A 72089-nucleotide genomic window follows, 5' to 3' on the forward strand; every position below is an offset into this window, starting at 1 on the left:
TCTGTAGCTGGGTTGATGGCTACCTTTCTCCTTTGGTGGCATGCAGAGTATCTTCCAGGACCATGGACATTAGTTGGTAGGAGTGAAGGTTCTAGTTAGACATCAGCTGGACTTCTCTGTGTTCAATGAGATATACAAGCACTGTCTTCAGCAATAGGACCTTACCATCAGTTTATAGAGTGTGACCAATAGCTCTGGCAGTAGCTGAGATGTTTGGGTTTCCATGGAACCTTTTAGTCAACAACTCAACAACATGTAATCCATTCCTGTCACTGGAGGTGTCGGTTGATGGGTAAGAAGTCTAGCTAGGGCATCGTCTCCCCATTATTTGATGATTCCATTAGATGTTTTCATAGGTGCATATGTTTTAGAAATCTTCTCCAGTAAGAGGTTTCCATATGGCCCATAAAAGGTCCCTTCCTGCTAGCTATCCATCCCCACATTCCCTCTCTCTACATCCCTCCCCATTTGGTCCTCCAGTCCAGTTTCTCCCTCACCTCTTCATAACAGTATATCCCCTTCCTTGGGAGAGCCTCTTCTACTCTCTAGTCCCTGACGAGGTGCCTAATACCTATTGTTATATGGATTGTAGCATGAATAGTGAAGGCTTAAAAGCTAACATATACCTATAAAATAAAAAATGCGATATTTTATTTTGGGGTCTGGATTTTTTTCTAGCTCCATCCATTTTCCTGTGAATTTTATAATTTCATTTTTCTTAACAGCTGAATGATTGATATTCCATTGTGTAAATGCTCCACATTTTCCTTTTTTTCCTTTTTTTTATTGAGAAAAGGAAAAAAAAAAGTTTCAGCCTCCTCCCAGCCTCCCATTTCCCTCCCCCTCCTCCCACCCTTCTCCCCCTCCCCCCACTCCTCTCCCCCTCCCTCTCCAGTCCAAAGAGCAGTCAGGGTTCCCTGCCCTGTGGAAAGTCCAAGGTCCTCCCCCCTCCGTCCATGTCTAGGAAGGTGAGCATCCAAACTGGCTAGGCTCCCACAAAGCCAGAACATGAAGTAGGATCAAAACCCCGTGCCATTGTCCTTGGCTTCTCATCAGCTCTCATTGCTCCCCATGTTCAGAGAGTCTGGTTTTATCCCATGCTTTTTCAGTCATAGTCCAGCTGGCCTTGGTGAGCTCCCAATAGATCAGCCCTACTGTCTCAGTGGGTGGGTGCACCCCTCGTGGTCCTGACTTCCTTGCTCATCTTCTCCCTCCTTCAGCTCCTCATTGGGACCTTGGGAGCTCAGTCCAGTCATTATCCATTCTCCCATTGGCAGCTCTCTAGGCTGCCCCAATTTCTGGCGGTTATGACTAGAGAGCCATAATGTGGGTGAGCAAATGTCTCTGTGGTAGAGTACAGTCCTTCAGATATAAGTCCAGGAGTGCTATAGCTGGATCTTGAGGTAGCTCTATTCCCATATTCCTGGGGAGTCTCTGCACTGATTTCCACAGTGGCTATATAAGTTTACACTCCTACCAGTAATGAATAAGTGCTCCCCTCCCCCCACATCCGTACCAGCATGAGCTGTCATTTGTTTCATTGATTATGACCATTCTGACTGCTGCAAGATGAAATTTTAAAAATGGTTTTAATATGTCTTCCTCTGATGACTAAGGATGTTGAAATTTTAAGTGTTTCTTAGTCATTTGTGTTTCATTTTTGGAGAACTCTCTGTTTAGTTCTCGATGCCATTTTTTTAAAGTTCTTTATACATTTTAGATACTAACACTCCATCAGATGTGAAAGTGGTAATATCTTTGCCCATGTTGTAGCCTACCATCTTGTCCAAATTTTGGTGTCCCTTGCAATACAGAAGCTTTTCATTTCTATAGCTTTGCAGTGCAACAATCAGGGATGGTGATGTCCCCAGCAGTTCTTTTATTATCCAGGCTTGTTTTAACTATTCTGTTTTTTTTTCTCTTTCCACGTGAACCTTAAGATTGTCCTGTGACTTCTGTGAAGGATTGTGTTGAAATTTTGATGGGGATTGCATTGACTCTGTAGATCGCTTTTAGTAGGATGGTCATTTTTTTTTATTTTTTACTAAATTCATTCTCCCAATCCATGAGCATGAGAGATTTTCCCATCTTCTATTATCTTCTTCAATTTATTTCTTTGATGTCTTAAAAGCTTTTATTATACTGGTATGGTTTGTTGTACATTCATTTTTATTCAGTTCTAGAAAGTCTTTCATTTCTTTCTTGACCCATTTTTTTTTCATTCAGTGGAGAGTTGTTCCATTTCCATGAGTTTGTAAGCTTTCTGTGTTGTGAATACTTAGTTTTAACTCAAGGCAGTCGGAGAGGATGCAGAGTGTTGTTTCAATTTTCTTATATCTGTTGAGACTTTCTCTGTGTCCAAGTATGTCATCAACTTTGGAGAAAGGTCCGCAAGTTGCTGAAAAGGAAGTATATTCTTTGTATTTGAATGAAATATTCTGTAGCTACTTGCTGTTTTATTTGTGACATTATAACTCCAGAGTTTCTATTTAGTTTTTGTGTAGATGACCGGAATATTAGCAAGAGTGGAGTACTAAAGTCACCCGCTGTCACTGTGTGAGGGTCAATATGTGGTTCAAGCTGCAGTGGTAATTTTTATGAACTTGGGTGTCCTTGTGTTTGGGGCATAGGTGTTAAGAACTGCAGATTCCTCTTGGTGGACTTTTCCTTTGGTGACTATGCATGTTCTGATTAGTTTCTGGTTGAAGCCTATTTTGTCAGATATTAAAATGACTTTGCCTGCTTGCTTCTTGGCCATCTACTTGGAATTTCTCTGTTCTTTTACATTGTGGTGATGTCTATTTTTGGTGGTGAGCTGTGTTTGTTGGATGCGTCAGGAGAATGGACCCTGTTTTCTGAAGTTCAGTGGGTGGCAGAGAGGAATGGAGATGGCCTGGGAGGAATGGTTGGCTCTGGTTTGTTTATTTGGGGGGGCTGCTTTTGAGGAGATTTCTGTTCCTTCCTCCCTTCTTTCCTTCTTTCCTTCTTTCCTTCTTTCCTTCCTTCCTTCCTTCCTTCCTTCCTTCCTTCCTTCCTTCCTTCCTTCCTTTCTTTTTTCAAGAGAGTGTTTCTCTGTATGGCCTTGGGTGTCCTGGAACTCTCTCTCTGTAGACCATGCTGGCTTTGAACTTAAAGAGATCTGCCTGCCTCTGCCTCCGGCGTGCTGGGATTATAGGTATGTACCACCACCACCCAGCCAGGAGATATCTTTCTATGTAGCCCAGGCTGGCCTAAACTCCTGGACTCCAGTGATCCTCCTAGCTTGACTTCTCAGGTAATAGGACCCACCATGGTGCCTGCTGAGAGCCAGCCTCTGTGACTGGATTAATGCACTTACAACGGGGACAAACAAGGTCTGCCTCCCTCTCACCCCCGATCTAACAAAAGGAATGCCCTCCCAGTAAACTGGATTCCAGCTCTCTAATTTTGAATTCTGGCCTTCAGAAAGTAAGTTTCTGGATTTTAAGACACTTAGTCTGTACAACTTTAATATGATATTTTTGGGGTGACTTCCAATATTTTTAGACTATTAGTTTCCTTGCAAAACTTTTTAAGACCATAGCCAAGAACCAGGGTAAGAATTGGTGGGGCGAACTAGGGTAAGAATTCGTGGGGCAGGTAATAGTCACAGACATGTCAGCACTTGGGGGGGGATGGTGTCGATCCCTGAATGTTTTCAACAGGTCTGTAATCAAATAGACAAATCACCCATACATGTGAATTTATCTCTTTCTTTCCATCTTAATCCCACAGCTAAAATTCTAGGCAGAGATTATGGCATGGATTAAAATAGCCCGAGAGTATCATTATATGTAATTTGGAAAGTGTCTCACTGGCATGCATCTGCAAGCGTTTCAGGAATTCTTTCAAGCTGTGTTTACATGATATTAAACATCTGGATGAAAACTGAAAAAAATAATCAATTTGGATGGAAAACAAAACAGAAGTGCCGATTTCAGTGTCCTGGCCCCTGGGAATATGCATGCAGAGCTGATCGTCATAGCCCAGGACTGAGATAATGACGAGTAAGAGGAGCCATTAAAATGGCCAAGGGGCAAAGGGGGCTTCTGTGGGAAGGCAGACTTTTAAAAAAAGAACTCTATTATGCAAGGAAGGAAGGGCTACAATAAAAAACTAATATGAGAACATGAGTCATAAAAATCCAAACTTCTGGAGCCAGGAGGCTTAAAGCTGGAAGGCAACGACTTCAATTCAAATGAAAACCCAGCAAACCCTTGTTAGCAGGGGTCTTTCAAGAAACTCAGGCTTCCAGACAGTCAATGAATTCTTCCTTAAGATACTTACAATTTATTTCACAGTTTGTTTTGACTCTTGGATGCAGAAAGCATTTCAAAATGTGGAGCTTACTCGCAGGCCTCTTCTAGAATTCTCTGAAATACACTTTGCCATGATTGCTACGGTAACTCAGTATGTTATATATGCTGTGACTCAGTGTCAACACACTTCCGCCGCCAGCTCTAGTGTTTAAGAGTTTTCTCATTCCTTGGCTTTGTTCTTGTAGCTTGTGTTAGACTAGGCTCTGTCAGAAACAGACCCTGAAATAAAGACCTGATAACATATTTTTGGGGAAGTCATCCCGAAGTGTGCCCCAGTGTATGCTCTCACAGGATGGAAATGAGAAGGGAATCACGGCTGATGGGTTGGCTGGCCGCTTACCTTGAGGGCGTCTGGAGCTCATTGCCCTGGACTTCTAGAAGACCATGTAGAGCCGGACTGGAGGAGGAACACAGGCTTATTCTCCATCCTGCCCCTGCCGGCCGTTATTTAGGGTTCTTCTTTCACTTCCATTTTCAGAGGCCTGAAGTTCCTTTCAGTAAGAAGGAAGCCACCTCGGTTGCAGGAAGGAGAGTGGGTGATAGGCCATGTGGGCATGGGAAGGAATCATTACACCAGCTCTGGTGCCTACTGCACCTTCTTGTTCTCATGCCTCGCTGTTTGGGGGTAAAGAAAGAAAATTAGACCATGAGGAAGAGCTGAAGAGACTTACTGGTAACATTTTCAAATAACCTGGGACCCTTTCCTCCTGATTTCCCTCTGGATCTTGGCTATAGTTTTGCAGGAAAACTATTAGTCTAAAAACATCGGGAGCCCCCCCCCCAAAAAAAAAGCCAAGCAAGTTAATGTTTTAAACAAAGGGAAAGTAAACACAATGGTAGCTATGTTAGGCGAATTCTCCAGCGGTTTGCCCTGACTCCTTTCTGCTATTTCAGGTGGTCAAAAATGGCCAGGTCTCAGAGTATCAGATAGAAGGGGGCCTATGTTTCCAGGAGAGCGCCCAATGGGAATGGTGGAACTGAGGCAAAGCAGGGCCCACTGGTTTACACTGGCTCATGGCTCTTTGCTGGCAGAGCCTGAGGGGAACGTTGGGCTGGAGGATGTATAAGGATCCCAGGAACAAAACATTCCGGGTTACAAACAGATCATTTCCTCCCTCATTATCTAGTGGAAAGAAATGTTATCAGAGCTGACTCAGGATCCCACAGAGAAAGTGGTTCTCAGAATTGGCACCTGAAGAGATCTGGGACAGTCAGGCAGGCCTTGAATTTCATCCAGTTCAATAAAAGTTAGGCCAAAGTCAGACTTTAGTTTGGTGTCCCTGGACTAGAACAAGGCTGGCGAGAGTAGGGTCAGTGACGAGGGTAATGTCAAAGCGCGGCAATATTGAAGTCTATGGTTCCAGTCACATAAGAGGCTAGGATGGGAGAGTCACTAGAATCCAGTTAGGGTACCATACAAGAGCCCGTCTTTTCAAAGTCGTGGACAAGAGCTGTGAGAGCCAGATATAGGAAGGAAAAAGTAAAATCAGGAGACTCACGGAAGAAGTGGCATTAGAATCTGATAAGACTTTGGATGCCAATGTAGAAATAATACAAAAATCAGAAAGCAAACCTTGTCATCACTAGTCTGGGATCGCAAAGCCTTTGGTCACAATGGGGACTTTAGAAAGACAGATTGCTCCATGCTGAAACTGGACATCCACATCTCACTGACCCTACTTCACACAAGAGGACAGGAAGACACAACAGATTGTGTTCTTGGGTTCCAGAAGCTGTCCTTTTGTTGCTGCCAGCAATTCCCCTTCTTTGTAACTTTGCTGAAACATCACTTGTGTGAAAGGAGAAAGCAAGTGTCCTGTACACTTGTCTTCCAAACTTATCAAGAGGAATTAATGTATGAATTACAGGAGTGTAGAAGACAGACTGAGCTCCTAACTTCGAACAGTTAAGTGCCTGAGACAAAATCCACACTGAGGAAAGAAACAAAATCTGCAAGGATAGAAAAACACCAGCCAACAGAAACTATGGTGTCAATACGCTCTGCTCCGGGGGAAGGCCAATATACTTGAACAAGGTCGCTAACCCTGTTCTTGTAAATGCCTATATAACACAAACTTGGTAAAGATATAAAACCCAGCTAAGATTGTTACTAACAGCCAAAGGAGAAAATCGCTGAAGAACTGAAACTTCATGGATGATATATTTTGAGAAGTGTGTGTGTGTGTGTGTGTGTGTGTGTGTGTGTGTGTAGGTGTATGAGAAGGCATTGGATTACCTAGAGCTGGAGATACAGGAGGCTGAGTCACCAGATAATAAATGCTGGGAACCAAATCCAAATGTTCTGCAAGAACAGTGCCTGCCCTTAACTACTAAGCCATCTATCTCTCCAGCACTGGATCATATGTCTTAATGAGAATAGATGTGATATTTTTGGCTAAAGGAGGATTTCCCACATCTGCAGTCATGTTTGAGGTGTGAAGACATTCACATCAGCAGCCAAGAAGCCAGGCAACAGTAGAGATAGTCCCACAGGTCCTGCTTATGCATAAATGTTATGATATTAACTTATGGCCTTTCTCAGAATGATTCAAGGTGTATGGCAACCAGAGTTCAGACCCAGGACTTAGAAGATTCCTTAGAAGAGTTCATGGTTTCAACCAGACAGACTGGCCTTGGATCAAAAGGGAGGAATCCATGAAGGGACAATGTCAAGGGAAGATTTGGGAAAGAACATGTAGGCTAGACTGAAGAGAAGAACGAACAGTTAAAAAACCCAGGAAAGAGAAGAGAGGGAGAAGAGAGAGACAAGGACAAGGACCCCAAAAAGAGGTGTTGGTTAAGTCCTGTTTTGAAAACAGGATAGCAGCTGAGATAAAATGAAGGGCAAGAGCAGTATTTGCGAAAGAGTACATGAAGCCAGCCGGAAGGGGATAGGAAGGCTGGCAGGTGGAGGGGCCACAAAGGAGAATCGTCTTAAACTAGCCCAGTGACCTGGGTTCTAGTCCCACCTACCCCTGGCTCTGGGAGAGGCGCTCTATAATTTTAGGTGTTTCTTCCCATTTGGAGTGAAGAGGTTAGACCGGCTGACCTTGAGCAGTGACGAGGTTAGTCTGGCTGACCTTGATCACCCTTTTCCCATTCTCCTCCCCTACATTCCACACACACATTATGAAATCGGAGACTTACATAAATGAAGCCTTCCAGATTGGAACACGTATTTAGCCTTCCTAAGGATAAAATTTTTGAAGAGAAGAATAAAAGGTTCCACTCAACACTTGGCAAGCAACATTTGTTCTGTATAACAATTAGCAAGTAAGCATTATTGAACTAGTTTGTCATATAATTACAATAAAATTAAAAAGGGAAATTTTAGAGCATTCAGTTTTCCCCTTCCCCGGATCAGAAGAGTGATTAACATAAACCATGGAGAAGGGTTGTTGAAGGCATAGCCAGGGGAGGGAGCCAGCGTCAGATGAGGAGCTGAGGTCTAGCAAACCTCAGGAGTTCTGGGTTCCAATCTCACCTGCCACTCCCAGAACTTGGACACATGATTTCTCCAGGGTTTCAACTGGTATTAGTGCTGAGAACCAAATTCAGATCCTCTGCAAGAGCAGTTCATGTCCCTAATTTCTAGCTATCTCTCCAGCCCCAGATAAGGTCTTCATGAGAATAAATGTGATATTCTTAGCTATAGGAGAATTTTCCACATCTGCAGTAGTGTTTCCAGTGTGAGTTCAAAAGAATTGGAGCTCCAGGCTCCCCCAATATCTCTGCCCATGACTATCCAGGAACCAATATTCTTCTGATGAGGTCCTAATAAATTCAAATTAGGAAAGCATTTTTCCTGCTTTCAAAGGAGGCAGAGCAATTTGGGGAATTGGTTGCACAGGCCATGGAAGAGTGAGGGCTAGCGAGGCGATCTGAACATTTGTCGCAGCAGGCAACCATTGCCACTCTGCATTGGAAGGACACAAGTCGGGAGATGCTGCGATGGCATTCTAGCTACCGGGGCCACCTGAGTTTCATGGTGGTCACAGAGGAGACACAGCTGCCATCAGAAAGCCAAGATTCACGGATAGACAGTTGGGAAGAAAGTACTTGATACTCATTTCCTGACCCCACCCCAGGCTTCTGCCAGCTAAAAACCAAACAAACAAAGCCTGCAAAAGCAGAATACCATACAGCCAACATGGGGAAAATTCCAGAAGATACACATTCTAGTTTGCTTTCTGTTACTGTAAGAAGCACCATGACAAAAAACAACCCGGGAAGAAAGGGCTTGCTTCATCATATCGTCATGACAGGAACCTAGCAACCCAGGGACTTGAAGCAGTAGCGATGGAGGAACTCTGCTTGCTGGATTCCTCCCAGGCTCGAGTCCAGCTATGAGTCTTATACAGCCCTTGCCCACCTGCCTACAGGTGGTACAGTCCATAGTAGGCTTGTTCTTCCTACATCAATTAGTTTAAAGAAATTCTCCACAGATAGACCCGCACGCCAGTCTTATGGAGACAAATACTCAATTGAACTTCCTTTTTTTGTGTGTGTATCAAGTTGATCAACCATCACAGAACATTAGCAGGGATTATAACTTGTGGGATTATTGAGGATTTTTTTATTTTCCTCCTTTTAACTTATTTATATTTTCCTGTTTTCCGTGGTCATAGTGCCCTGCATTTGAAAGAAGTGGTGGGAATCATAAAACCCTATTTTTTGCTAGAAAGAGAGAAATGTGGAAAACTCCTTCCTTCTTTCAAGGCTGTCTTCCAGCTCCTTGTTCTCTCAGAACAATACAAAACTACCTGTACACATCAGCTCCTATGGAGCCATGATGGTTCTGGCAGAAGCTACTTTATGTCTACCTTGAGATAACTTGTCAATAAGGAGGTTTAGAGAACTCCTCGTCTCCTGGGTCAAGGCCACCTCAGCCCAGAGAAAAACACACTTGAATCTGAAGCTGGAGCATTAGAAACCACCTTCCTTGAAGCCTCCCTCCCCTCTGCTGTCAGGAGGTTTGCAGACACTCCCTTTCCATCCCACAAGAGGAGAAAGGCAGATGAGTCATTGCCTTGGCTCAGATTAAAAGAGTATTATTGCCTTAGCAGAAATGGGTCTACTTTACTTTCTATTTCTTGACACCTTACAGATAAAGATGCTTTTCCCAGCAGATAGACAGTTTCTCTAAAAAGTGAAAAATCCTATTCGCTGCTAAGAAATGGCCAAAGAGAGTTAGATGTTCTCTTGGCTTCAGAGTTACCAGGCTCCAAAGATGTTGTGGAAAAACCGAAGAAGGCGGATTGTAATTCTCTGACTCTGGATCCAGGTCTGCAGAGTGAAGGCGAATTGTAATTCTCTGACTCTAGATCCAGGTCTGCAGAGTGAAGGCGGATTGTAATTCTCTGACTCTGGATCCAGGTCTGCAGAGTGAAGGCGGATTGTAATTCTCTGACTCTGGATTCAGGTCTGCGGAGTGAAGCCATTCTTCGAAAAATACACAAAGGCATTAATGAAATCTATTTCCCCTTTCAGCTCCTCAAGAGGCTTTTTGTTTTGTTTTTTTATTTTTTAAATTTTTTTTAAGGAAAAAAATGCCAGGATGGGTTTGTAAAGAGAAAGTCACATTTTTTATTTCACTGTCTTCGGTCATGAGATGTTGCTTTAAGGGCTTCTCTGGCACTTGCTTTTCCATCAGGGGGCACAGATAATGTAACATTTCTCTTTACACTCGAATGCCAGCAATCAGTTCCCTTTGTCTCGTCCCATGACGACATAATGCATATCATAGGAAACCAGAATGGAGACATTATTTAGTTTGGATCTCTTGCTTCCATTGTTTAATCGTACATACAATATTTCATTCTCCATCTGTCTCATTCTGCAGAAAGAATAGGCTGGGAATGACTAACTGAGTAGGGATTATTGTGGAAAGACTTAGCTCCTGCACTTTCCAGGGCACTTTGACCAGTTCTTCCTCCTCTGCACTCACAAGCACTTATCTCTGAGCTCAAATAAGCTGGCATTCAGAGGAGGTCTGGTGACTGACGGGCAGGTAAGTGTCGGGAATATGTGTTCCCAGGACTTTCCTGTTGGTCTCAGCACAAGAAGTCCCTGTTTAATTTTTGCTGATAGACACGATTGTATCCACATAACTCTCATAGAGCATCTGTCCATGAGACATATACAAACAAATAAAAACACAAACAGACCTACCAAGTGCAAGGAAGCCAAGTATAAGGCCCAGAGAACAACTCATATCCCTGTTATTGAACTTCAGCTTGGCATGTAGAGACTGTGTGTGCATGCGTGTGTGTGCGCGCACATGTGCGTGTGTGCGTGTGTGTGTGTGTGTGTGTGTGTGTGTGTGTGAGCATGAGCTATCAGATCTAGCTCAGCAACCTTTTAAATGACCCAGCCATTTCTTTTCTGAGCATTGACTTGGATCCAATTTGGCATTCTTTTTTGATTTTCATTAAAAAAAAATAGGGTTTTGGTTTTATTTATTTTTTTCTCTAAATGAGACCCATTAGACTAAGGAATATATGCTCTTTCCCTTGTCAAACATTAACAGTGTACCAGCATTGGGGAGTTACTTCCACGCCCACCACTTTTCCTCCTTCACAGGGGACTGTGAGGAAATGCTAATACAGGAGGAGACAGAGAGGCTGGGCCGCTTGCCCAAGAGCACACTTCTTATATAGGGGCTTTTTTGAGCATTTCATTCCATCCAACTTTTATCATTGAAGCCAAGGAGTTTGGTCTTCCAGAAAACTTTCCCCTAGAACATAAAGTAGAGCTTTAATAATGTTCTGTGAGGTCCGCCTCTCATGAAATGAGGTAGCTACCAGCTAGATGAGAAGCCAAAACTCGCCTGTAACAGCGGGCCACAATAGACAGTTGTCCACTCCAGACAGCCTCGATTTGTGTCCTTCCTGGGTCCCTGGACCGGAGACCCAGATTCTGCATCGTAAAGTGAGGGTGGCCATGGGTTGCTTCTATACGACAGCCAAATCACAACTGTGTTTCTCATCTCCAAAACACAATTTCATCCCTGGGTCATACATAGTTCAGACAAAATGAGTGTTCAGAGGACACACTGGGAATCTGGCACCTCTAAGCCAACATTCTTTTCCTGATTTCTTTTCTCTCAGGTCAATAGTTTGTGACCGCCGTGGTCAGTTTATACTCAAGAAAAGCAGGCTCGGGGTTATGTGAATTTTAAGCCCATAATAGAGGAATACAATGAAAGCACATGTATACGCAGAAATTAACAGTAGAGTTTTTGCTCAGCGTCTCCTCCATGGCTTGGTCTCTTGATCAGATAATAAAATATTTTTTTAAAAAAAATGGAAGTAAAAGGGGATGTTGAGAAAGTTTAGTTCTCTGCATTTAATCCCATCAGCAAGAAAAGGTTCCTCTTCACCTCCCAGGTCAGAGGAGGACACCAGGTGTCTCTCATTCGCTATCATCTTATTCCCTTCAGACAGGATCTCCAATTGAACCTGGTGCTAGGCTGGTAGCCAGCAAGTCCCAGAAATCCTGTGGCTGTCCTCCATGGGGCCACAGGCACCTGTGGGGACCACGTCGGGGGGAGGTTTTTAAATTCAATTCTCTGTGCTTGAGCACCAAGCGTTCTTACCCAGAAAAGAAAACGTTTTAAAAATCAATTCGTGCCTCTTGAGCTGGAGGAAAAAATTGGCACAGAGCATGATTGCCAGGGTGGGTCCAGTCTTCCAGGCCAACTCAGGCTGGGCCGTCACCCAGCTCTCAGAACCAGCTCGACAGCCCACGCCCACGTGGAGAAGAGCAAGAACTGCAGGAGTTATCTCTACCTGACTAGTCCTTTCCTCCCTCACTAGGCGGAAGGCCCGCTGCTTGTTCTCTTACAAGTGAACCGGTATCATATATCTATCTCACAATATTCCTGCAAGACCGTTCGCCCACTTTTCCACGCGAGGAAACAGACACACAGAGATTTCACTCAAGTAGACGTCTAAGGGGTGAAGTTGAACTAAAACGCGTGCAGCCTCACAACCCTAAACCTTAATAATAACTCCTTTTTTTTTAATGGTCAGAGGCGCTTTTTCACTGAAGAATTTTGCAAACTTTGCCACACCCAAAGAAGGGGGACTTCTGACTTCCAGGACCGGCACCACCTCGCCTGGCTCCCATTCCATGGCTCTGAGTGTAGAGGAACCCGGGCTACTTAATCCCAGCCAGGAGCCCTGGGGCACTGGACACTCCTCCTCCCCCTCTCTCACATCCTACCCCCTCCCGTCCCCCTCCCGCCCCCCCCCACTACTCTCGCGTGCAGGCACCGGCGGGCGGCGGGCAGGCCACAGGAGCAGGCTTGGCCTCTGCGGAGCCGCCCCCTGGCCCTAGTGTCTGACCACACACTGCCCACTCTACTCCGTCCCGGCTCCAGACTCTTTGCAGCCCATACCGAGTGTGCCACCGCCACCCGAACCGGGACGCCGGCTCCAGCGCCCCGCAGGCGGGCGGTGGTGGATGCGCGGGCGGAAGCCCACAGTATGGATTCAGATTCTGGAGAGCAGAGCGAGGGCGAGCCTGGGACTGCTGCAGGTAGAGAGGGGGCAACCCTGCCGGGAGGGCTGGGGTTGGAGAGGAGGGGAGGCCAGTGCAGGAAACCGAGAGTATTTCTTGGAGCTGCGGGGCAGGAGGCAGGTCCCCCGGCAGCCAAGATCTTTCAGACCAAAACTGGGAATTGGTTTTGGGGCGTCCTCCTACCCCACGGCACTTAGGTGCGTCGGAGGGACAAGAGGGACATTTACCCATGGATCACATTGTGGCGGGGTCTCCAGAGGCGGCCTTGAGGCTCACTACTGGGGTGGTGCGGGGGGCGGGGGGCTCGAGAAATCTACGCCTTGTAGTTTTCTGCGGAAACCGGCACAACCCTTTGAAAGTAACTTTCCGTGTGTTGCCGGGTCCTCCATCCTGGGGCTGTGAGGCCATGCCTCAGAGTCGGTGGGAAGAAAAGACCCGTGGGCAGAGCTCTTGGCTCCGCTTGTGTCTGCGGTTCTTGAGACTGCTGGGCAAGCCGGCACAGAAGTCCTAGCCCAACCCTGTGGCGTGGCTAGCGGAGGAGGGACCTGGATGAGGGGTCTTAAAGCAGTCGCGGCGACACGTAGAGCTGATCTTCCCCTTTAAGAGGAGCCGCAAGCTTTTCATAATCAATAGTTATGGAAGCAATAGGATAGGTGTCTGCTTATTAGGAGAGAAATGAATGTCCTCCTCCGCCTCTCCCCAGTACCGAGCAACAGGAGGAAGCTGCCCACAACCGTGGGTCTATTTTCCACCAGACTCAGCCCACCTCCACCAGCGGCTCTGCCTCTACCTGCCTGGGGTCCAGACTCCAGGACCCCTCACTTTCTATCTGCAATCATAGTTCTGTGCACCTAGTACAGCCCCGAAAATTTCCTTGCCCTACAGACCGTGACTGCCTGTGGGAAACCTCCCAGCACAGACTTCTACACGGTCAAGTCTTAATGCTTTTCAAGGCACGCTCGAGGGCCAGCCATGGAGATCAATTGGTGGAAGGCCTGTTAGATCAGGCGTAGGTGTAGGAAATGCATGTTCAGGAGCCAGAGTAGAACAACATCTAGCTAGGGGGCTTTTGTTCATGTTTATTTTTAATTTTTTAATCTCCATTTTCATAGGTCGAGGTTTAATAAAGGGCTTTCCCAGACTCCTAGTCATGGGCCCTGGGACTTATCTTTCTGAGCGGTACTTACTCCTCAGAGGGTGGCTGTGGTCCCCAACTTAGAGTGGGTAGGATTCCTGGGCTAAGCAGGCAGAAAGGGAGGTGCCTGTGTGTGAGTAAAGCTTCCAGCGGCTGTGCAAGGGAGTCCTGCTCGGTGCAGTACGTGTGGATGTTGTTCATAAACGCTATCCTTTGGCATGCGTGTGTTTCTGTGACTTTAAGGTGCCAAGATTTTGCTTCCCAGGTGGCTTTTGGATCTTCTCTAGTCATGGGATAATCCAATAGGTGTATTTCATAGGCATCTGTGAGTATCTAAGTATATGTCCAGAGCTCCGGGTAGACAGACACCAGACATGCTGTCCCTAACACTTGAGCAATGTCGGTAGCTTTGCCTCAGTTGGTCTACCAGCTTTTCCTGTGGGTGGAAGCTAGGGGACTGAGGGAGACAGGGAAGAAGGCAAGGAAACTCGGAGGAAGGCAAGGGAACTCCTTAACAAGGAGGAGGAAGCTGGAGAGACTCCAGGGCGTTTAGTAGTCAGAGGAAAAGAGAGAGAAAGAGCACATGTACACCCTGGTGTGCCCACCCCCAACCTGCTAAAGCTCGGAAGGCCCCTGTCTGTCCAGGTGACTGACAGCTTGTGCAAGAAGGCCACTGCACAGCTGCACAGCTGGCAGCACACGTTAGCTACGGCTCAGGTCAGATGCGCCTGGAAGAGCAGGGGCAGCCCGCTCTCACGAGCTGACACCATTTGTTTCCACCTTACTGTTTCCTGCAGTCACTTCTTGCCTTGTGTGCTCGACTCTCACGACTTGAACATTTATTTTAATGTCATGAGCCATTATGCTAAATGGCATTTAGTCTCATTATTTCCAGTCTGAAAGTGTTCTCCTCTGGGACAAGGCTCCAGAATTAGTGTCGCTTCTCCGTCTTGCTTTGCTTGCATCCTGTTGCAGACACTTTGCTGCAGAGTCAGGTATAATTCAAATGACAGACACCCACCCACAGAGGCTGACCTTTGCCCTAGGGAGAAGCTGGTATTCTCCTGTGGATCTGTACCTCCTCCAGGGAGAGTCTGTAACGGGGAAAGATGGCTCCTGTGTGGCACACATGCTTACTTTGTCGGGAGTTGAGTTGTAAGGACTATTGCCTCCTCTGCACTTAAGATGCCCTTTGTAAGGTTAAGGAAAAGTCTCTAGAATGAGAAAGACCTTAGTGTCTCTCTCAGGGGAAGTTACTTCTCCTTCTGACCTTAGTACTTCCAGAATCAAGTAAATAACACCTGGAAAGTGTTCTTGGCCATTTCAGTAAAAGGCAACTGTCATTTTACCTGTTTAGGTTATCTCTAAGAACCCCACAAAATAATCGATCTTAGTGCTTTATAGAGTAAAAATTGCCATATATATATATCATATAGAGAGAGTAAAAACTGCAAGACACACACACACACACACACACGCATATTCAATAGAATTGTCATGATCCCACTGATTTGCTGGCGGGATTTCGAGTTGTCTTCTCAGGTTACATGTGAGTGTAGGGGGGATTTTGTTTACTTTTCCACTCCCCTTCCAGCTCAACAAGATGGGGACATTGTGACTTCCTGCTTCCACCATCTACTCCTCTACTCTAGAGGGTGTTTAAAAAGACAGAGGCCACCTCAGCCAGTCCACTTGCTAATGCAGAGATGGGAGCTCCCCTGTGCTGGGCTACACCAAATGGAAGAGGCATGGCCATCTCCTCCCAGTGCTGCTCTCACTCCATAAACCTCTTACTACTGTTCAGGTGGCAGGAGGCCCAGGAGATATTCACGCCCCTCTTGAACTTCCCCATGGTGGTCACCTGTTGGCAAGGAGCAAGACAGCTTCCATAGGTGACTTGCTTTTTGCTGCTTTAGGAGACTCTTCGAAAGCTCCTCCCATTTGGTGTGGGGTAGACTCTCATTGGGTTCGGAAGGGTTGGGGAGAAGAGGTTTTGAGTGTGCTGTTTGTAGAAATCTTCCCCCACCCCAGGAGGCACAGGATGATGTTTCTATGCCATTCTGCCATCCGCATCTCCCCTGCTTTTCTGTCATTTTGTGGTTCATTCTGTGATGAGGAAAGCAGCAGAGTTTAGGGAACACTGGATTCGGTCCAGAGACTCAACTGTCAGCAAATCCATCATCCATCTCTTGGAAATCCTAGAGCTTGATATATTAATTCTAAAGGGAATGAGAATCATTTCTAAGAAGCAACGGGGGAGTATCATTAGCAATATCAATTTTTTCCCTTCTGGTTTGGAAAATCAAGAGAGTCTGTCTGCTCAGCCAAAAGCAAGAAAGCTTCTTGAACCACCAACTCCCTGGTTCAGGAAAGTCAAGATGATTGTACCCAAGGAGGCGCCGCAGGAAAGCATTTCCCTGTGATGGGGTCTCTGCGAGAGATAGAAAGTGGCAGGCTCTAACTGCCTTTACTGTTTTATCAGCTCCTCCGTTGGTCCGTGTAATAAGCAATATGTAGATGTAGTAAAATTGTCAAGAGGAGACAGACATTCCAGGAGCGGGAGACAGCTGGAATTCTGGGAGTTCTCAAGAAATAAAACAGGCAGTGTAGGGCAGACGATCTGGAAAACTTGGGAAGGGGTGTCCCATGATTGTTGGGCAGAGACATGGCCAACAGAAACCACCTCCAGACATCGCTTCTTGCAGAGATGAAGAAATGCAGGGATTCCTGAGATTCCGCTTTCAGAGTGGGAGCCCAACTCTGGAGAGGCTGGTGGATTGAATGTAGAATAGAGGAAGGCTGCCAACGGCACTTCAGGGACAGCAGCACAAGTTAATTACAGGCTGCACCAAGGCAGTGGCAGGAAAGTGAAGAGAGACAGTGGCGTGTGCTGAGCTGGGGTGAGAGCGAACAGTTGAGCGGAAGTTGAGAGAAACGCTGGGGATGGACTCTGGACACTACCACATGTTCTCCAGAACCATGCTCCTTACCGCACTTGACAGTGAGGTTTTGTTCAAAGGGTCTTTTCTTCTTTGGCACTAAAGAAAACTCTGCAGGTGTGTTTGTTTGTGAGTTTAGGGGTCTGGTTCCCAGTGTCGGGTTAATGACAGAGGTTATTAATTACCCTGTGCTGACAGATGAATGATGAGTGAGCTGGCCAGCTCACAGCAGAGATGGCCTGAGCATACTGTACCATTTGGCTATTAGTCAAGTTCCTTTTCTTGTTCCTGTTTGTGAAGCTTGAACTGGTTTCTGTCCTGCCCACACAATGAGCTGTAGCTGTTAGCTGTTTGACAGTCAGGAACTTGTCTTGTGTTTCTGCAGATTCTCAGATTCTATGGATGAAGTTTTAATAGACATCTGAGCATCTGGAGGAACTTCCTGGGAGCTTCCCACTGAAGGCCAGGCCAGTGGCAGAGCTTTCCCTGCTACCTAGAACCGTTGGTTGTGTTGTTTTGTGCTTTGTTACAGTGCTTGGCGATTTCTGCACTGTCTTGGACTCTGTTAGACATGATGAGGAACTGTGAAGAGAGACAACAGAGTCTGTTTTGTCCTCCAGGGTTTGGCACTGCATGGGGAAAGCCGGTTAGAGATACTGATGGCTATAATGAGTGAAGGTTCTAGATCTCTCTTGCCTGGGATTGCATCCCTGGCTGTCCCCTTTATATCCTCCCTTAGCCCTGGTCACAATATTCAATATTTTATGATTGTTCCTATACTGGACTATTATATTTATTAGCTCCCTAATGGGTAGAACTGACTTTTTTTCATCTTTGGCAGCCCACCCCCAGACCTCCTACATGCCCTAAACCCAGTGGCAGGCTGCTGGATGACTGGGCAGATAGAGGCATGAATGCACACACGGGTAGTGGGTTGGTTCTCCAGGAAGCAGACGGGGGTACAAGTTGGCAGGACGAGGGTTGGCTTTGGTTTGGTTTTGGTTTTGAACTTCTCTGGGGATCCAAATCTGTAGAATAAGAGGTGAGGGGGAGGGAGACAGGAAGCTGTTTGCAGTCCTGTTAGGTGGAGGGAAGCACTCACTCCAGACTGAATCTGGGAATCTAGGCGATCCTAGCAGGATGCCGTGTAGGATTTGGAACATGGGGGCAACACAATTTGTTCTCACGGGAAGTTTCTGAAATAGTGTATATGAATATGTATGTACATATAAAACCATTTCCTGCATTATTTTTCTCTTTAAGAAACTATGGTACCTGCTTTTTTGTTTGCCAGCCAAATGAAATTCTTGTCCCTCTCCCCGTTAGCACTTTCTCTAATGGGTTCGTCCTCCACAGCTGCCCCCAGCTTCCACTTTAATCCACACTCAAATCTCTAGAAAGATACTCTATAAATAATTTTGTTTAATTTTTCAGTTACTCGGCCTCTAATTTCTATAAAATGTCTGTGTAGGTGGGTGTTTGGGGTGTGTTCTATGTAAGTCTGTAGAGAGGAAAAAAGGAGGGCTGAGGGTGTATCTCGGTGGTAGAGTGCTTGCCTAGCATGAATAAGTGTTTGGGTTGGATTCCCAAAGCCACAAAGAGAAAAAGGAAGAAAGGGAGGCAGGGAAGGAAAGAAAAAGGAGAGCATTTAAAGGATAAACTTCATTTACGACCCCTATAAGATGAGTGAATACCCTTCAGCTCCCATGTATGTTGAGGCATAAGAATATGCTACTTTTGTTTTGCAATAAGAAATGTTCTTTTTGGTTAAATGCTTACTGAGTTTCTTAGACATCATTGCTTGGGAATACATTTGAGCCTGTTCATGGAAAATCTGCCCGTGTACAGACTATAAAAATGGAAGGCTTGGCAGCACAGAGAGTGCTGGACACACCCTAATAGAAACCAGGATTTTGTAATTCAGTTCTCCGGGAAGAAAAGGAGACACTTTCGTGGTGTCCAATCTTGCTTAAACTAGAGAAACCGCAGAGACAGCCACTGGCTGCGAGATTCTGTTTCAAAAGTAAAACATGCTTTCTGTGAACTGCTCTAGCCTGAAAAGTAAGAACTTTAGTAATGGCACACAGCTTTGGGGGAGACCTCCAGCTTATTTCTTGTGTGGCGGAGGCATCCGCTTTTCGTGTGAGACAGGAAGTAAGTTATTGGTGAGCACACGTGTGTGTTCTGTGTCTCCAGTTTGGGGCCTGCGGTTCAACTGGAAGGCTGTAAAACAGGGACTCGGATAGGAGAAGGAATGAAGGGCCTTTCTGCAGCTCTTCTTTGCGGCTCCCCTTGAATCCTGTTTCCTTGGTTTCTGTTGGATAAAATTAAGAAAGGTAGCGAGCAAAGACTGACATTGGGAATTCTGTGGTAGGAGAAGCAAGGAACTTAGGTGGCCAAACAAGAGGGAGACAGGAGGATGGCTTTTGTCTCCCAAAGTCCAGCCCGTAAGTCCTTATATGGTTACTTGTTCCTGTGGCATTTCACCTTGAACTCACCATCCTTCTGGGGTAAATACTAGGAATAGCCTAGTTTTCTAGGCAAGGAAATAGAGGCACAGAGTGTAAGTAACTGTCTCAGGACTGTGCAGCTTGTGAGTGGAAGTAAAGCCACCTTAAGTCCAAAACTGTGTTAGACACCCATTAGATGGATGGGTGTCACTAGGCTGCTTTGCATATCCTGCTCAGTTTCCTCCGTACCCAGAACCCTAACAACTGGGCCCCCTCTGTTAGTTAGGGCATTGCTTCTCCATGGCCCTGCTGTGAATTAGACAAACTCTGCATTAGTAATCACACATGGGCAAGGATCAACCCCCATAGGCTATAGAGTGGACTGATGGAGGCTGGTTTTGTGTCTGCTTTCTGTCGCTGTAATGAATGTCTAAAACTGTGTTAATTACCAAGAAAAGGAGCTTTTAACCTAGGTTTGGGTTCCTACACACTAGTTTAGTTACTACTTTTCAGGAACATTCTTTTCAGGGCTTGTAGGAATGAAAGCTCATGGTAGGTCATGTGAGAATAGAGATAGAGGAATATTAGGCAGGACCTGAAGAAAAAGGATGCTTTTCCCGAGAAAATAGTTATCCCAAGGCAATCCCAGAAAGATGAGAGACAGCTTTATTTCGAAAGTGTGTTTTATATGAGAACAAGAGTCCCTGATCTTTAGTGTTTACACACAGAAGTAAACATAACAACAACAACACACCAAACCTCATTTGGCTGCATGGCCAGGCAGGCTGAGAACTGGGCTGGAAGGCTAGGTCCTCTGACTTCAATGTTCCTCCCTAAAACCATATGTAATTGTGTTTTGTAAACAAAGAACTGTAGTTATTCCAGGGTCTGAGATAGCCACCTGTCTCCTAGTCTATCTTCTGTTGCTGCGATAAAAGACCGACCAACAGCATCCAGGAGGAAGAAAGAATCTACATGCTTTACAGATTACAGTTCACCGCTGAGGGGAGCCAAGGCAGGAACTGAAAGCACGAGCCTGGAGGCACTCCCTGAATCAGACACTGAAGGAACACGGGTTACTGGCTTCTTCCTCGCTTCCTCAGCTACCTTTCTTATACAGCTCAGGCTCACCTGCCTAAGGATGCTATCACCCAAACTGGGCTGGGCTCTCCTAATTCAGTTAGCAGTTAACCAAATGCCCCGCAGACATACCCACAGGCCAGTGTGATGGAGGCAATTCTTAGATGGAGATTTCCTCTTCCCAAGGTAAGTTCAGGTTTGTGTCTACTTGACAAACCTAGCCAGTACGATGCACTCCTTGTCAGCTTTAATACACAGACACATCATTTTAAACCGTAACCTTTCCTTTCCTGTTTGTCTCCAAAAGCTCATGTTACTATCATAACATAAAACACAGGATAACTTTCCATGCTTAAGTGGATGTTGAGAGCCTACTTTGCCTGTTAAGAACTCAGAAGAACTTGTCACGGATACTTTTGTATATATAGCCAAAGAAAAAGGGTTGTTACGTTTTCTCTATACGACTTCATCTTTTCCTCACAATTTTACAATTCAAACTTCAGCCTTGCTCTCAGGGCAGGCTCTTGTATTCTATGTGGAGTTCATTGTACCATGAATAAAGTAGCACCCACAGCCCTTTCTTCCTTTTAGCTCTTAAGTTAGCTAAGTTCTCACTTAGACTGGTAGTCCCTAGTTTCTACATCCAGAGTTCATAAGTGTCATTGTATGGTGGCGTTTCCTAAACTTCCCATGATTTGACATTTCATTTGTTGAATTTGTATAAACAATTGTGCCAAAACAATAACAAAGTAGAGTATATCTAAAAGTTCCACAGTCTTTAAAAAGCCAGTGTCTTAGAAGTTTAGTATTTCTATAAAATATTCAAAATATTTTAACTGTAAGAGCCTATGAAATAAAAAAACAGTTAATTATTTTCAGATGTTAGCTTCAAGAAGAATTGTATTAGCCCCTAGTTCTCCAGTTACGTCCTATCTTTCTTGAGATTGATTTTTTAATAAAGGATTAAATTTGTTGGAAGGAAAATGGGAAATGAGTTTCCTTATGTTAAGCCTCTCTGTCTTTAGGACTTAACTTCATAATTCACTGATTGAATCCCATTGAATAAACAAGGAGAGCTAACTTTATACAAGGTTAACTTTTAGGAAGCCCAGAGAGGTGCATGGTGTAAACCTCAATTGCCTTAACTCTTTTTTCTTTTTGTTTTTACTTTGACTAATTGGTCTATAATCCTGATACCCCTATCCCCTTCTTTAACTGCTACCATTGTATTTCTTGCAATACCCTTTTCCTTCCTGTGTCCCCCATGATAGAGTGGCGGCTTTGCTCTTCTGACAAAAATCCTTCCTTTGGGAAATACCTCTCATTCTTACAGCACAGCTCTGAAGAGCCCTAAGTTGTCTACTCAGGCTGGTCCTGAGCAAGACACATCTGCCAGAGGCCTTTCCTCCTAGACCACAAAGTCCTTATAATGCCCATATCTTGGGTCTTTTCTCTCATCTTTCCTCAGCTCTGATGGCAGCCTCAGAGTGGACTTGAAGAATGTATAACCTTACCTCAGAGCAAAATCAAGACATTGGAAAAGCAAACAGTATCAGGAGAGTTACATTAGCCCAAATGTGGGCTACATTTGAGTTACATCTCAATGTGGTGCCTACTTTTACTATTTTAAACTGATGACCCCAAAGGAAGAAAAACCTCAAAAATAAACAACTTCAATATTCAGTTTACATGTTTTGGTTTTGTATTTTATTTCATTTAAAATTAGGGGAGAAAAGAACATTTAAAATTCAAGTATCACAAGATTACATTAGCTTATAGGCTGGCCACCTCCACCATTTTTCCATCATTCTAAAACAAATTCATCATTGAGGAGTTGTGTGGCAGTGAGTAGGTCTATAGTATCTGTTTCTGAAGCAGTTGGATGGAAATCTGATTGAGGGGTTTATTGTGCACCTTGAAGCTTGAAAATAAGAGGTCATATTGTAGACCCCGCATTCATTACCTCCCCCTCATCTTGCTCTACCCTACCAGGAAGGCAGCCTAGCAGGAAGCTGGCAGGAAAACGCAATACTCACATTTACCAGCATTGTTAAAGCAGTTTTCAATTCCTCTCAATCCCTGTTGAGGATTGGCATTCCTTATTTGCCAGGATTTCTTGTCTATACTTTATTGGTTTATGTTGTGAAATAATGGCTTATTTTATGCACTTCAAGTCTAAAATTATCATAAGATTCCATAAAGAACTCCTCTCCTCCACATAAAGAAGCTCATTTAGTTTTCAAGTGGAAATCAAAGCAAGCCCTTTGTCCCCTGCTTAATAAGGCACTATCTAGGGACCAGAGTGTGGCCCATGACTGAGAACATTGGCTTGGGGAGGCCCTGGGAAGAATCCACAGTTGTTGTTTGAGAAGACTTTTCCTGAGGAGACACAGCACACGTGCCTACTCACCCCAGAGAGGGAGCCCACCATCAGGATTGAGCCCACCAAAGCCTGGCTTGATGAACCTATGAGTTTTATTGGTGTTATTTACAGGAATATGGGAGAGGGGTTATTACGGGGGTGGAAATGACTCAAGACAGCTACACAGCTGCATTACCAAGGCCCCCCTTAGGATGGGTGACAGCTCACAGAGCTGGGAACCTGCAGCACACGGTGCAGCCTGCAGGCAACTCAATGGGTTGGAGAGTGTCCTCTCCAGGTGCCTCAGTTGGTCTGAGCTTCTCCAGGGCAGTTTGGCTGGTCTCAGAAGCTTCGCCCTTCATGGCCTGAGATGGCTTTCAGCAGTCATTTCACTCCTGGGAGGGAGGGGCCCAGTGGGCCTGCTCAGTTTCAGGGATTTCCTGAAGCTATTTTGAACTGCATAATTTCTGCTTTAAGGAGCTTCCCTGCTGGGCGGGATGTTTCAGTCTTGGAGGAAACTGCTTACAACACTAGTGCCGGCACACACACAGCAACAAGAACCACAACAATAACAACAACCAGGAGAGGTCATCTTATTCTTCATAACTGAATATAACCAACTTGACTTTTAAAACAAGAGAGCAGAGAGTATACAGGAAAAAAAAAACCAGTCGAGACAGAGGTAAATTCCTAGAGAAGCAGATGTTGTGCTAAGAATAATACACAGCTCCTTCTGAGACCATATCCACTCACAGCTGTTCCCAAACACCCCCACCCCAGGCCTTCTTCTCCCCCATAGCAGGATGGGCCAAAGTTCACAAGTGAGCAAAGAGATCTGTTTCCAACTATTCTCAGTGTTGTATTTTGCTGTTAAAAACTCTCTAGGCTTAGAGCTTAGCGAACTCTCTAGGATGGAGCTTACTGGTATAAAACTGCCTAATATGTAGACAGCCAAGGTTTTTTAAAAAGTGGGGAAAACAGAGAAGAAAAAAAACTCTCTATAAAGTTATCTCTGGGGGTGAATTTCTGCCTAAAGAGCTGAAAATAAGCAACTGTCAGTGCCCAGCTATGGCTGGGTGTGGTGGCACTATTAGGAGGTGTGGTCTTGTTGGAGTGGGTGTGACCTTGTTGAAGGAATGTGTCATTGTGGGGACAAGCTTTGAGGTCTCCTATGCTCAAGCTACACCCAGAGTCACAGTTGCTTCCTGTTGCCTGAGGATCAAGATGGGTAGAACACGTGGCTCCTTCTCGAGCACCACGTCTGCCTGCATGCAGTCAGGCTTCTTGCCGTGACGAAAATGGACTTAACCTTTGAAAGTGTAAGCCACCCCCAGTTAAGTGTTTCCTTTTATGAGAGTTGTTATGGTCGTGGTGTCTCTTCACAGCAACAGAAACCTGAACTGAGACAGTGAGCCATCTATATCAATCCTCCCCAAGATGCAGGGAACCCCGAGTGAGAGAGGACACAGAGAAAGTAAGAGCTAGAAGATGTGGGGGAGGTGCTGTGAAATCCTGTCATGGCCCGGCTCCTGCACACATGAATTCACAGCAGCTGTGGGTACCTGTACAAGACCTGGGTTAGATCAAGCCAGTTCAAACTTCCCATATGGATTGAGGAGGGCCTTGTTGCCCCACCCTTAGCAGAAAAGATACTGGCAGTTGATGACTGTTGGGAGTGGAAGAGTCCTTTAGGAACGTGGCCACGGGGAGCTTTCTCTGCCCCAGTGGATAACCTCATGCCTGTGATCATATGGGTATAACTTACTGATTCAGAGTGGTTAAAACAAAGGTATAAAAAGACATGAAGTTGGGAGGGAGATGTGATGGGGGCATGTCCTGGGAAAGTTGGAGAGATGAATTGAGTTGTGGATATGATTGAGACACGTTGTATAAATATATGAAATTTTCAAAGAATAAATATTTTAAAAACTTTTGGGGGCTAGAGAGATGGCTGCATATTAAGAACACTTGCTGTTCTTTTAGAAGCCCCGAGTTCAGGGCCCAGATTGTGTGGCTTATAGCTGCTGTAACTCTAGCTCCCGAGGGTCTTACAGCCTCTTAGGGCCTCTGGGGACACCTGCATACATGTAGCATACAATCGTACAGACGCATACACACACACACACACATACACACACATTTAAAAACAATATCTAAAGTTCATTATAGTGATGAGTATCAGCACTTGGGAGGCTGAGGCAGGAGAATTACTTGATTCTTAAGGGACTGGGGATACAGCTATTAGGAGACTTGTATAGTGTGTATAAACCTTCTGTCTCTCATATATTTGTATCTGTTTAATTATCATAATCTAGTGAGAGTGGCTGAGGTGTGAGCAAAATCAGGGCTGGACAAGGACTAAGAACACCTGCTCGTATAGTTAGAAAGTCAGGGGAAAGTGGTAACGGAGTGCCTGTATACGTGGAGTGCCTGTATATACGGAGTGCCTGTATACGCTGAATGCCTGTATACGCTGAGTGCCTGTATACGCTGAATGCCTGTATACGCTGAGTGCCTGTATATGTGGAGTGCCTGTATATACGAAGTGCCTGTATACGCTGAGTGCCTGTATACGCTGAGTGCCTGTATATGCGGAGTGCCTGTACATATGGAGTGCCTGTATATGTGGAGTGCCTGTATATGCGGAGTGCGTGTATATACGAAGTGCCTGTATACGCTGAGTGCCTGTATATATGGAGTGCCTGTATATGCGGAGTGCCTGTATATATGGAGTGCCTGTATACGCTGAGTGCCTGTATACGCTGAGTGTCTGTATATGCGGAGTGCCTGTACATATGGAGTGCCTGTATATGTGGAGTGCCTGTATATGCGGAGTGCCTGTATATGTGGAGTGCCTGTATATGCGGAGTGCCTGTATATATGGAGTGCCTGTATATATGGAGTGCCTGTATATACGAAGTGCCTGTATATGTGGAGTGCCTGTATATGCGGAGTGCCTGTATATATGGAGTGCCTGTATATACGGAGTGCCTGTATATATGGAGTGCCTGTATATGCGGAGTGCCTGTATATATGGAGTGCCTGTATATACGGAGTGCCTGTATATGCTGAGTGCCTGTATATGCGGAGTGCCTGTATATATGGAGTGCCTGTATATATGAAGTGCCTGTATATGCTGAGTGCCTGTATATACGGAGTGCCTGTATATACGAAGTGCCTGTATATATGGAGTGCCTGTATATACGGAGTGCGTGTATATACTGAGTGCCTGTATATGCGGAGTGCCTGTATATATGGAGTGCCTGTATATACGGAGTGCTGGTATATACGGAGTGCTGGTATATACGGAGTACTTGTATATGCCATGGCGCATATGTGGAGGTCAGAGGACAACTTTGCAGAAGCTGGTTCTCTCCTTCCACCACATGAGACCCAGGAATTGAACTCAGGCCACCAGGCTTGACAGCAAATGCTGTTACCAGATGAACAATCTGGTCAGTGTCCCCGTTCCCAGGCTTTTCTTCATTAAGAAAAGGTCTCATTCTGTATTACAGGCTGTCTGGCTTTCAATTTGTGATCCTCCAGCCCCAGACTTCCAAATCATTGGATTACTATAGATGTTCTGTGTCCTTTGCTACTTCAGCATCTCTGGCCCTCCCAATTTCTTGACCCTGGGTTTCTGCACATCCCCACAAGGCTTCCAGAAGAAATTTTTAAAAAAAGGAGTAGAAACTGAGTCCAGTGATCAGTTCTAGAAACTGGTTCTGAAGCCATGGTCTTAACCACCAGAGAGTAAAAACAGGACCGCACACTGTAATAATTTTAAAAACCATGACCTTGAGAGAGGTGGCAATGGTAGTAAGTTCGTTGCATACTTGAGGTAAATGAATTTTGATAGCTCTCTGGGCCCAGTTAAACCATCCATCAAGTGTGAAGGTGGAATAAAGTCATTGTGAGACATGTTAGATCTCAGAAACAAAGGAACTTTCCAAGACCCCTTTCATGGGGTTCTACCAAAGCTTAGGGATCAGCTAACTGGGTCCTCGGGTGCAACATAATTTCTACCTTTTTCTGTGTCTTTACATTTAAATGGCTACAGTTTAAGTGTTTATTTAAAAACCTAAGTAAAATTTTATACTTTCCCTCTGGACCCTTTATTCTCTGACTTTTTAAGGTGTTTGTTGCCATCTATTCTGGACAAAGTGCCTATGGTGGTTTGAAAAGAGTAAGTCTTCCGCAGGCTCAGGTGTTGGGTGTTTGGTTCCCAGCTGGTAGCACGGTTTCTGGAGGCTCTGGAGATGTTAGGAGGTAGGGCCCAGGCAGATGAAATAAATCATTAAGGGCATGTCCTTAGGCTGATCTCGTTCTGCCTGTTCCTTTCTCTTTGCTTCCTCTCTGACCTTAGATGAACAGCCTGTTTCTTTACCCTCTTCATGCTCCTGTTGCCATGATGTTCTTCCCAAAGTCCTGGGGCCACACGACCATGGAGTAATCCTCTGGGCCGAAAAAACCCTTCCTTCCTGGTGTTGTTTCTGTCCAGTGTTTTGTCACGGAGATGAAGAGTAACAAATAGGGCACCCTGCTGGACAGGGAAGTAAATTAAAGGAGAGAAGCCATGAAGCTGAGAACTCAGACAGGGCCAAGGAGAAGTGGGGAAGGGGGAGGAAGATGTGAGGTATAGAGGAAAATCTGCTCGGCTCTCAGCATCAGACAAGTAGTTGATGTGTTTCATACTGAGAACCATGTATCTCATAGAATTTCGGGGGTGTCATAGCTCTAGATAGATAGGAAATAAACCAGATGATGGACAAGCTGTGTTAACTCCTGGGAAAAACAAGATGCGTAAGAGAGGAAATGCAGTCATAGAAGTCAGAGAACATCCTGGCTAAGCTATGAATGTTATCTAAATCATAATAATATAACTGCCAAAGTGTGATCTAACCAAATGTTGACAGAGAACCAAATTAGAAGGTAGACGGAAAAAACAAATAGGGAAGACAATGACATTTCCGCCTTCTGTAGTCTGAAGTTAAAAGCAAATAAAACCAAGAGCTAGAAGTATAAGCATATAATTTAAATAGTGGAGGCCATTAGTCATGGAAACATTTGAAATAGCCTGAAGGGGTTTGTCTCAAAGAGGCCAGCATCAGAGATGGGTCAGATGTCTCATTTTGTTACAAGTTTTGTTCATCAGTTTGATTTTGAAATGATATACCTGCATTATTTTGAAATTAAAAAAAAAAACCAAGAAAGTAATGTGATGGCTACAACCCCTCACTGGATAAGGAGCACAATGCAGGAAACCCTGACACCAGGAGGAGGAAGTAGACCTCAGTATCATTGATACAGTATCACTGATACAGGTTATCATTGGTACAGTATCATTGATACAGGTTATCATTGGTCTTCTTTTGTTGTTGTTATTGTTGTTCTTGTCCTTGTTTTTTAAAGAAAGGGTTTCTCTGTGTAACAGCTCTGGCTGTTCTGGAATTTACTCTGTAGTCCAAGCTGGCCTTGAACTCACAGAGATCTACCTACCTCCGTCTCCCAAATGCCAGGTTTAAAGGAGTGTGCCACCACCACCTGGCTATCATTGGTGTTAATGTGAATTCTAATACATGTCAGAATTGAGAGACATTCATTTTAAGTCCTGTCTGTAGCTTTTGGCTGCATGAACCATGATTTCTGTTCTTGAGGAGTTTAGACTCAGGGAAGACAAAGTTGTTTATCCAGGCATGGGTGATTAGTCATGGTTAATTCCTAAAGAGAATTACAGGAAAATTTTTCTCAGGAGTCTGAGGTACTTGAAGTAGAGCCCTTGAGGTTGAGTGGGGATTGGGCTGAGAAGGGGAGTGGGAAGATTGAATGAGCAGAGTCATAGAGGGGGCCCTGGTGTGAAAGGTCATGGTATAGTTGAGAGATGATGCCAGACCAAGAGCTTGGAGATGAAGAGTGAATGGAAGTTAGGCCATTAGCTCAGAGTCCTGGCTGAGGCATGCCTGGGAGTCCGCATAAATCTGTGAAGAAATGAGAACTGGGGGTGAGGACAGCAGAGACCTCAACCTTACGGAGGGCTCCATGCTGCTGACAGCCAGTGTTGGACTAGAAGTCCAAACATCAGGGAAGAGTTGCTCCAGACACCATTCACATAACCACAAATTGATGCAAAAGCAAGAGGATTTTTATTCTGTCATGACAGGGCCCTTCAGGTTCGGGATATGAAGGACATCGATAGCTGTTACAGTCCATCTTTTAAAGCAAAAAGCCACAGACACAAGGTTGTTTTCCAACTTATTGGATTGGCTTATTCAAAGGGTTACTAGCAATGATTGGTCTATTCCAGGGCAGGAGAATAGTTACGTGGTCAGGTGATAAGGGAGAGCATTTATGGTCCACCCTGACCTTTGGTTCAGTGACTAAATTAATACATCAGGAATTGAATCAACATCTGTGGGTTGTATTTGCCTCAATTCCCAAAATGGAGTTACGTTTGAAGGTTATTCTCAAGGGCACAGGGGGATAAGCAGTCCAGTATGTGTGTGTGGGGGGCGACTGTCCCTTTTCCAAGATAGAGTGAGTATAAGGTTTTAGAAAAATGGCTTAGGGTTGAGGGAGCTTACAAATGCATTTAGAGTCTTTCACCAGGTCAGTTAGAGACTGAGAAACCTAGTTGGGGGCACTCTTGATGTTCCGTGTCCTGGACTGTGGCAGTCAGCAGACCTGCCCAGTAAGGCCTGTAGCACTCTGTACTCCCACAGGGTGACAAACAAAAGTGCCCCCTTGCTTCAGACACCCCACATGGACAATTAAAAGACTATCCGATTGGCAAACAAATAGATGAGAAAAGTATTCAATATCTTTAGCCATTAGAGAAACTCAAATCAAAACTACGATGAGAAGCCATCTCAACATAGCTAGAATGGTTGTCAGAAAGCCCAAAATAACAAATACTGGCAAGACTGTGATAAAGGATAAATCCTCATACACTAAGGGTGGGAATGTAAATTGCTATAGATGCTATGGAAAAGTTTATGGAAGTTCCTTTTTAAAAAAATTAAAAATAGGAGCTGGAGAGATGACTTATGGGGTAAGAACATTTGCTACTCTTCCAGAGGACAAGGATTCTTTCCTAGTACCAACATAGTGGTTCAAAACCATCTATAATTCCAATCCCAGGGGAATCCAGACACTGTCCACTTGGTGCACAGACACACATGAAGGCAAAACAGCCAACCATATAAAAAAATTCTAAAAATAGATTTACTGCCTCATCCAGCTTTCTAACTTTTATGTATCTATCCAAAGGAAATGAAGTCAACATGCCAGAGATACCTGGATAGCCATGTTTCCATGGCTTTTTTTTCATAATGGCAGGATAAGAATCAGCATGGGTGCCCATTAATTGATGAGCAGACAGTAAAAATATGATGTATACACTCACACACATATTTGTATAAATGTATATGAAGTAATTTTCAGCCGTAAGGAAGAATTGAATTCCGTCATTAGCAGCAGAATAGATGGAACTAGAAGACATCATGTTAAGTGAAATAAACTGGACACGCAAAGGCAAGTGCCACTCAGTGTGTCTCATTCAAGTCCCCCCGAATGGAGAATGTTGAGGCCAGAAGTTGGGAAGCGGGGTATGGATAAAATAAGGCTGGGTTTGCTCAGCGCATGTACACGGGTTGCCGTCAAACGTACAATTAATAAAAGCAATCCAGACAATTGGCTGTCACAATTAAATTGTATTTTACAATTGTATTTTTTTAAAAGCCATTTGTGGCCCTGGCAACAGCAGTTACCGCTGAGTGTGGAGTGAAAACAGGGAAGTACAAGACCCCTCCTCCATGGGTACCTTCTTGTGCTGAACAGTCGCTATTTAATTTTTGAGGTTTAGGTTTATTAAATGTTTGCCATGTGTCAGGGATACCCCTTTTGGAACTGCCAAGGAACAAACAAAGGAAGGCCAAAGGGAATTCTGTGACTAGGCCCTGTGCAGGGCAGTCTGTTTGAAGGACAGTCACGGAGAGTGGCTGGACTTGCGTGGGCTTGTAGAGATGATGCACAGTGCAATTGCCGTGAGTCTGGGGAAAACATGAGCTTTGATTTAGGGGAGACAGGGATGCACATAGAGTGGGGTCTAGTGGGGGCAGCTGGAGCGGAGGTTTTTACAGGCCCATGTAGATAGCACAGGGCAGCTCGCTCAGGCCAGCGGCTGGCAGAACTGGCAGTCTGTGGCTCAGTCTGTGGGTGCTGAGGCTGGCACAGGAGGAGTCTTTAGGAGAGATCCTGCCAACTGCTTGTTCTGTGGTTGGCACATGCTGAGGCCTGCTGGAGGAGTCCAGAGCCCCAGAAAAAACAGGATAAGGCCCTCTGGAGGGGCGCCATAGAAGAGGAAGACTGTTGGCTTTGAGATAAACGCCCCAGGGTTTTCAAAGGAGGAGACAGCACTATGTCTAAAGACGACAGTAGAAGGGGAAGTCTGGACAGGACGGATCAGCCTTTGACTAAAGGACAGCTGCTGACCCATTCCACAAGAAACGCTTCTATTTGGTTTGTACCCCATGGTGGGTTTTGTGGATGAAAATTCACCTGCCAATTCTGTAGGGGATCACTGTTAAACTGAGAACACGAACACTCTGGGATGCTTCTCTGTTTAGCAGACTAAGAACCCAGGTACACAAGGAGATAGTCACCCCGGAGAATTTGAGGGGCTCGGCAGGGGTTGGGAAACCTGCTCTCCCATTGTTTCCTACTGTTCCTGAGTCAGGTCAGCAGGCTGTGTGTCCCTGTCTTTGAGGAGTGACTCCATGACCACCCCAGGAATTTTGACTCCATGGAATAGCTGTTCCCGGCATCCTTGAAAGACTACCTGGTAATTCAGCAGCACAAATCCTTCCACTGGTACTATCTTTGATTACTGAAAGTCTACAATTTTTTTTCTGGACCACTTAACTTCCTAGAACCAAATAGAGGAGGGACGTTGATTTAGGAAGGCCTTCTCAAGAAAGGAGCACTTCTGAGAAATTTCTGGGAAAACAGGCTTCTACCACCACAGAAATGTGAATCGGACAGCCCTTTGAGCTAGTCTACAAAATCCAGGGTCCCAACCTCAGACTCCTTGAGTGATCATCTTTCTCATTTTTCACTATGAGCTCTATGAGGTGTTAGTCTGTAGGTCTGATGTTGACAGTGGTGACCATGAATATTCCAATGTGGCTTACTCCAGTTCCAGTTTTACTAAAGCATATACACAAGGGATCTCATAAGCAGTGTGTTGAAAGTGTCCCCTTCCTGCTGTTCCATATTCAGGTTTTGATTGAAATGAAATTCATATTTTCTTTTAAAAAGTAAACTACATTGACGGTTAAATAAGATGTACTGTTGCCTACAAGATTGTTGCCCCTCTGGCTTCTCCTGCATGTGTTCCAACCTCTTTAGTTCAATTTACAGGTGTGTGTGTGTGTGTGTGTGTGTGTGTGTGTGTGCGTTTATTAAACTGTGTGTGTACGTGTGTTTATTAAACTGGGGTTTTACATGTTGCTGAGTTAATCAGATTAAATTGTTTTTCAGGATCTTTGGTTCTATGAGCATAAATAACCACCTCCTCAGTTTATAATTTATTTTCCCTGGAGTTTTCTCCAGAAAAATGTCAAATCCTAAATTTACTGTTAAAATTCATCAGTATTTTGTCCACACACAGCAGATCAGGTAAGGCTTGTTATGGAATGCAAGAATAATTTATGTTTAAAACTTTTATGATTGTTCAAGTAATGTATTATGAGATAAACAATCTAAGCAGACACAGAGAATGCATTTAATAAAATCAGGTATGTATTTCCACTTAAAAGCAGAGAGCCTTGGTAGAATAAGGAGCAGAAAGAAGATACTTTAATCTGGTGTTGCCTGTCAGAAACCCACTGCAGGGAACATGGAATTCAGGGTAATCTAAATCTGTGTTCCCAGGGATACGTGTAATGGTTTAGAAATAAAATGCTGCAGGTCTCCGACTGGCAGCAGTGGCCAGCGGGTCATGAGACCATGCTGCAGGTCCCCCGAGTGGAGGGAGGCAGTGGGCAGCAGGTCCCGAGACCACGGTGGGCCATGGAGGCAGCTGGGTCCCAGGCAGGGAGCCCCCAAATGGCCGGCAGGCCATGAGGGCCAGTGGGTCCTAGGCATGGAGCCACCTTGTGGGTGAGAGACCGAGATGGGTAGGTATGCCATGCAGAGTAAGGTTGGATATTTATTTAATGGGTTCTGGAGGGGAAAGGGGGAGAAAGGGAGAAGGAAGAAAAGCAGCAGAGAGAGAGGGAGAGAGAGGGGACGGGGAGAAGTGGGGAGAAGGGAGCGAGACAGAGCTGCCTCTTTGGGAAAGAGATGGAAAGGAAGAGACTCAGACTGGAAGCTGAAGATCAGCTTGCCTGGTGGACAGGGGAGGGAGTGGGCGTGGCTTGTCTCTTTAAAGGGACAGAACAGACCATTACACCACAGTCACTCAAAATGGCTCCATAATAAACTCATGTTCTCTTTAAGATAAGAGCTGTCGTGTCTTTTGGGTAGACAGTTACAGTGACACAATGTGGGATTTGAGAATGGTCCTCTTTCCCTGGAGAAGCTACCTGAATGGAAGCCAGGTGTCTGCATGGACACACCGAGTCCAGACTGCCTGGTGATATTTCCTCAAGTGATTGTTGTGAGTTCTTTCCAGGGTCAGGGCCTCCCTTGGTTTGACTGACAGTCCATTTTTGTTTATTCTGAGCTGCTTAACAAGGATTCTATTTTGACAGACCCCATTTTGGTCCACTTCCAATGTATTTATTTAAGAAATCTAATTAATTTATTTGCTTTGAAAACATTTTGGTGCAGATATTTGGTTTGGTTGGTTGATTGGTTGGTTGGCTGGCTTGCTTTTGGATCTCTAAAGGCATTCTGGTCAACATTTAATTTGAAGATATTTTGGTATTTGTATTGGTTTTCACTGTCTTTGAAATGTTTTGATTTAATATCCTTTGGCCTTTGACTCCTGACATTCCTCCTCAAATGTGTAATTCTGACTTTTTCTGTTGCTACTCATCTGACCTTGTCTAACCTTTAGCTTAGGGGTTTTATGATACCTGATGATAAAGACACCAAAGAGAAGAGGTACCTGTTCCCTCCCACTCAAAGGTATGGGGTATCAGAGGAACACCCACAATATTCCATAGACTCACAGGGAAAACCAACAAACACCCCCCATTCCTGGGTCAGAAGGAACTATATTGCTTGTCTGGGAAGACACCTATGAGTGATTAGCCACTCAGTGTCTTGAGCCCCATCATGTTTTGTGTAAACATTTGTGTAAATGTGTAAATCCTGAGACCCAGTGTAGAAGACGACTTCAGGGTAAAAACTGAGAAAGTCAACCCCAAAAGCAGCACATAAAACTGACCTAAAACAGGTGTTCCCCAGTCAGCGTAGATAGGAAATTTTTCAGGAGAAAGGAAGAAAGCACACACGTGAGTATGTATGTGTACACATGCACACACATATACACACAACAGGACATGCAAAAAGGAGAAGGTAAACACCATGAGGTACTCTATCTGGCTTTATGTGTGTCAACATAAAAATCACAGCTCTCATCTTAAAGGCAGTAAGAGATAGTTTATTCTGGAGTCATTTGAGTGACCATGGCTGGGGGACATAGATTTAGGTTACCCCAATTCCATGTTCTAATGTGGAAACAGTTTCATAAGGTTTTTGTAGATTCATAGAACAAAGAAAACCATAAGTCAAGGCACTGGATGCTGTGTGATGAAATTCTTAGCTCTTGGATAGTTAACTGATAAAATTGGTAATTCATTATAAAAAAAAGCTATTAAAGATGCACATCCGTTAAATTAGATGCCAAAGCAAAAAATTAGAAATCTTTTTAGAGTGGACTTTGAAACTAAGGATAAATTCTAAAGTTACTGAGCACTCATCTTTCGGGGACATTGCTTGTCCTAGAGTTTCCTTGAGCAACTTTCTGTGCTCCCTCAAGTGTCTTACTAAAACTCCTTCCAGCCCTAAAGCCCCGAATCTCAGTTTGGCCCACACTGAGGTCCCTACAGTTAGGGGACTCCTCAGGCTGCTAAATCAAATGTTGCTGTGTCTGCAGACCCTCACGATATTCCTGGGATTTCTGCAGAGACCAGTCTCCAAGCTTCTTGGTGAGTTTCCCTGTGTCATTTGACAGGTTGATCCTTTGAATGTGGGTCCTGCGTTTCTTTGCTTCTGCTTTTCTAACAAACCCACTAAATATTTGCGAGCCACGGACACCAAAAATAGGTCATTTCCTACATACATCTGTGCTCTGCTCCTGGGTCATGTGTAGTGTTTTCTGGGGAGCAGCTTCATAAAACTGATCTCTGCCCCCTCCAGTTATATAAAGATCCTAAAGAGGGTTTGTGCCTCTCAGTCTTCAAACAATTGGCTTTAAGGATAACGGAGTTCCCCAGGAATCTCATTCTGGGAAAAGGAGAGGGCTACAGCCGGAGGAGCAAGTTGTCTCTCTGAAAGAGCTTTCAAACAAGTCTAACAGCTGGTCAGACCACCACCCAGGTAATGATGAGGTGCTGGTGTAACTACTCAGAAATGTGCATGTCTGGCCCCTCTATTTAAACTTTTTCTTACTTCAGAACCCTAGAGGTAGACTTGAGAGGTTTGCTCCATCTTTGTCACCCCTCCCCAATGTGACCACCTTGAATAAATCTTTTTTTTTCTGCTTTCTACTTTTAACGCGGCTCATCTAATAGGCTTGGCACAACTTGTGACTTCCAAGTTACCTCCTAGAAATCAGTTTGGGGTACAATTAAAAAGTAAAAAACAACAAAACCTCACTCTTCCCCCTCAGCTAGAGAGAGAAAGAGAGATGGTTTACCTTAAGTCTGTAGGACAGACATCAGCTTTTGACCCCTCTGCTACTAACCATTTTTCATCTTAAAGAAATAGGATAAACATTCTAACTTTTTTTCTAAAGTGAGTACACCTAATTTCACATAATTGTGTCATGTGTCTGTGATAATTGTTTTTGTGTAGTTTCCTTGTTTTCATATATTGTTTGTGTCAAAGATTTTTTTCTCTTTTATTCTTATGTATTTATTTACCTACCAACCAGATTTCCTTCCCTCCTCTCCTCTCATTCCCTCCTCTACCTCCCTTCTCACCCCCTATCCACTCCTCCGTCTCCATTCAGAAGGAGTAAGGCCTCCCATGGGAGTCAACAAAGCATGGCACATCAAGTTGAGGCAGGACCAAGCTCCACCCCCTCGCATCAAGGCTGGGTGAGGCATCACGCCATAGGGAATAGGTTCCACAGAGCCAGCTCATGTGTTGAAACCAGGTCTTGGTCCCACTGCTAGGGGCACCACAAACAGAGCAAGCTACATAACTGGTACCCAGATGCAGATGTCAGAGTCAGTGAGCTCCCACAAGCTCAGGTCGGATGTCTCTGAGGGTTTCCCCATCATGATCTTGACCCCCCCCCTTGTTCATATAATCCCTCCTCCCTCTCTTCAACTGGACTCCTGGAGCTCTGCCCTGTGCCTGGCTATGGATCTCTGCATCTGCTTCCATCTGTTACTAGATGAAGGCTCCATGATGACAATTAGAGTAGTCACCAATCTGATTACGGGAAATGGCCAGTTCAGGGTTCCTCTCCTCTATTGTTAGGAGTCTTAGCTGGGGTCATCCTTGTGGGTTCCTGAGAGTTTCCCTGGCACCAGGTTTCTTCCTAACTCCATAATGGCCTCTCTATCAAGATATCTCTTTCATTGCTCTCCCTCTTCATCCTGCCCCCAACCCAACCATCCCAATCCCTCATGTTCCCATCCTCCCATGCCCTCCTCTCTATCTCCCTACCCCCAGTTTACCCAAAAGTTTTCATCTATTTCTTCTTCCTAAGGAAATCCATGTGTCCCTTTTAGGGTCCTCTTTGTTACCTAGCATATCTGGGGCTGTGGATTGTAGCCTTATCTTTTGCTTTACATTTAATATCCACTTATAAGTGATTACATACCATGTTTGTCTTTCTGGGTCTGGGTTACCTCACTCAGGATGGTTTTTTTTTCTAGTTCCATCAATTTGCCTGTAAATTTCAAGATGTCATTGTTTTTTTAGCACTGAGTAGTACTCTAATATGTACATGTACCACATTTTCCTCATCCATTCTTTGGTTGAGGGGCTTCTAGGTTGTTTCCAAGTTCTGGCTATTACAAATAATGCTGCTATGACTATAGTTAAGCAAATGTCCTTGTGATATGAGTGTGCATCCTTTGGGGATATGCCCAAGAGTGGCATTGCTGGGTCTCGAGGCAGATTGATTCCCAATTTTCTGAGAAACCATCATACTGATTTCTAAAGTGGCTGTATTAGTTTGCACTCCCATCAGCAATGGAGGAGCATTCCCCTTACCCCACATCCTCTCCAACATAGGCTGTCATGTTATAGATCTTTTTAACACACTGTTCTTTACCTCAGTTCTCTGGACATTGGGCTTATAATGCATGTTCCTAGAGAAGCTAAGTAAGAAGGTGAACCCAAAGACAAACACATAGGCATCCTCATGAATATTAACCTTCATCAGGCGATGAAAGGAGACAGAGACAGAGGAGCACGGGACAGAAATCTCAAGGTCCAAATCAGGGGCAGAAGGAGACGGAGCACGAGCAAGGACCTCAGGACCGCGAGGGGTGCACCCACACACTGAGACAATGAGGATGTTCTATCGGGAACTCACCAAGGCCAGCTGGCCTGGGTCTGAAAAAGCATGGGATAAATCCGGACTAGCTGAACATAGAGGACAATGAGAAATACTGAGAACTCAAGAACAATCCCAGTGGGTTCTTGATCCTACTGCACGTACTGGCTTTGGGGGAGCCTGGACAGTTTGGATGCTCACCTTAGGAGACTTGGATAGAGGTGGGCGGTCCTTGGGCTTCCCACAGGTCAGGGAACCCTGATTGCTCTTTGAGCAGATGAGGGAGGGTGACTTGATCGGGGGAGGGGGAGGGAAATGGGAGGCGGTTGCGGGGAGGAGGCAGAAATCCTTAATAAATAAATAAATTATAAAAAAGGGAAAAAAAATAAAAAAATAAATAAAAAAAATTAATTTTTGTTATGTGCTAAAATTGTTTTCATATGCTTTGCAAAACTACACATGTAGATTCAAATTTCAATATTATGATCATATATTAAGACCTGATAAATACATATTATTTATATATTTAAGTATGCTAAACATCTTAAAACATATTGAAATGATCTTTGCAAATGTTAAATGTTTCACAAACATTTATTATTATAAATATATATGGATTTTGATAAGGATTTCTTTCCAAACCAGATCTGCGTTATATAATGAATACATAAATTCATATTTTTTCAAAATATTATTTTTTGTATGAGTGCTCTGTCTGCATGCATGCCTACATGACAAAAGAGAGCATCAGAATCCACTATAGATGGTTGTGAACCACCATGTGGGTGCTGAGAATTGAACTCAGAATCTCTGGAAAAGCAGCCAGAGCTCTTAGCTGCTGAGCCATCTCTCCAGCCCCCTCAAAATAATAACATAAAACTTAAATGTAATGTTTTTATTATGGCTGGACTACATATAAATTAATAGAGGTATATGTTTACTGAAGAACCCTATGACTTTTCCTTTTCATAATGAAAAATATTGAAAATAAAAATCCCAACACAATTATGTTGAAAATCTTGGTTTATTGAATAGTATCTTATGCTTTATTACAAACATAAACTGTCTATATTGGGTTATGTATTATTTTTACAAAAGGTACTTATTGTCAAATTGATTTATAAGTGCTGATGTAAACTAATTGGTTTGACTTCATTCTGACTGATAGTAAACTAAAATTAAGATAAATATATGATAAAACACAAAAAGTATATTTAATCAGTGTGACATATAGGTAAAACATTAGAGATGACTAATTGTCCTAGATCTTTCCTTGAGACAATTATTGAGAGTTTTTAAATTAAAAACCATCGAAGCTGCTTTTAATGGCAAGCGACTCATAATCCTACAGTTCTGCTCAAGATGTTATCTTCTTGATCTGCATCCCAGATCTGGTTCTGCAACATGGTCCCCATTGCTTGAGGGTGTGAGTTAACTTGAAGAGGTGATTGCTCCTGCTGCAGGAAATGTTCTTCCTATTGACAACTGCCCTCCCTTGATGTTCTAAACTATTTATTCCACAGGTTAAAAGGATAGCTCATGGCGGGCAGTGGTGGCACATGCCTTTAATCCCAGCACTCAGGAGGCAGAGGCAGGCGGATCTCTGTGAGTTCAAGGCCAGCCTGGTCTACAGAGCTAGTTCCAGGACAAGTTCTAAAACCACAGAGAAACCCTGTCTCAAAAAACAAACAAACAAACAAAACCTCATGTCTGTGTATTTAGATATGCTGCAATGTGTATGTATAAATACGCACACATTCTATGGATTTTAAGGATATCTTTCACCACCACTGCCTCTTTAAAAACAAATTAAAAATGGGGTTTTCAAGGCTCTTACTTTAGTCAGGCCTATGTAAGAGAAAACTCTGAGTGCTTTTAAATTGTCGTTTTGAAAACTTGCTTTGAAGCTTTCGTAGACATCTTAGAGTTTGCAGATCATAATATGTTACCTCATAGTGATATATATATATATATATAATATATGTGTGATATATAAATATATATCTTTTAAAGTAATCATATCTATTTTTATATTATTTTATAATAATAACGAGAAGAAGAAGTCGAAATGTCAAACATTACCCTGCCCTGGATGCCTTATCCTACTTTTGATGCTTCAGAAACATTAGTAAAAAGTAAATACTTTTTCCGACAAAAAAAAACCATTTCAAGCTATGTGTTATAGCTGAAATCTTTAACAAGTAACTAATTTAAATTCGATTAAGAAACGAAGACTATTACGTACTTTGCCTATGTTTATAATTATCGGATCGCTAAGACACCGTACGTTGTGTTTTAGATGCAGCCTCCTGAGTTTTCACTTAAAATTGCCTCGTTAAAATTGTTCTCCAAATTTTGCAATAATAATAATAATGCTAAGATTAAAGTATGTTATAGACAGTTATGTAAAATAAATATGGTTATAACTAAAAATAATATAAAGGCTACAAAAGTTTTGAAGGTTAATTCAATACCCTGAGATAAAATTCATGCTTTTTTCTATAATAATCTTTTCTTAAGTATTGAATTGTTCTTAGTCTTCTTTTACTAAATGGACAATTTAAGAGTTGTGATTAAATATGTTTTTTTCCTTTTAGTAATTTTATTTGTTTTTTATTGGTTTTATTGAGCTCTACATTTTTCTCTGCTCCCCTCCCTGTCTCTCCCCTCCCCTTCAGCCCTCTCCCATGGTCCCCATGCTCCCAGTTTACTCAGGAGACCTTGTCTTTTTCTACTTCCCATGTAGATTAGATCTATGTATGTCTCTCTTAGGGTCCTCATTGTTGTCTAGGTTCTCTGAGAACTGGTTTTCTTTGCTTTATGTTTAAAAAACCACCTATGAGTGAGTACATATGATATTTGTCTTTCTGGGTTTGGGTTACCTCACTCAATATGATGTTTTCTAGCTCCATTCATTTGCCTGCAAATTTCAAGATGTCATTATTTTTTCTGCTACGTAGTACTCCATTGTGTAAATGTGCCACATTTTTCTTATCCATTCTTCAGTTGAGGGACATTTAGGTTGTTTCCAGATTCTGGCTATGACAAACAAAGCTGCTATGAACATAGTTGAGCACATGTCCTTGTGGCACAATTGAGCATCCTTTGGATATATACCCAAAAGTGGTATTATAGGGTCTTGAAGAAGGTTGTTTTCTAATTTTCTGAGAAATTGCCATATCCCGAGGGGTTGTACCAGTTTGCATTCCCACCAGTGATGCAGGAGTGTTCCCTTTACCCCACAACTCTCCAGCATAAGTTGTCATCAGTGTTTTTGATCTTGGCCATTCTTACAGGTATAAGATGGAATTTCAGAGTTGTTTTGATTTGCATTTCTCTAATGGCTAAGAATGTTGAGTATTTCCTTAAGTATCTTTCAGCCATTTTAGATTCTTCTGTTGAGAATTCTCTGTTTAGGTTTGTACTCCACTTTTTTTTATTGGATTATTTGTTCTTTTGATGACCAATTCCTTGAGTTCATTGTATATTTTGGAGATCAGATCCTTGTCTGATGTGGGGTTGGTAAAGATTTTTTTTCCATTCTGTAGGCTGTCGTTTTGTCTTGTTGACCATGTCCTTTGCTTTACATAAGCTTTTCAGCTTCAGGAGGTCCCATTTATTAATTGTTTCTCTCAGTGTCTGTGTTACTGGGGTTATAAATATGTTTTCTCATTGGATATAACCTCTACCTTTTCAATAGTCAGCCATTGCTTTAAGTATATAAAAATTCTGTTTAGAGAATAATGTCTCCTTAGAATAATCCTATTAAATTATATAGTGATGGTAAAGCTTGCTGTTGGACAGATACTTAAATCTGTTTATAAAGTCTGGTCTGTTAGATGAACCAATAGCACATAGTATCGTAAAAGACTTTAGATGTTAGCTAAAGTTTAAATTAGTTACAGAGACTTCTTGTGTTAAAAACCAGACGATTTTATCAACTAAAAGAGAAAAAAGGCCATCACATCAAAAACTACTTCCTACTTTACAGATGAAGACTGTGCCAGATGCTTCCAGCTCACTCCTAGGAGGCTGCAAACTCTTCCATGCCATCTGCAAGCACATTCGTGTAAACGCTAAAAATGCTGGATGTTCCTATCTTCATCCACTGACAGCCTAGTGCTCTCTCTCTCCCTCCCTCTCTCTCTCTCTCTCTCTCTCTCTCTCTCTCTCTCTCTCTCTCTCTCTCTTTCTTTCTTTATGTCTCTCTGGCTTTATGAGACAGGATTACACTGTGTAACAGCCCTGACTGTCCTGGAACTCTCTCTGTAGACCAGGCTGGCCTCAAAGTCAGAGATCCACCTGCCTCTGCCTCCCGAATGCTGAGATTAAAGGCGTGTGCCACTACAGCCTGACAATTTTTTTTATTTCTTAGATATTTTTGTAATTAGATTTTAAAAATTGTTTGTGGCCAGATGGTGGTGGCGCACGCCTTTAATCCCAGCACCTGGGGTGCAGAGGCAGTGCGTCTCTGTGAGTTCGAGGCCAGCCTGGTCTATAAAGCGAGTTCCAGGACAGGTTCCAAAGCTACACAGAGAAACCCTGTCTCGAAAAACCAAAAACAAACAAAAAAACAAATAAATAAAATTGTTTATGACATCTAATATCACCTAATATTTCTAATTGATAGAGTACTGGTGTTGGTTTTAATGATGCCACAGTGAAGCTACCGTGTTCTTTCATTTAGCCACGCCTTCTGTTGTGACTGTTTGCTTATGTGAAAATGTCTGGAAACTTCAAGTGTTTCCATTGTCTATATAAGTCAGTATATTTGGGCAAAGTTAAAAAGAAAATCTAGGTTTTAAGTTAAACTTTAACTCTATTTACTATGCTAGAGATAACTAAGGTTTTGGTTAAGTCTTCTTACCCAAGTTATACGAAAGACATCAACGCCTAATAACATTCACGATGTTTATACCTTGAGTACCGATTTGCTTTCAATTAATATCTAAATGTTCTATAATATAACTAGCCTTTTTTAAAAAAAATAATTAAACAAAATTTGTATTTAATTAAAAGATAATACTACAGTAGTGACTTCTTCAAAAGTCCCATTTCTAGCCATTCAAATAAAAGTTTGATAGTTCATAGGTTACAAATATAGGGAGAACTATACAGTCAATTTCATTAAAGATATGTAAATTTTGGTTATTTTAGATGTTTGATTATCTGTAAACGTCACTCCATTAGGCCAACTTGTACTCTTGATTACTTAATTTTAGGTTTAGCAATTGTCACATATAAATGTTATGTCAGATGCAGATGGCTTAAAAATAATTCAGATTCATACCATAGGGGCTAATAGTTTTGATGTGACCCAAGGGTTTATTTCTTTTTTCTTGTTTTTATTGGATTATGCATTTTTGTCCGCTTCCCTCCCTTCGTCCTCTCTCTCCTTCGGCCCTCTCCCGCGACCCAAGTGTTTCTCTCTTCCTGGCCTTTGCTATTCCTGAATGCAGACTGCTGGCCTGCCCCTGCTCAGTTTCATTTGCATCAGATCCCAGAAATGAGCCTACCTTGCGACGAGGGACCTTAACATTTAATAAATAATATGGAACCCCACAGGCACAAAGTACATTGTCTAACAAGCGGAAGTGTGAACAAAATCTCCTGAAAGAAGCTGTGTCTGTAGAGACGGATTGGCTGATTAGAAAGTCAGGGCTGTGGAGAGACTAGAAGGTCGCAGGTCCAAAGGCTAGCTACCTCAGCTTGGGCAGGTTCTAGCCCTCCGGAACAGCCATTCCTTGCCCACCTCTGGGTCAGAACTAAATCTATGATTAATAGATTAAAGTCTTTGGGAACCCATTAATTTAGCAAAGCGCTAGCTTCCGCAAACCAAAAGCTAAGGATGTTATCAGGCAGCCTCATGGGCCAGGAGGAAAGTTATCCCCAGCTCGCTCTACCTGTCTCTCTGTCGTCTCTATGGGTTTGTTAGAAAAGCAGAGGAACGCAGAACCCACATTCAAAGGATCAACCTGTCAAATAACGCAGGGAAACTCACCAAGAAGCTTGGAGACGGGTCTCTGCAGAAATCCCCAGGAATATCATTGAGGGTCTGCAGACACAGCAACATTTGATTTAGCAGCCTGAGGAGCCCCCTAACTGTAAGGACCTCAGTGTGGGCCAAACTGAGATTCGGGGCTTTAGGGCTGGAAGGAGTTTTAGTAAGACACTTGAGGGAGCACAGAAAGCTGCTCAAGGAAACTCTAGGACAAGCAATGTCACCGAAAAATGAGTGCTCAGTAACTTTAGAATTTATCCTTAGTTTCGAAGTCCACTCTAAAAAGACTTTTAGGTTTTTATGCTTTGGCATCTCATTTAACTCATATGGATCTTTAATAGCTCTTGTTCTTATAATGAATTGTCAGTTTTATCAGTTAACACAGCAGAACACTAGCATCCACCAATCCTAGAGCTAAGAATTTCATCACACAGCATCTAGTGCCTATACAATAGCCCCCTCCATCTCTCTGAGCCTGCCTGTCTGGCGTGCTCACCAATGGATTTTAAACTTGCCTGGATTTATGACTTTCTTTGTCCTGTAAAACTATAAAAAAAAAACTTCATGAAGACCACAGCATACATCATATTTTATGGAGAAAATGTAGAGGTAGTTCTTTTGAAGTTAGGAATGAGACAGAAATGCCAATAATTCTTATTTCCCAAGGTCGCACTGGTGGAGGTTCCCACCATTGTAATAAAGCAATAAAACAACAAACAAGCAAGAAAACATGAGGAAAATATGGCAAATTTGTGTAGGCAATGTTGACTACATTATAATACCCAAGAGATGCTGCATGCAATCTACTAGACCACAGAGCCCACCAAGCTACATCACGGGGAGAAGCGGAGGTGAAGTCATCTTTGATGTGGAAACTTATCCTTTAAATACGATCCTCTCACCATTTGGCCGGATCTTCTCTAGTCCATGCTTATAGCATGTCTGCACATTTTACTCACCAAATAGCCTTTGATGTAACTTATAGTTTACTCTGTGTGTGTGTGTGTGTGTGTGTGTGTGTGAGAGAGAGAGAGAGAGAGAGAGAGAGAGAGAGAGAGAGAGAGAGAGAGAGAGAAAGAAGAAGAAGAAGAAGAAGAAGAAGAAGAAGAAGAAGAAGAAGAAGAAGAAGAAGAAGAAGAAGAAGAAGAAGAAGAAGAAGAATGGGTCCTGTGTGTGTGTGTTTCACAGCAGAGGTCAGAGACCAACTTCCTAGTTCTCCCCTTCCACGTGGCTTCTGGGGACAAAACTCCCGTCATCAGCTAGGACAGCCATCTGGCTGGCCCTTTCTGACAGTTAACTAAATGGCTGTTAATGGTTGGGTTCTTCTGTGTTTATCTCCAAGTGACTTAACTTGCTGAACTCTGTCATTAGATTTTATGCAATAGCTTTTGAGCAATGATTTGAAGTTCATGTTGGAGAGAAAAAGAATAGTCAAGACAGTTTCTAAGCAGAACAAAGTGGGGGTACTTACCCATTGTATTAGCAATTAACGTGTGATACAAAAAAAAATGGAGGGGTGCCTGAAAGATCAATAGCAGAAAGGATGTAATATTTAACCAAAAGAATAAATTGTTTGGGGGCAAATAATCCAAACCATATAGAATATGCATAGATTCCCTCCAGGTGGGCTGAAGACCTAAATATGAAAAACAGAACTTTTACATTCTAGAAAATATGAGACCTCATTCCCTCATGGCAGGAAATGCAATTTTAAACATCCTATAAAAAGAATCAAGGAAATGATTGGCCACTGTGTGTTAACGTTTAAATCTTCTGTATGCCATTGGCTGAGAGTGATGTGTGTTACAACCAAATACCAGTTTTTGCACTATTCAGATGAACAAGAATTCAAAAGGTGGGCTATTAATGAGGACGCTTAACCTCCAGAGCTCACCACTGCTGGGAGTGAAAACTGTGCACTCTCCATGCAGAGCATTGGCAGAACTTCCGCCAGGACTTGGCAAGCATCTTCTAGATGTAGGACCTGGCAGACTGCTGTGTGTGCACAGGAGGTGCATTGAATTTAAATGTCCGGCAAAGGAAATATGTGGACATATTCAAACTGGGTAAATCTTGAAAGTGTGATGTTGAATGAAATCAAGGGTTCTAAAGGGTTTACCTTTTATGAAAAATTGAAACCACTCATCTATAAAAACCAGAGGTCAGAGATCGGTCTCTAGAGTCGAATGGATTCGAGGGGAGAGCAGCAGGAGAGAAGCTGGAAACAAAAAGGATGCCTCTTCCCTCTGTCTTGGAAGGCAAAATATTAAGAACTGTTCTTGGGCTGACCAGATGGTTTGCCAGGCAAAGTGCCTGGCTCACAGTGACCTGAGTTGAATCTCCAGAACTTCTATATAAAGGTGACAAAGAGAACAGACTATACAGAGTTGTCCTCTGACCTCTGTGTGTAGGCTTTGGCACGTGTATATACCCACACTCATGAACCTCATATGTTCAATAACAATACATTTTAAAAATTAATTTTAAAAGAATTGTTCTTTCTGTGCATTGGCCATATAAATGTTATATTTTCTTCTGTTTTATCTATGTGCTTAAAATGCTTTGTAAGTTTACAGCTTTGTTTTATTGCTTGTGTGTGTGTGTGTGTGTGTGTGTGTGTGTGTATGTGTATGTGTACATATGTGCGTGTCTGTGAGAGAACATGCATGTGCCCATGGAGGCCAGGAGAGGGTGTCTGGTCCCCTGGAGCTGGAGTTACAGGTGTTTGTGAGTACCTGATGAGGGAATGGGTCTCTGAACTCTGGTCCTTCTGATAGAGCAGTAAGCACTCTTAAGCACTGAGCCAGCCAACTCTCCAGGCTCAGTTATCGAAAAACTAATTCTCCTGAGGGAGATAAAACCGGATCAATTTTTATTTTAAAATGGGCAGTAATTCAAAAAACCATTTAAGCTAATTGGTTTATTACCCATGCTTGGAAGTTTAGTATGTATTAAAATAATGTGTATTTAGTGGGGGGTGAAGTACAGGGCAATAGGGTGGCCCACAGAAGCCAGTGCTGTTAGCTCCCGCACAGTGCATTTAGAGAAGTCCCTTACTTTCTCTTGCCTTGGCTTCTCTGCGCGTAAGATGCTGCAGATGTTGTGTGTATCATAGAACTGCTGCAAGAATATGATCATTTATACGCATAAGTACTTCAGTAAGCAGGACTACCCTAAAAGGAGAGCATGACTGGGCTTTGTTTAAAGGGATTGCATGAGTGGACGCTGGCTTTACTGATGAATGTCCTTGTGTGGTATAAAAATCCCTCGGATCGTCAGATCCTGTCAAGTTGGAAATGATTCCGTCTCTAGTGACTTCACAAATATCTGCCTCAGATAGTCCTGATAGAGAAAAGTGATCAGATTCTCATTTACTTTTCAGAGCTAGCTATAAAATCAATAAGAAAAACAAAATCCACGCATAGTTCTGTTAAAACAGACACAGTTCTGCCCAAAAACAAAAACTGTATCTATCATCAACTTCTGGAACATGTGCTATTCTCTCATAATTCTGTCCTTTCTGTGTCAAATGGTGAATGTTTGCTTTCCCAGGTAGATGGAGATTTAAGTTGAAGTCCATTTAATCACATAAGAAGTCACTGTCATTAAGGAGCTTTTTAGTTACTGTTCTATTACTGTGAGGAGACACCATGATCAAAGCAACCTATCAAAAACAATTATTTAATGGGAGACTTGCTTACTGTTTCAGAGGTGACTCCGTGACCATCATAGCAAGTAGCATAGTGACAGACAGGCAGGGAGGGGCCGGGAGTTCAATAGCAGGTAGTGTAATGACAGACAGACAGAAAGACAGACAGGCAAGCGGGCAGGCAGGCAGTGCCCTGGAGTAGAAAGGCCATGGTTGTAGGCTTTGTCTAGAGTCTTGGACCCTGGAGCTCTGCCGCTGACTAGCTACATGTCTTTGAATGAACTGCTGCCGTCAACTGGGCCTCGGTTTCTTCCTTCATAAGCTGGAGCACCCAGGTCTTCTCCTGCAGGACTGTAATGATCCTAGACCGTAGATAGGTGGCGCACTGCCCCTCAGGTGCAGAATCATGAGTTGAGTTGCAGATTGCTCCGTGGAGGGTGGTGGTTGGCTGGGTGGGGAAGAAAAGATAAAGCAGGAGACTGAAAACTTTGACAGCTGTCTCTGCCAAAATCTCTTCATTTCACCTAAAACGATAGGTACCTGGGAAAAACAAACAAGCCCCACCTCAAAAAAGCCCCCCCCCCCCAGTGCTACAATTACAGAGGTGCACCATCAGGCTTGACGTTATGGCTGATTTCTTATCGGATCATGTTAGAGCATTGCTTTTGCCTCAGAGTGTCTGTGGAAGAGCTCTTGCCAAGAGGAGAGTAGTCACTGACTCTGCCTGCTCTCCTCTGCTCATATGTACTTGCATGCTAAGAGCATACTCCCCACCCCCATCTTTGATTTTGTGTCTTGCACACAGACACTTTCTGAACTCCCTGCGGAAGGAAGTTAAAGAGCTGTTTGTGAGCATGCCCCACTCAAAACACCTTCATGTTTCCTGTTCCCTGCACGGAAACATAAGTGTCTGGTGGCCAGAAGTCTTCTGAGCTCCTCCATCTGGGTCTTGCCTTCTCCATGGCCACGGTCTTGCCCCCCACCTTCCCTGTACACTTGATTCCCTGCCCTGACAGATGGTGCTCCCTAAACAGCACACACTGCTTCCATCCGGATACCAAGTCCGTTTATAACTTCTGCTTAACATTTGCAGCTAATTTTCCCCTGCTGTCGTCTTGAGTTGTCAATGGCAATGAAGTGATGCTGTTTGCTTGCTCTTACAAAGGAGCCTCTGTTGTAGGATGTTAATCTGGCTCTCCGAACTCATGTTCAAGTTCTCCGCTCACTTTCTAGAGAAGCAACAGCGGTAGAGAATGAGAGTCCTGTGAGGAGGGGGACAGAATAGCTGTGCTCTGGTCCCTCCCTCCACACAGCCTGACATCGCTCAAAAGCACTCTCCCCGGTTCTGGTGACAGCGCAAAGTCTGATGTCTTTTCTAACATCGTTTACTTCGCCTCTCTCCCCAAGTTTATTACCTGCTCTCACGAGGCTCCTCTGCCTTTCCTGCCCACTCACCAAGCCTGGGGAGACTTTCCTGCTGTTTGCCACTATGGGCATGCCATTTCACCATCTGGGAGTGCTTCGTGTTTTCTAGAAATATGGAGGTATAACTTGTGCTCTGGCTGAACACTGTTTTTAACACAAGCAGCTCGGTCTTGCTCCAGGCTTTTCCTACATACTCAAGTGTCCACGTAGAACGTCTTGGTGTTCTCTCTCTAGTTCATTTCCACTGTCGCATTGGAGTCAGGAATCCCTAAGCCTCACAAACTGTCCTTTACCCTTAATGGCTAGATAATGGGGACTTCTATTCAGAGATAATGGCCAGATTTATCCCTGGCCATAGGTTGTATCAATACCGATTCTGAACATGTTAGTGTTTACCACTAACTGTAGTGAAGCTTGCTTTCCTACTCAGCTTATTCTTGACTTTAGTTCTCAAAACTTGACTCTTCTAGAAGTTAGTCTACAGTGTCTCTTCCTGGTATATTACCAACATGGTTCCCCTATAGCATGCTAATACTGAAGTATGGATAGAAAAAGCCAGGATATCCATGTGCAAAACATCTCTGAATAAGACCATGTTCTGGGGTCCACACTCCCTTAAATCCTTAGTAGCACTGTGTATCTCCTCCCCCATAGGGCTCTGGGGGTTGAAAAGTGTTCTGTGGTCCTGATTGTCTTGATTTTACTTCTGCTAATCCTTCACACTGTTTCCCATAATGCATCCTATGGGATGTGTTTTATATATTTGTGTGTGTGTGTACCTAGTAAGTTTGTGACTGAGTGGCTAAATAAAACCATGAGATTATCTTTCCTGCAGGACTTCTTGAAGCTTTGCCAATATCTGGTGTACTAACCATCAAGAGCAAAAGTAGGTGATCATCTAAAACTAATTGTAGTGATCACAGAGCCTTCCTTCCCAGGACATCTGGGGGGATGGGTCAGGGGGCCCTCTGTGATGATGCACATTTATGATCACGTTGAATGCAGCAATTCTGTGGTCCTGGGGCAATCCACTTGGTGATGCGACTTTTTGTTTCATTTGTTTTCCTGGTGGTTTTGATGATTTTTGTTTGGCTTCTTCTGTCTCAAGCCTTGTGATCTTTCAAGTGTTTGGAGATTTCCATATTCAGACCTTCTTGAGTTCTCAGAGTAGAAGTTTGTAAGTCCTGTTTATTTGCAGATAAATAATTCTCCTTCTAGAGAGATGGCCAGAAACCTTAGGGAAATCACCGATGGGCTTGGTATCATGGTGAGTAAGTGGAAATTTTTCTTTCTACCCACCTGAATTAGTCTCCTCCGCCATAACAATCCACCATAAACAGCCTTGAGATGCTGTGAGTTTGTCTTCATGGTCCTGGAATTCAGAAGTCTGAAGCAGGTTCGCAGGGATTTGGGAGGGTGTAAGGAAGAAAGCTTCATCTTGCATTTCTAGCTTCCACAGGCCACCCAGATTCCTTGGCTCATGTCCGCATCCTCCATCTGCAGAGCTGGCAGTGACATCACCCCAGCCTCTGCTTCTACTCTCACACCACTTTCTCTTCTGCTTCCGGTCCCCTCGTCTTGTCCCTTTGCAGCAACACGTCATTCCATGAGCCTGTGGGTGGAAGGAACAACATAATCTCTCTGCTTCAAGACCCTTAACCACATCGGTTTTGTCGTGTAAGACAGCGTTGGTTCCAGGTACTGGTAAATGGACATTGTGTTGTGAGCAGACACTTTCTTCCCCAGTCATTTCTGTCTTCTCTTGGAATTGATGGACCACTGTAATGTATTTATTAAGCCTCACAGAAAATAATCCATTTCATTTTGTGTAATACCCAGTGTTTTCAAATTTCTTTAAGAGACTTTTTTTCCTTCACAAGACACATTATTTTTTCTTTTAAAAAAAAGATTTATCCTATTTTCAAGTGTGTGTGTGTCTGTCTGTCTGTGTGTGGATGAGTACAGGTGCCCACAGGGATCAGAAGAGGCCATCCTTTGAAGACAGACTTAAGGCAGTTACGAGCTATAGGTGTAGGTCCTGGAAACGAAACTCAGGTCCTCTGCAAGAGCAGTCATACCATGCTGTTAACTGCTGAGCCATCTCTCAGCCAGATTTCTTGTTTTATTTTGAAGACTCTCAATAGCCCAGGCTAACCTCAAACCTGTGCTCCTCCTCCTTCGTGTGAGCATGCATTGTTACCCAGCTCAGACGAAGAGAGCGTTGAGGAAGTGGACTTTCAGACACAAATCCCCTCTCCGGTTTCTATTGTCCTTTCTGTGCAGACTTTATACAGATTCATTTGCCCAGGAAGATGCATGAGGCCAAGGCATGGCGATCCTCCTTCCCATTGTTCAATCCTGGGGTTTCCTCCTAGGGAGAAGTTGAAAGAAGTTTGTCTCTCTGGGTAGAGAACCTTCCCAGACAAAGAGCCAATCTGAAATTCACACTGATGATGCGTCTTTTAATCAAAGTACCTTAGCCTGCTATTCCACATGTCATTTAGAGATGCGTGTTTTTTTTTTGTAGAGATGCGTTTCTTATAAAGCTTTATTTTTTAAAGATTAATAAATATTCAGCCCAGATTAGTCTTGGTATGAGCACTGTGCCCCAATAGAAGAAAATTTTCAGTCTGTGGAGGTTTATCATCACCAGACTCTTCCTTAAATTTCAATTTATTTACACGCTTTGGTTGCAGATAATTATGATGGATTAATCAGATGATTTCAAGCATTAAGAGCATACATGAAATTAAAGTTCTGTGAGTGAGCCAAGTGTGGCGGTCCATTCTTGCAATCCCAGCACCAGAGATAGAAGTGAGAGTATTGCAAGATCAAAGCCAGCTTGGGCTACATAGGCCGATTATAGACTTCGTGGAGTATTTCAACAAATTCAAGATAGACTTATACAGACACAGTGTTGTAGGATTTAAAAACACATATGTTCTCCTTTATTCACGAAGTGGAAAAGAGCAAAATAAGCTGTCTGTGGTTTTCCTGCGTTTCCTTCAGTGTGCTAATCACACAAGGCACGCTTGATTTGTCATTTGTTGGTATTTGCATTTCCCACACAGTAACATTCTGTGCCCTTGAGAATTAGTGACCTGGGCACAGAGACACACACTGTAACCCCAACACTTAGGAGGCAGAAGCAGGAGGATCTTGAGTTCAAATCTAGCTTATGCTACATAAGAAGTTCCAGACCAGCCTGGGCTACAGAGTGAATTTCAGACCAACCTGGGCTACAGAGTGAAATCCTGTGTCGTTGTGACTTTCTTTTTTGTCTTTTTTTTTTCTGGAGCTGTGGACCCTGCCCAGGGCCTTGTGCTTGCTAAGGAACTGCCCTCTCATCAAGCTAAATCCCCACCCTGTGAGACCCTACCTCAAAAATAAAAATAAACAGTTAAATTAAGTAACTAATAAACAAGTAAACATTGGTTGGGTATTATTCTTAACAGAGTTCTTTGACTTCCTCCCAAATTCTGACTGTGTCGTGTAAGTTGAACATACAGGCAATGACAACCCCAGCACACAGCTGCCTGGCATCTGGAGCATGCCACAATTTCCAAGACCTTGAAAATGAAAATAACGTATCTTAGATTCAATAAAACATGGATCCTGAGACTCAGGCAAAAACAAACAAAGATTTCCACTATCAACTTGTCCATATAGTCCCTAGAAGTTGACTACATTCTGAGCACATGCACTAATTCTGTCTTATGTAAGTTGCAAAAATGAATAGTTTCCAGTGGCTGTAGAGAGACCTTTGGTAAGTAGTCGAGTCAGAGAGGCCTCATCCATTGGGTGGGTTTAAACTGGTAAGACCTGGTCTGGAAGAGGGGAAGACGATTCCAGAACAGATGGATGAGTGTCCTGAGTAGCATTCAGAAACTTCTCAGAAGGATCCAGCCCGTGTGGAGAGGGCAGGTCAGCTGGTGGTTTTGATGTCTGTTTCCCCATAAAGTATCTTTCTTTGTGCTGCCAGGAACAGTGATGAGGGTTGATGAGATTGATTCGGTTGTTGCAAGGGTGCTTGCCACCAAGACTGAAAAACTGAGTTCATCCTTTGAGACTCCACAAAGCTGCCCTGTGACCATAACATGTGTGCCCACACGTTGTGTGTGTGCATACACACGCACAACACAAATAAATGCAATATAAAATTAATAAAAATGTTGGTGGGCAGGGCACGGTGACACACGCCTATAATCTAAGCACTGGGAGATGGTCTGTGGACAAGACATTAGCTTGTGTTCAAAGGGTGTAAGATTAACTTAATGTGTTTTACTTGCAAAAAAAAAATAACAGTTCTCATAGTCCTATATGTGCTTATTTCTTTACCATAGGTCCTAATGTGTTCAGCTCAAAAAGTCTCGCCCTTCAAGCCCAGAAGAAGATCCTGAGCAAAATAGCCAGCAAAACTGTAGCCAACATGCTGATTGATGACACCAGCAGTGAGATCTTTGACGAGCTGTACAAAGTCACCGAGGAGCACACGCATAGTAAGAAGGAAGCCCACAAGATCATGAAAGACTCAATCAAGGTGGCCATCAAAATCGGTATCCTCTACCGGAACAAGCAGTTCAGTCAGGAGGAAGTTGTAATTGTGGAGAAACTGCGGAAGAAGCTGAACCAGACTGCCATGACCATGGTCAGCTTCTATGAAGTAGAATATACCTTTGATACAAACGTGCTATCTAAGCTGCTGCATGAATGCAAGGACCTAGTCCACGAACTGGTGCAGCGACATTTGACACCCAGAACCCATGGACGCATAAACCATGTCTTCAACCACTTTGCTGACGTGGAGTTCCTTTCCACCCTCTATGGTCCGCGTGGAAATTGCAGGCCCAATCTCAAGAGGATTTGTGAAGGAATCAATAAATTGTTAGATGAGAAGATCCTCTGAACGGCTTCTTGTCTCCTGGACTTTGCTGCTTTAAAGTTAGAACATCCAACCTGGCCCTGTAAGAATCAAGCAGCAACCCTCATTCCAGACCTTCTAGTTCCATCCTCTTCATCCTTCTGATGCTGACCCTAACCCAGATGTAGTGCGTTGACTCTCTGAGCAAGGGCATGAGGTTGCAAGTCTGAAAGAACTGTGTTTGCGAGCTCAAAGAACAGTCAGGGTTCTAAGCAGGGAGCCTGCTGTGCTCATCACCGTGAGCTCAGGTCATCTTACAGCGGAAGGCATAAGGACACAGAAGACATGGGCTTGGGTATCCATCCTGCCACTACGGACTCTATCTTCTGTGTTCCAGAGACACGATGCTTCCTGACTACCTCACAGGGCTGTTGTGAGGACCGAACAGGACAACTCACATTCTTGATTTTGTGCAACAGACACCAGTGATTGTATATAACAAATAGACGGGGCATAACTATTCCTGATTGATGGGTTTGGTGTCTGTTGTTGTGGCATATTTAATAATCACAGTACCAGAGAGGCTGAAATATGAGAATTATAATTTTTTGGTAGTCTGAACCACAGAGTAGGGTTGAGACAAACCTGACCTATATAGAGGAAATGAAAAAGAAAAGGGGAGTTGGAAGAGGAAAAAAGAAATAGAACAAAAGGAAAAGCAAGAGTTCCTTGCCTGCTTTGAGAGAAACGAGAGTCAAGGTGACGTTGTTCCCTTTACTCTGCACGTGGACTGAGGACACCTATCCAGGGCCCGCGGTGACTCTCCGTGTAGGAAGAGCAATGCTTTCGCTATCTCCCGGTTCTCTCTGGTCTCTCAGACTCTCCACTTTCGTCTCCAGCTGCATCTGTTCAACAGTCATTCTGCTTCTCCGGCTGTGCTGACGCACTTCCTCCGTGTCTCCTCCTTTCATTTCATCTTACACGAGAAACTTGCCATTTGGATGAGTAGTTTTCAGTTTCCCTAATGAGATGATAAAGTATGTTTTGTGGGGTGTGGGGATTCTGTGCTAAAATTTTATTTATAACTGATCTGTAATATTTCTAAGCATCTGTTGTGGTGTAAAGCCTCAGTAGCTATATATATATATATTGTATTATCAAATAGTGTAATTAGCATATCTATCACAAATATTTATTTTTTTCCTGAAAGGATTATTCAGAATATAATGTTTTATTTAGTAACATTTAGTAACATGTAGCACATTATTATTTGCTATAATGACCTTATTATGAAACCGAACAGTAGAATTTTTCGATGTAACTATCAATTTCTCCCATCCCTTTCCTTCTCCACTTCTCACTCCACTTTTTCTTTCTCAGATAACAACTTCTGAAGTATTTCCTGTTTGTGAATTACACAGTGTTTGTTCAATGTCTGTCTCATTGCACTTAACATAAAGTTTTGTAATTTCGTCCATATTGCTGCAAATGTCAGAATTTTTTTACAATAAAAACCACTCTGTTCTGTTCAAATGTCACTGTTGCTCATCTGTCGATGGTGCTTTGGGTCTTAGCTATTGCAAATATTGCTTCAATAAACATGGGAGTGCCCGTATCTGTTTTCAACACGACTATTCCATTGACGTTGCATAGGTATACAGGAACGTGGTTTCTGGGGTAGGTGGTAGCTCTGTCCCTTACTTCACAGGGATCAGCCACTCTGTTCTGCAATGGCCCCTCTGCGTTGCATCTGCAGAAACACTATATAAAATTTCCCTTTCCTCCTTGTCATCCTCTGTCTTTTTGATATTATCATTGCATCCTCAGAGAAGTAAAATCCCACTGTGATTTTGATGTGTATTTTCCTAATAACTAATGATTTTAATCATTTTTACAAATATTTTGGCTATCCGTACTCCTCTTTTTGAGGAATTTCTATTCTCGCCTTTGCCCTTTTAAAACTTGGGTTGTATTTTAATTTGCTGTCGAGCTCTTTGATGACATTAATAGTAATCTATGGTTAGAGTGGATGGGGAGAGCTGAGTGTGCCGTGGGCGGAGACACAGAGAGATGGAACTGCCCACACCAAGGTCTCAGTCAGTTTCAGATGTGGGATATTGAGCTACAGGATTTAATTTCTACTGTTAACCTTTGATTTGGCTCTGATTTCACTATCTCCTGGTTCTCTCTGGTCTCTGATTGGGGCTGTGCCCCGATTCTTACCTAACTTGTTTGTGACTTTAAAGGAGCCCAAACTTTGGCATTTTAGAGCCACTTTAGAGGTACTTTGAAGAGACTGAACTTTTTCATGCTGTGGGACTTTAAACGTTATACCATGCTTAATTAATTAATTAATTAATTTGAGATCTTAGGGATAAACAAAAAAGGAAAGGTTATGAATTAATAGTAATATTTTAGTATGCCAGTGTTTAGTATGACAAGGCGCCTGTTGTCTTGGTTGAGTGTTTGTTAACCTGACACAAGCTAGAGTTTTCTGGAAAGAAGACTATCTATTGAGAAAATGCACACGTCAGGTTGCAGGCAAAGCTCTAGGGCATTTTCTCAATCGGAGACTGATGTGGAAGGGTCCAGCTCACTGGAAATGGTGTCATTTCTGGGTAGGATACCCAAGCTTGTATAAGGACTCAGGCTGAGTAAGCCATGGGAACTAAGCCAGAAAGCAGCACCCTCCGGGGCCTCTGCTTTAGTTCCTGCCTCCAGGACCCTACTCTGAGTTCATTCACTGAATTAACTTCATGAAGGACTTTAATCTGGGAGGAGAAATAAGAGTTTTCCTTCCCAAACTGCTTATTGTCAGGATGTCCCATCACCCCAGTAGGAAATGAATGAGGATAAGGATGCAGAGACCTTTGAGTATGCCCTGAGTATGACTTGAAATATTCGATGCTGACACCTCCGGCCATCCTTTTGCTATTCAGGATTTTGGTTGTCATGAGTCTTTCATATTTTATATAGCATTTAAGGTTTTTTTTCAGTAAAGAATTGCATTTAAATTTTGATAAGAATTGCATTATATCTTTAAGTTGCCTTTTGTAGGACGGCTGTTTTTGTGGTATTAATCCTGCCGATCCAGGAGCATGGGCACTCTTTCCATCTCCTGGTATAATCTTCAGTGTCCTTTTTCAGTGTCTTAAGATTTTTATCATACAAGTCTTTCACTTCCTTAGTCATATTTGTTCCATGATTTTTTAAGGCTGTTGCAAACTTAATTGTTTCCCTAATTTCTTCCTTGATGTGCTTGTCATTTCATATAGAAAGGCTATGTATTTTTTAGTGCTATTTTTGAGTCCTGCTACTTTGTGGATGTGTTTACCAGGTGTGGGATATGTCTCATGGACTCTTCGGGGTCTTTTATGTACAGAATCCTATCATCTGCAAATAAGGATACACTGAATCCTTTGTATCCTTTTTATTGCTTTCACATGTCTTATTGAGCTAGCTAAGACATCCAGCACTCTATTATATTGACTAAGAGGGGGAGAAATCAGACATGTCTGATTTGTTCCCAATTAAAGGAAAAGGCTTTGAGTGTCTCATTGGCCCCTCCTTCTTTCTTCCTTCACAATTCTTCAGTAACACTGGGATTAAGCAAAATTAACAAGAGCCCATTAGCTTTGACTTAGTTTGGTTTTTAGCTTAATTGTAATTTGTGGAGAAAGTTGAGAATGGCAAGTTCACCCGCTGCAAACCGGCTTGAATAAGCTCCAAATGACCACAGACTTCCAGGCATCACCAGGTAGCAACCACAGAAACAGAGACCCAAGGCTAGAACCACTTCAAAAGTATGTTAGGAGAGTCCCCAAGGAAGGGAAGACCTGGCACTTAGGGAGGGACTTGGCTTTTATCTACTGCTGAAGTCTTTGGTTTCCCAGATGAGCCTCTGTGGGGTAAGAGCAAACCTGTGACCAGAGGTATTGATGCCAACCGCCTGATGCTGAAGACACTTAGAGTCTACGACAAAGCCGGTCCACAAATATTAGAGCAAGTACTAACTAGATTCGGCTGCTGCTGCTGAAGGAAAGAAGTGTTGCTATGAAATACTGGAGCAAACAACGCAAGCAGAATATCTCCTCCCCACTTGAGTCCTGCAAACTCCCTAACTGTAGAGCCAACAGGAAACCTGGCAATGCAGGTACATGACTCTGGAGTTCTAACCCCAATGCCACACAGCGGAGTATTGAAGTCTGGCTTTGGAACTCAAAACTAATTAACAGAATGACATAGATACCCACGTATAGTCACTTAATGCAATTAATAAATTACATATTATGTGGCTAGTTAACTAATATAAATAAACTATAAAGTCGAGTTCCATATGTTGCGTTCTGAGTATTCTGTGTATTATCAGTAACTAAATATTCTGCATATTTTCAGTAACTAAATAGTATCAGAAAATTTCTCCCTTTTGATCTTGATCTGTAACTTACATATCAATAGTTTAGGTTAAACATTTTTATCTATGATGGTGATACTCTTGTAAAAATTTATAGCATCATTTTGCTTTTTAGAAGCAAATAAAAATTTGATTGAAGGTAAGTAGATCTTGGCTTTTGAAAGAGCTGCCCTGTTGCAAGTCTCCAGTATACTCTCAGAACTGCCTCAAGACTCAGTAGACCAAAAACACTTTATGGGATTCAAGTTTTTCAAATTTATGAACAAAATTTAATTTAAAAAATCCAGGAGACTATTATTGTAGGAAGACAGCAAAACAGAACTGAAAAATGGAGGAGACTAGCTCCATTTCCCATCATACATATCACTGGTCAGAGGAAACATGAAAATCAATAAAGCTCTTAGTTCACTGCCACGGACATCCACTGATGTACACACAGGCACACACACATAACACAGACATCCACTACCATGTGCACATACATTTTACACAGCAATCCACTAACACACACACATAACACAGACATACACTACCATGTGCACATACATTTTACACAGCAATCCACTAACACACTCACATGCACACACATAACACAGACATCCACTGCCATATGTACATACATTTTACACAGCAATCCACTAACACACTCACATGCGTGCACACACACACAACACAGCAGTTCACTAGCACATGTATATGCACATACGTACACACAAAAGATAGACACCCACTAACACACATTTACACATGTATACAAGCAGACACAAACAAACACACACATAATACAGACATGCAATATACAAACATTTGCATAGAGACACTCAAGCAGACATATACACACCAACACACACACACTTGAACATACACTTTGTAGAGAGAAGATAAAAATGTATATCTAATTTAGATGTCCTTTATTGTAAGTTAATCAATGCATTTACCATTAGGGAATAAAACAGCTATCACTTAAGTTATGACTTATTCATGCTTGTAAAATAAATATGTTACTTCAGAAATGTTAAAAACTCAAGACCTTTTGCCTGACAGTCTATGATGCTTAGTATGAAATAAGATTACAAGTTAGGTGTATGTGTTAGGGATGACATTTGGTTACAAGTGTGTTATACTAAGGGGGAAAAAAGCTTTGGGATTCCGAAGTCCAACTCCTAGATACAAGGATTTTAAAAAAAATAACCTATTCTGGCCTCAAGCTTGCAGTGAGCCTTCTACCTTGGCCTCCTGAGTGCTGGAATTATGGATGCGAGCCAATATACCCGGGAATACTAGTATATAGTTCTGTAATTGACAATAAGGAATTTCTTTCTAATGGTAAGGTCTAAGTTTTCATCCTTCAAGATGGGGACATGGAAACATTAGATGTGACAGAAATGTTTTAGAAGCCATAAAGGGGAGGAGGGAAGACCTTCCACCCTGGGGTATGGTCATGGCACCTATGGAAGGAGACGGGCAGGAGGGAGAATGGTCACACAGTACCCACCTTCCGCACAGCTTCAGGGAAGGCTGAGCAAAGAATGGAAAGACCCGAGATCACATCGTGGTGAGCAGAAGCCCTGAGTAAATACTTGTTGTGGACGTGATCACCTGTCAAGGACTCCAATGCCTTAGACCCACAGGACAGACAAAGCCTTGCCCTGGTCCCTGTGTGAATACTGACAACAGTCTGAAGAATATGCCAAGCAACAGCTTCCTGCTTCTGGGTGTTTACAACGTGAAACTGTCCCCTACAGAGACCCTACCAAGATGAGTTCAATCTGCCTCCTCCTTCAGCTTGTAAACTCATGACCTTGCTGTTTTCCGTGTGTCTCCATCAGAGCACAGGGCCCACCCAAACCAAGCTTTTCTGTATGTGTGTCTGCTGTTTCTTCATTCCCTCTTGCCCCAGTTAAGTTAATCCCTGAACTGAAAAGGTCATGGCAAATGGAGCCAAAACAAGGACCCCTGACTTGGGGAACTCGATTGGTCAGGCAACAGAAGGGGCAAAGCAAGCCCATTAAGGTAAATGGGGAGTGCGTATCTGTGTGTGGGGAACGTAACGCTGAGCCGGGAGAATCCGCAGGCACAAAGGTATACATCAATACTTGAAGCTTTTGAGAGGCCTCGGAAGTGGTTCCATCAGATAATTCTTAGATTGTGTTCAGGAGATACACCATTGGTTCCCAAAGAAAGGACAGTGAGTTTGGTTATTTTGGAGAGAACAGAAGACTTAGGAGGTGGCTATTACACTGAAGGTCCCAAACACAGTTCCGTTCCCCTCCTGGCTTATGGAGTCCCATATGTGATTCCACAGGTTTTCCAACATTTCCTTCCTTACAAAATAGAAGGCCCTGCCTGACTGAACTGTGGGGGAGTTTGGCTCTGCCACTTAGATGACTAGGAATTGACCTCTTGTCCCTGACACAAATAGTGTCAGAGTGTTAGTATCCAGGCATCTGTGCTGGCCCGCCCTTGGGGTCCTTACAGGATGTATCCTCAGCTGCAGCCACTAAAGGCACCTCCTGTGCTCAATCCCACATTTGCTTTTAAAAGGTCAGCTTTGCCCACACCCCTCTCTTCCTTTCTCGCTCTGCTTCTCTGCCTGTCTTTCTGTCTCACCTTCTCTTCTGCTGCCCCTGTCCCCAGAGGCCAGTCTCCCCACTCCCCTCCCCACCTTTCCCTTTCCCTTTCCCCCAATTAAAAACTTCTCCACCTGAGCTCTGTCACATGGCATCTTCCTCTGATGTGCCACTTTTTAAAATTACTACACAGGAGATGGAGTTCACGTCTGTAACTCCAGTAGCATCCCTGCAGCCTGTGGAGATAGAAAGGTGAATTCGATGCCCAGATCATGCTCACCCCAGCCTGCCTGGTACCTTGGATGCTGATATGCAACAAAGTGATTCTGAGAAGGAGGTTACCCGACCCAAGTCACAAGTACACCTGGGGCTGTGCCACAGAGAGACTGCAGGGGGAGTGGGCTCACTCCTCTACAGCAGCCCTGTCTAAGGTGAGAGACCCCAGGAAGGCTAATGGCTTTAATTGTTTGTCCCTGTTTGAGCAACCTGATCCACAGAATCCAAACTAGATGGCCTGACTTGCTATCACGAGACTGTGCCTTTAAGCCCTTAAAGGAGACCCAACAAATCTGCACAGCCTGTGGGCCTAAGGCCCCATTTATCTGAGAACCTCTTCCCAGTGTCCTCGGTGACTAGGTAAGCATGGGCCTCAGCCTTTCCTTTAGAACTGAGTTACAGGATTACATCAGGACCAGGATAACCACAAACATGCTCCTGTGTCCAGGACCTTATGAAGTCACCAGCAACCAATCACACTAGCCTTTGCAGGTCTGCCACATGAACATGGGAACATATTAAAGGCATGGAGAGAATCGCCCACCAAAGGGCAAAAACCTCCATGGATAACCGACATTCACCAGGGCCCAGAAGCATTGTACCCAGACTCTGTGACCTGGCTCCCACAAGGGCGCCTTACAGATAGTTCTGAGGCAGGGAAGATGCTCAAAAAACAGTTGGCTTTTGAAAATGCTAACAAGACATGTAAAGAGGCACTTAGGGGTTTGATAAGCACTTAAATTTACAAGAGACGATTATACTGTGTGCAGACACAGGTCCCAGCCACCTTCAAGGTGTCGCTCTCACAGCAGCCCTTAAGGAAGTTACACGCCTTGAGGGAAACGGGGCATCTGTTATACATGTGGGAAAACGACATTTTGCTTGTGATTAACACATGGATTTAAAATTAAAAACCAAGCAGGCCCCAGTACCATCTGGATGACCTGCATGGCCCCTTGGTTTATGCCCATGATGTCAGAGAAGAATCCCCTGGATTAACAAATTCCATTCACAGATATACATGGGCAACCTCTGACAGGGCTGGGAATGGGGCCTGCCCTAGCACCATCAAACTCTAAGGGCTGTCCCCTGGGGAGGCTCCATGAACCAACAGAGCAGACAGCTGACCCTCAGCCACTAACTACATCCTCATCCATTAGCTCTCCAGAGCAGCCTCGGGCAGCGGAGGATCCTACCTCATTGCTACCGCATGTCTTAAACAGCCTCTAACGTGGGACCCAAGCCATCCCTGCTGGCACAGGAGAGTTTATTTTAGGAAGAGGCAACCAGACCCTATAGGGACTACAGCTCCACCCAGAGGTAATAGACGGAGATTATACAGAGAAAACTAAAGTTCTGACTCAGTTACCCCAAACTTGGTTTGATATTATACTTAAATTCAAAATAGCCCTTATTGATGTTATCCCCCAAGGTTAAATAAACAAAGGAAGGTGCTCAATAAACTTTTTTTTTAACCTAATCTACCGGCACATTGCCTCCAATGGATGATTCTTTTCTAGAGTATGAAAAGCAGCCCTGCTATGAGTCAGGAATCTGCTGAGGCTACCTATCCATGTATGATAAAAACCTAAGGCCTGTATTAGCTGCTATGTAGACGATCTTCTGATCAGCCATTCTGACTTCTGAATTTTGGCAGCTAACTGTGTTCATCTCAAAAGCAGCTTTTAGGCCCATGGTCTTCAAATTACTCCAGAAAAAAGTTTCCAAAGACATCTGTAGTCCAATATCTAGGTATCATTATAGAGGAATATTCTCTATGCCCTCAAAATCTAGAAATCAGCAAGGATTGTCTCAGACCTCTTAGTGATTCTAAAAACTGTCGGGAGACAGTAATTGACCCAGACTCTCTCTTAAGCTTATTACCCAGAAAGTTCCTACACCTTTCCAGATTTTAAGATAATGCCAATCCCTCTTCACGCCATTTCAAAAGAGGTTAGGATGACTTTAGCTGAAGTGGGAGCAACTATGACCCCTACTGGGCTACTCTGGCAACTGCAGCGCATTTTGGAATGGTTGCATTTGGAACATTCCACTTCCAGGCTTCTTACCTCTTACTATGTATGGTTTGGGGGCAAAATTAATCTCGAAGGGACACGAATGCGCTATAGAAATTCTAGGTAGAGAGACAGAAATAACCATCGCCCCATATTGAGGAGACCAACCATATCAGCCCACGACAGTCCACTGCCTGACAATACCTGCTAATTACCTGCGCCCCCACCCCGCCCCGCCCGCAGCTGGATTCTCATTTTCCACCATTCAGGACGTTACACTTTTCAACCACACACAGGTTTATTTTTGTCAAGGTCACACAGTCTCTACCCGTACGGAGGCCTCTGGCAACAATATGACTGCCTACCACTCTTCCTCGGGTTCTGAAATAAAACACATTCTACATTTCAGCTCTCCAAGCAGAACTCTCTGCAGCTCGCATGATTTTAGAGACGTTCGTTTTTCCCCATCAATGTTTACAGTGACTGCTCTTGTGTAGTCGGAGTAACACAGGTCTTGGAGACACCCGTGTTGGTGGAACCCCAGATGGAGAGTGAAGCCATCTTTTCCGTAGGAGCCAGGAACTCGCGGCGGGCTGCCTCCAGTGTCCTCACTATGTTGGCCATATTCGGTTACATTCAAGTCTCCCCAGGCCATCGGCTGAAGGGAAAGCACAGCCGATGCATGATGTATTATTGTGGGTGCTGCTCCGCAGTCTGTTTTGATAAAAACCCATGAGAGTCATGCTCTGTACCATCAAAACATCCCTTTATGAAAGGAATTTGCTATTTCCCCGGAACAAGCTGGGCAGATAGGTAATCAATGCACCCACTGCTTTCCTTTTCGGACTGTCATGCACGGTGGCATTAACCCTGGAGGGTTACTTCCCAATGCCCTGGCAGACAGGTGTTATTCATGTCCCCTCTCTGGGGAGAGTTCAATTTGTACAGGTTTCTTTCTTTCTTTCTTTCTTTCTTTCTTTCTTTCTTTCTTTCTTTTTTTTTTTTTGATTTTTCGAGACAGGGTTTCTCCGTAGCTTTTGGTTCCTGTCCTGGAACTAGCTCTTGTAGACCAGGCTGGCCTCGAACTCACAGAGATCCGCCTGCCTCTGCCTCCCGAGTGCTGGGATTAAAGGCGTGCATCACCACCGCCCGGCTGTACAGGTTTCTGTTAACAGTGATTCTCATTTTGTTTATGCCTCTGCCCACATGGGGGAGGTTGTAACATGTATCATTGCTCATTGCCTCCCTCCAGTTCATGTAACCGGTTATCCACAGCACCCCAAGACAGACAAAGTCCCTTCTTCTACCTCATCTGCATCTAAAAACACTGTGCCCAACATAAAATAGTTCACGACAGGAGCATTCTTGAGCAGCTGCACCAAGGGCCTTAGAATAATGCAGATCCAGAGACACATCAGTTAGGGCTGTTGATTGCACCCCTGTAGCAAAAGATCTGAAAAGTAGTTTTTATGGCCATCTCAATGTGTAAAAATAAAACAGTCCAAGCCTCGGTTGTGAGATTTATTCTGAAGGTAAGGGACGAGGCTTCTAAACTCAGCTCTGCTATTTCACCAACACACAAATCTACATTGTGATCTGTAACCAATGACACTGCGGCTGAAGACGAGAGACATTTGCATTGTAAGCATGTTCTGGAGGGGGCAGCTGATGTGGAAACAGTGTTGATACATTTGCAGATGCTTCTGCACTGAGTAAGATGGCAAGAATGAGATCACTGACTCGTACACAGAGCAACTTTGGCCATTTCATCACTGTGCTGGGCTAACGTGATAACTGCTCCTGGACACAAATCAACAGTAAATGGTTCCCAGAACAAAGAACTCAATAAAGGCAGGACTAGGAAACGGTGCTCACAATAGGCCATCAGAAATAATTCTAACATTGGGCCACAGAGTTGAATATCAAAATTCTAATTGCACAGTGAAAAATGTCTCTTGTAGGGAAGGGAGCTTCTAGCTGATGACAAAAGCATTGTTTTGGAAGATTCAGTTGAGCTTGGAAATGAAACTTAATGACTTGGTTTATAAGAACAAGTGTCTACCATTCCTCTTTATTGGATCTTCATGAAACAAATGTCCAAGTTTATTGTAGTGAGAAAATCTAATAGGTGAGATTCATGGCTTTCTGATACCCTTTCACAGATAGACCTCTGTTAGCGAATTAGCTCAGTGTAGCAGTCGGGTAGAGGGTACAGTGAGTGTTAGTGATCAATTTGTGGTTGTGTTTTAAAACGAGTTTTAGTATCCAGGCTAGAAGCAAAATTAGAACTAGGGTTCTGAGTAGGGTCTAATTAGGGTTAATGTTAGGGTTAGACTGTGAGTTAGGTTTAGTGTTAAGTGTCGGGGGTTAGTTTAAGAATTTGGTTAGGGTTAGGGCTTGGACAGTTAGGGTTACGGTTAGGGTAGGGTTATGGCTCTGTATAGATAATTTTAGGAATATTTTTAATATAACGTTTGAGTTAGGTACACACACCATTGGTTTTGTTTCTAAGGTTAGGGTTAGAGTTTGTGCACATTTGTGGTTAATTTAGAGTTATGTTTGGTATTAGGGTTATTTCTAATTCTAGGGCAATTATAGTGGTAGCTTAGGCTTAGGGTTAGGAATGTGGCAGATGCAGGTTTTGGGTTATGGTTATGCCTGAAGTTGTTTTAGGACTTGGAACAGTATTAGCTATATTTCTAAGCTTATCATTAGGGTTAGAAGTAGGAGGTCATTATTAGAGTTACAGGCAGGTTAGGGTTTGGGTTAGAGCTGAGAATTGTATTGGTGTTATTTTTAAGGTTAGGGCTAGTGAGACATAGGGTTATTGTTAGGACTTGGTATTTCTTTAAGTTTGGTGTTATAACTGGATTTATGGATAGAGCTAGGTTTAGAATTAAGTTTAGGCTTGGTAGCAGAGCTATATCGTTTGGATTATTGACAGGGATTGGTTAGATCTTGGTATAAAGTAAGTAACAGAATTAGTTTAGAATACAGTTAGTGATAGGACTAGTGTAGTATACAGTTAGTGATAGAACTAGTGTAGTATACAGCTAGTGATAGAACTAGTGTAGTATACAGTTAGTGATAGAACTAGTGTAGTATACAGTTAGTGATAGAACTAGTGTAGTATACAGTTAGTGATAGAACTAGTGTAGTATACAGTTAGTGATAGAACTAGTGTAGTATACAGTTAGTGATAGAACTAGTGTAGTATACAGTTAGTGATGGAACTAGTATAGTATACAGTTAGTGATAGAACTAGTGTAGTATACAGTTAGTGATAGAACTAGTGTAGTATACAGTTAGTGATAGAACTAGTGTAGTATACAGTTAGTGATAGAACTAGTGTAGTATACAGTTAGTGATAGAACTAGTGTAGTATACAGTTAGTGATAGAACTAGTGTAGTATACAGTTAGTGATAGAACTAGTGTAGTATACAGTTAGTGATGGAACTAGTATAGTATACAGTTAGTGATAGAACTAGTGTAGTATACAGCTAGTGATAGAACTAGTGTAGTATACAGTTAGTGATAGAACTAGTGTAGTATACAGCTAGTGATAGAACTAGTGTAGTATACAGTTAGTGATAGAACTAGTGTAGTATACAGTTAGTGATAGAACTAGTGTAGTATACAGTTAGTGATAGAACTAGTGTAGTATACAGTTAGTGATGGAACTAGTATAGTATACAGTTAGTGATATAACTAGTGTAGTATACAGTTAGTGATAGAACTAGTGTAGTATACAGTTAGTGATAGAACTAGTGTAGTATACAGTTAGTGATAGAACTAGTGTAGTATACAGTTAGTGATGGAACTAGTATAGTATACAGTTAGTGATATAACTAGTGTAGTATACAGTTAGTGATAGAACTAGTGTAGTATACAGTTAGTGATGGAACTAGCATGGTATACAGTTAGTGATAGAACTAGTGTAGTATACAGTTAGTGATAGAACTAGTGTAGTATACAGTTAGTGATGGAACTAGTGTAGTATACAGTTAGTGATAGAACTAGTGTAGTGTACAGTTAGTGATAGAACTAGTGTAGTATACAGTTAGTAATAGAACTAGTGTAGTATACAGTTAGTGATGGAACTAGTGTAGTATACAGTTAGTGATAGAACTAGTGTAGTATACAGTTAGTGATGGAACTAGTGTAGTATACAGCTAGTGATAGAACTAGTGTAGTATACAGTTAGTGATGGAACTAGTGTAGTATACAGTTAGTGATAGAACTAGTATAGTATACAGTTAGTGATGGAACTAGTGTAGTATACAGTTAGTGATAGAACTAGTGTAGTATACAGTTAGTGATAGAACTAGTGTAGTATACAGTTAGTGATGGAACTAGTGTAGTATACAGTTAGTGATAGAACTAGTGTAGTATACAGTTAGTGATAGAACTAGTGTAGTATACAGTTAGTGATAGAACTAGTGTAGTATACAGTTAGTGATAGAACTAGTGTAGTATACAGTTAGTGATAGAACTAGTGTAGTATACAGTTAGTGATAGAACTAGTGTAGTGTACAGTTAGTGATAGAACTAGTGTAGTATACAGTTAGTGATGGAACTAGTATAGTATACAGTTAGTGATAGAACTAGTGTAGTATACAGTTAGTGATATAACTAGTGTAGTATACAGTTAGTGATAGAACTAGTGTAGTATACAGTTAGTGATAGAACTAGTGTAGTATACAGTTAGTGATAGAACTAGTGTAGTATACAGTTAGTATTAGAACTAGTGTAGTATACAGTTAGTGATGGAACTAGTGTAGTATACAGTTAGTGATAGAACTAGTGTAGTATACAGTTAGTGATAGAACTAGTGTAGTATACAGTTAGTCATGGAACTAGTGTAGTATACAGCTAGTGATAGAACTAGTGTAGTATACAGTTAGTGATGGAACTAGTGTAGTATACAGTTAGTGATAGAACTAGTATAGTATACAGTTAGTGATGGAACTAGTGTAGTATACAGTTAGTGATAGAACTAGTGTAGTATACAGTTAGTGATAGAACTAGTGTAGTATACAGTTAGTGATAGAACTAGTGTAGTATACAGTTAGTGATAGAACTAGTGTAGTATACAGTTAGTGATGGAACTAGTGTAGTATACAGTTAGTGATAGAACTAGTGTAGTATACAGTTAGTGATAGAACTAGTGTAGTATACAGTTGTTAGTGATGTAACTAGCATGGTATACAGTTAGTGATAGAACTAGTGTAGTATACAGTTAGTGATAGAACTAGTGTAGTATACAGTTAGTGATAGAACTAGTGTAGTATACAGTTAGTGATAGAACTAGTGTAGTGTACAGTTAGTGATAGAACTAGTGTAGTATACAGTTAGTAATAGAACTAGTGTAGTATACAGTTAGTGATGGAACTAGTGTAGTATACAGTTAGTGATAGAACTAGTGTAGTATACAGTTAGTGATGGAACTAGTGTAGTATACAGCTAGTGATAGAACTAGTGTAGTATACAGTTAGTGATAGAACTAGTGTAGTATACAGTTGTTAGTGATGTAACTAGCATGGTATACAGTTAGTGATAGAACTAGTGTAGTATACAGTTAGTGATAGAACTAGTGTAGTATACAGTTAGTGATAGAACTAGTGTAGTATACAGTTAGTGATAGAACTAGTGTAGTATACAGTTAGTGATAGAACTAGTGTAGTATACAGTTAGTGATGGAACTAGTGTAGTATACAGTTAGTGATAGAACTAGTATAGTATACAGTTAGTGATAGAACTAGTGTAGTATACAGTTAGTGATAGAACTAGTGTAGTATACAGTTAGTGATAGAACTAGTGTAGTATACAGTTAGTGATAGAACTAGTGTAGTATACAGTTAGTGATAGAACTAGTGTAGTATACAGTTAGTGATATAACTAGTGTAGTATACAGTTAGTGATAGAACTAGTGTAGTATACAGTTAGTGATAGAACTAGTGTAGTATACAGTTAGTGATAGAACTAGTGTAGTATACAGTTAGTGATAGAACTAGTGTAGTATACAGTTAGTGATAGAACTAGTGTAGTATACAGTTAGTGATAGAACTAGTGTAGTATACAGTTAGTGATAGAACTAGTGTAGTATACAGTTAGTGATAGAACTAGTGTAGTATACAGTTAGTGATAGAACTAGTGTAGTATACAGTTAGTGATAGAACTAGTGTAGTATACAGTTAGTGATAGAACTAGTGTAGTATACAGTTAGTGATAGAACTAGCATATTATACAGTAGCGAAAGAGCTAACGTAGTATACAGTTAGTGATGGAACTAGTGTAGTATACAGCTAGTGATAGAACTAGTGTAGTATACAGTTAGTGATAGAACTAGTGTAGTATACAGTTAGTGATATAACTAGTGTAGTATACAGTTAGTGATAGAACTAGTGTAGTATACAGTTAGTGACAGAACTAGTGTAGTATAAAGTTAGTGATAGAACTAGTGTAGTATACAGTTAGTGATAGAACTAGTGTAGTATACAGTTAGTGACAGAACTAGTGTAGTATACAGTTAGTGATAGAACTAGTGTAGTATACAGTTAGTGATAGAACTAGTGTAGTATACAGTTAGTGATGGAACTAGCATGGTATACAGTTAGTGATGTAACTAGCATGGTATACAGTTAGTGATAGAACTAGCATATTATACAGTAGCGAAAGAGCTAACATAGAATACAGTTAGTGATGGAACTAGTGTTAAGGTTAGTTTGAGACCTAGATTTGGTGTTTGAGTTGGTGATTGGGTTATATTTCTTTTGCATCTAGGAACACATTTAGTTCTAGTATATAGGGTTATATTAAGGTGAGAGCTGGTGTTGTATTTGGTATTCAAGTTAGGTCCTGGGTTAGAACTTGTGTTAAGTTTGGGTTAGGGCTAGGATTTGAGGTAGAGTTTGGGGTATGTTTAGGGCTAGGACAGCTGTCAGAATTCCTTTTGTGGGTAAGACTAGCATTGGGTCCAGTGTCTGTGTTAGGTGGAGAGCTTTATTTCATGGTACAGTTAAGTTCTTCGATATGTTTACCTTTAGGTCAGGATTACTAGGGCAAAGTAGAAAGGAACGACAGACATCTGTGCAAGCAGAATTGCTCCTTTAATCTGAGCAGTTCAAGGGCCATAGTCTCTCCACCAAAATGAGACTGGGTCCACATGGCTCAGGGGTCTTAGGGTTTTGTAGGATGGAAGGGGGGTACTCTGGGAATGAAACAGTCCAACTACAGATCAAATCCCCTTAAGTCTGGAAATGGTAGAGGCCAGTGGGTTTGGTGTGTGTGTGTCTCTTATGAAAACCTTCCATGGTTGTCATCAGTCAAACCAACTTTCCTGTCCAGAGCTTCTTGGTCCCCTGAGGCTCTAGGTCATTGACGCTTCATTAGTGCTGGTTAGACTATGGTTGCCTTTAGCTCTTGTGTTAGGGTTATGATTAACTCTAACTGTAGCTTTAGGGTGAGTCTGGTCTCCAAGTATACTTATGGTTAGTTGTAGGCTTAAGGTAATGCTAGCAATCAATTTAGGTTTCAGTCTAGATGTCAACTTACAAATAAAGCCATGCGGTTATGGTAAGATTAGGGGTTGTGACTAGTTTGGGATTTAGGACTAGAAATAATGCTCAGTGTAACATTAGGTTAAGGCTACAGCTACCATTGGAAATTGTATTATTGTTGGAGGATGGCTGCTGTTGGTTCCGAGCTACGCTGCTAGCTTAGAACCAAAATAATCATGCAGAAACTGTATTAATTAAATCACTGCTTAGCCCATTAGCTCTAGTTTCTTATTGGCTAATCTCTTACATATTAATGTAAGCCATTTCTATTAATCTGTATATCACCATGTGTCTATGGCTTACCAACTAAAGCTCCAGTATCTGTCTCCAGCAAGGCTACATGGCGTCTTTCTGACTCTGCCCTCCTTCTCCCAGCGTTCAGTCCAGTTTTCCCCACCTACTAGAGTCTGCCCTATCAACAGGCCAAGGCAATTTCTTTATTCATTAACCAATAAAAGCAACACACAAGCAGAAGGATCTCCCACACCATATTACAATTAGTTTTAGAGCTATTTTTATTGTTTGTGATAGATTTGGGTTTAGATTTTGGGTGTTGACTACTGTTGATTGGGGTTAATGAGGGTTTGGGTCAAGGTCAGTGTTAGGTAGGTTTAGGGTTAGGATTGGGGTTAGTGGTAGGGCTATGACTGTGCCTGTGGTTAGTGTTAGGGCTAGGGATACTTTTTTGTTTCTAAGGTTATAGTGAACGGTAGGATTTGGTTGTAGTAGGGGCTAAGCACAGTAATGGTCCTGTTTCTACACTTAGTTTTCTAGTTAGGCTTGGAATTAAGAGAGGAGCCAGGTTTGTCCTTAATGTCTGTGCTGGTCCTGGACTTACCCTCTGCCATCAGCGGCCACTTAGGGACTGGTATTGAGCTCATGTCTCCCGGAAGAACAGCTGTTACTCTCAATTCCTGAGCCATGTCTTTAGCCCCATGAAACTGAATTTTTTCAAAGTCGTTCTACAGTCTGAGTTTTTCAACATAAAAGTATTTGATTGTCTAAAAATTGTTCCTATGTATTTTATCAAATAAGATGCTAGCCACCTTTCATTTACCTCTACATGGGTTTTGGATAGCATCAAACATTTAACATAAGAAGCACTAAATTGGGTGTGGAGGCCTATGCCTTCAATGTCGGCACCCATGAGGAACATGTGGGGAATTTGGGGAGATCAAGACCAGCCTGGTTCACATAGCCACACTCTGTGGTACTGGCACAGGTGTTTAGACAGACTTACACAGATTCCGCCTCAAAAAGCAAAAATAACACAACAAAAATCTTCCTGTATTTCTGTTACTGATCGGAGATTCCCTTAGTCTGTCTAGACGAGAGGTTTTGAACATCCCCAATGCTGTTCCTCATGTCATAGTGACCCCCAACCATAAGATTATTTCATTCTTACTTCATAGTTGTGATTTTGCTACTGCTATGAATCATAATGTAAATATCTGATATTCAGTATAATTGATATGTAACCCGTGCAAAAGGGTTGTTTGACCCCCCCCCAAAAGGTTGTGACCCACAGGTTGAGAACTGTTGATCTAGTCACTTGTGCCAGTACCACGGTCTGGCATAGGGCGGGCTTGGACTGTGGTGTGGAACTGTGCAACTTCAATCCTGTAGGAACAGAACTCAGCCCACTCTTGCTCCCCTCTCTTCTCAGTCTGGCGCTCACAGGGATTCTGCTGCCTATGTCAAAAAACTGGATAGAGGTGGGCAGTCCTTGGGCTTCCCACAGGTCAGGGAACCCTGATTGCTCTTGGAGCAGATGAGGGAGGGGGACTTGATCGGGGAAGGGGGAGGGAA

At 42.9% G+C, this 72089-nt stretch overlaps 1 protein-coding gene across 1 annotated transcript; it reads left to right on the top strand.

Annotated features, from left to right (window-relative positions):
* The first annotated feature begins 12601 nt into the window (after positions 1-12601).
* Positions 12602-54978, top strand: Tnfaip8l3 (TNF alpha induced protein 8 like 3). Its single transcript, XM_075965882.1, has 2 exons — positions 12602-12878; positions 52928-54978. Exons 1-2 carry the CDS (start codon positions 12827-12829, stop codon positions 53488-53490), a joined length of 615 nt encoding a protein of 204 aa, XP_075821997.1. The 5' UTR covers positions 12602-12826; the 3' UTR covers positions 53491-54978.
* The last annotated feature ends 17111 nt before the right edge of the window (positions 54979-72089 follow it).

The sequence above is a fragment of the Microtus pennsylvanicus genome, chromosome 3 (genome assembly GCF_037038515.1).
Source record: "Microtus pennsylvanicus isolate mMicPen1 chromosome 3, mMicPen1.hap1, whole genome shotgun sequence".
Taxonomy (NCBI): Eukaryota; Metazoa; Chordata; class Mammalia; order Rodentia; family Cricetidae; genus Microtus; species Microtus pennsylvanicus.

Bases quoted from the DNA above. Each gene is read 5' to 3' on its own strand.
- Tnfaip8l3 (XM_075965882.1), top strand. From the start codon at position 12,827: ATGGATTCAGATTCTGGAGAGCAGAGCGAGGGCGAGCCTGGGACTGCT. The intron at 12,879-52,927 runs GTAGAGAGGGGG...TCTTTACCATAG, and splicing joins CGAGCCTGGGACTGCTGCAG to GTCCTAATGTGTTCAGCTCA.